The sequence below is a fragment of the Crocodylus porosus genome, unplaced genomic scaffold (genome assembly GCF_001723895.1).
Source record: "Crocodylus porosus isolate Cpor-Errol unplaced genomic scaffold, CroPor_comp1, whole genome shotgun sequence".
NCBI classification, from domain to species: domain Eukaryota; kingdom Metazoa; phylum Chordata; order Crocodylia; family Crocodylidae; genus Crocodylus; species Crocodylus porosus.
Window position 1 is genome coordinate 8866861 of NW_017728932.1, and position 69230 is coordinate 8936090.

At 45.8% G+C, this 69230-nt stretch overlaps 4 protein-coding genes and 1 long non-coding RNA gene across 6 annotated transcripts in view; 3 read left to right on the top strand and 2 right to left on the bottom strand.

Moving 5' to 3' along the window:
- Positions 1-2513: 2513 nt before the first annotated feature.
- Positions 2514-10771, top strand: TEKT1 (tektin 1). 2 transcript variants are annotated; one of them, XM_019545537.1, is made up of 8 exons: positions 2514-2813; positions 4354-4611; positions 5264-5429; positions 5938-6066; positions 6592-6735; positions 7356-7578; positions 8699-8895; positions 9962-10771. In XM_019545537.1, the coding sequence occupies exons 2-8, from the start codon at positions 4422-4424 to the stop codon at positions 10119-10121; spliced, it is 1209 nt and encodes a 402-aa protein (XP_019401082.1). In that variant the 5' UTR covers positions 2514-2813; positions 4354-4421; the 3' UTR covers positions 10122-10771. The 2 variants fall into 2 exon arrangements, with proteins under 2 accessions (XP_019401082.1, XP_019401083.1); XM_019545538.1 differs by having other exon boundaries at positions 2514-2776.
- A 107-nt stretch (positions 10772-10878) lies between these two features.
- Positions 10879-15001, bottom strand: LOC109317074 (F-box only protein 39-like). Its single transcript, XM_019545536.1, has 3 exons — positions 13468-15001; positions 11934-12110; positions 10879-11191 (listed from the first exon to the last, which is right to left on the bottom strand). Exons 1-3 carry the CDS (start codon positions 14479-14481, stop codon positions 11063-11065), a joined length of 1320 nt encoding a protein of 439 aa, XP_019401081.1. The 5' UTR covers positions 14482-15001; the 3' UTR covers positions 10879-11062.
- Positions 15002-18079: 3078 nt separating this feature from the next.
- On the bottom strand, positions 18080-28592 carry XAF1 (XIAP associated factor 1). The gene is made up of 8 exons (XM_019545539.1): positions 28060-28592; positions 26647-26782; positions 26079-26135; positions 25291-25486; positions 23453-23520; positions 22322-22675; positions 21331-21400; positions 18080-19362 (listed from the first exon to the last, which is right to left on the bottom strand). Exons 1-7 carry the CDS (start codon positions 28128-28130, stop codon positions 21353-21355), a joined length of 930 nt encoding a protein of 309 aa, XP_019401084.1. The 5' UTR covers positions 28131-28592; the 3' UTR covers positions 18080-19362; positions 21331-21352.
- Positions 28593-36735: 8143 nt separating this feature from the next.
- SLC13A5 (solute carrier family 13 member 5) lies at positions 36736-57258 on the top strand. The gene is made up of 12 exons (XM_019545540.1): positions 36736-36893; positions 39995-40123; positions 41447-41583; positions 43004-43212; positions 45012-45183; positions 46419-46541; positions 47617-47829; positions 49112-49233; positions 49643-49761; positions 51032-51193; positions 54009-54146; positions 54970-57258. Exons 1-12 carry the CDS (start codon positions 36789-36791, stop codon positions 55096-55098), a joined length of 1758 nt encoding a protein of 585 aa, XP_019401085.1. The 5' UTR covers positions 36736-36788; the 3' UTR covers positions 55099-57258.
- Positions 57259-65575: 8317 nt separating this feature from the next.
- Positions 65576-69230, top strand: part of LOC109317079 — a 14205-nt gene continuing 10550 nt past the window's right edge. The window contains exons 1-2 of the long non-coding RNA XR_002102968.1: positions 65576-65840; positions 68351-68499. This is a non-coding gene — a long non-coding RNA (uncharacterized LOC109317079). The remainder of the gene's footprint in view (positions 65841-68350; positions 68500-69230) is intronic.

Genomic DNA, 69230 nt, shown 5'->3' on the forward strand with positions numbered 1-69230 from the left:
CTGGGCGCGGCCGGCGCTCCTAGCACCCTTGGGTGCTAAACCCAGTCCCTAGCAGCATGCCGCTCACTTCAGCACTTGGGGATCTCACTTGTTCTCCAATGCCTGATGAAGGGTGCTTGTGCCCGAAAGCTTGCAATTCAAGACTTTTTTTTTGCAAAAGTCTTGTTGCAAACCCCCCCACAAAAAAAAAATCGTATTTTTTTTTTTTATCAAGTATCTAATAAAAGATATCCTCTCTACTAGGAGTCCCCATTGCCTTTTCCAATCTCCGGGTATTGCGGGGCCGTAGGTGTACTTCGCAATCCGGGTTTTTCAAAAATGCTAAAAAGGTGCCGCTTTTATTGTCTTACAGAAGCCGGCAGAACCTCAAGCCCTTCGGGCACGCATGGGGAATGCAGTGCGGGGGGCCCGGTGTTCGCTACTTGGATGAAGTCTCCGATGCCTCGCAGAGAAGACCCCTGTTTCGAGGGGGTCTGAACCCAAGCCCGCTGCAATCAAAGGGAGTCTCTCAGTTGCCCAGCTGTTCACATGCCAGGTTTTATTCTCCCTGATTTTGCTATCGGGATCATAGGACTGGAAAAGAGATGGTACTTAAAAGCAGGCAGTCCTCGGACTTACGTCACAATTGGTTCCTGAAAACCGCGTCTGTAGTCAAATCGTAATTTGGAACCGATTTTTCCCATAGGAAACCATGTTATATATGGGGGGTTGATTCCCATAGCCCAATACCCTGTTTTCACCAAAAACAGCCCAGAATTTTGTACTCAATCAATTCTAGATGAGTAATATAGCTACATTAATATATTTATATTAATAGTAGTAGTAGTATATTATATATTTATATTAATAGTAGATAGCAATCATATTGATTTGGAAGGACTTCTTTGAGGTGGAGGTGACTTCACTGGACTTTTTGAAGGACTCTTGGCTGGAGCCTTTTCAGGAGTCTTGGCTGCAGGTTTATCTGGAGTCTTCTCTGCTTTCTTAAAGTGTCCAAGGAAGTCTGGACCGATCTCCTCCAGGGAGATGAGCGACGCAGTGAGCTTGTTTGCTGGCGTGGCGTCGCATCAAGCATTGTAAAGTTGAAACTGAGGTCAGAAAGTTAAAACACGCTATCGATTTATAAATGTTGTTAGTGCAAAACGTTGTAACTCGAAACGTTGTAAGCTGAGGACGGCCTGTACTTTTGATTCCTTACGTTAAACCTGTTAAAAGGATGCTGCAGCCCGCAGGCAAGAAAGAGCTTTTTTTCCCCATAGATTGCAAGGCTGGAAGGGACCTTGGAAGATCGTCAGGTCCAGCCCCCTGCACCATTTTTTTTGTTTTTAAGGAAAAATTTTTGTGTCCTAAGTCAAAGCGGCTAAATCAGTTCCAAATCCGTGAGTCACTCAAGGACTATACGTGGCCCTACTTCCAGCAAACATCCTGCACCGCTGCCTGGGGCTTCAAATGCTTCCGAATCCTTTGGCGGACATCCTACTTGCAGGCCGGAGCTTGGAGGCTTGCGGTTCGGATGCCCCTGGGTTTCCTCTGCCCTCAGCTGTACGCCTACAAGAGTTAGGGAAGAGCTCTTCAGAGCCAGCATTATGGGTCCGTGCACAGCCTAAAGGGCTTGATCTTAACTGCAACTGCTCACATAAATGCTCCTGGGAACGGTCTCATTATTGTCTTAAATGGGATGGCTCAGTGGAGTAAAGCACATGTGCATCAATGTCTGTGGGGTCGAGGCATAAGAAACAATTAGTGTAATTAAGCTTTTTACAGGGGTATAGGTTGTAGCCGTGTTGGTCTAAGGACACAGGCAGGCAAGGTCCTTTGGGTGAATCTGCTATCTTTTATTAGACCAACTTAAATAGTTGGGGGAAAACAAATTTCTTTGCAAGCTTTTGGGTTGAGAAACCCTTCATCAGGCGGAGGAAGCATCTGCAGTTGGTGTGTGCTCTTCCTGGATGGCATAAATAGTGAATCCTTCCTTAATAATATTCCCTTGCCCCTTTTTTTTCCTCTTCTCCAGCCCCTTCTCTATTCCTCCTCTCAGTCGCTGTGTCCGTACTCTCCCAGGCTCTGGTTTCAGTCCCACTCCTTCCAGCTCCAAGCTCTCCCTCTCCTATGACCTGTGTTTTACCCCCTTCCTTCTCTTAAAATACCAGATCCTTCTCCCCTGAGCTCAGCTGTAGCTATCCTTGATGGTTATAGAAAACCCATCAACAATACAGTATGTAGGCTGATCCCTTGTTCAGTTTAGCTCCATCTTCTTTTATCTCTATCTCTTGACCAGTTTTTGTCCCACTGAAAGAAAAAAAAAATAACCGCCTGGAAAAAATACAACGTTCATCAAATACCGTTGAGACCATTTTGCTGCTAACAAAAAAAAATACAGGCCCTTAAAAGCCTGTAGTTTTCAATGCGAGGGTGATGCTCAGTTAATTTTGTCTCTGTTTAGCTTAGCAGGAGTGAAGACGCCTATCCACAGCTGCAAATGTGATGATATAATGACTCTTAAAAAAACCAACCCCAGCACATGGTTGTGTTAAATCTTAGCATCACAGATAGCTTATTTCCTACCGGAGGGGATGGCAACACCCATGTACAGGCCACGACTGACTGTGCGCCTGTCCTACAGCCCGCCTCTGTTGCCGGGAGGAAGCTGTTGGTTCCCATAGGAACGGTTTTGTTTACGTTCCAGGTTGCCCTGAGTCTGCTCCTCCGGGCCAAGGGGAAATGTGCTTTGCTGCTGCAGGAACCAAGCCTGAAGGCGCAACCTGGAGCTAATTCGGTAAAGGAAGCTGCGGACACACAATTTGGCTGGACAGGTCAGCAACAGTCAGGCTGGCAACTGGACCAGCAAAGAAAGAGGGGGTTGGATGTGTGTGTACACGTGCGCATGTGTGGGGTTTGGCTTATCTGTACGTGGGGTGGGGGGATGGGTGTGCATGCATGCACATCTGTGTGTTGAACGATAGCTGTGGTTGTGCATGTGATGGGAGAGACTGAGACAGTGCTAGGTTGGGGAAGTGCTAGAACAAAAGCCCCGTCTCCAGCACGAGGGGGCGGTCCTGGGATACGCTTGCTCCGTTTGATGCGTTTTGTTGGGGTGGTTTAACGGGAACATTTCCCTAAGTAACAGAAATGCCTGATGATGATTTCCCTTTTTGTTCTCTTCCCTTTTCCCCTTTGTTCTGCTCTTTCCTCTCCTTGTCCTTTTGGTATTTTTTCTCCTCCGCCTTTTTCAGGGTCCTCTTAGTCTCATGTTTCTGTTTAATGGGTGTCCCCATATTCACTTCCTCCTGCCTCGAACCTTGTTTTGACCTCTTTGCTTTCTCTTCAAGAGACTTCCCCCCATCTAATTTTGCCTTGTTGTTCTGTCTCTATCTCAGACATTTTAGTGGCCCTCCTTACTGCTCTCAAGCCCACAAGTCTTTTCCTTTTCATTCTCTCCTTGCCCTTCTGCTAACGGTCTCCTTTTCTCCTCTCATAAGGGGGTAACTCAGTAAGCGGCCCTCCGCCCGAAACAATTGCCCGCCCCTAGTCAAGAGAGCGGGAATGCACCTTTTTGTCCTGTGCATTATTCAGGGATGTTGAGAAGATCTTTCAAGTGCCTTTACGGTAGAGGGGGCCAACCCTTTTGGCAGGTGTGTCCCAAAATTAACTCCACATTCTCCCTAGCGTGTGCCACTCCGATTCCCTTCTCCTGCCTGCTCTGCTGCTCTGCTTTCCGCTCCCAGCCCTGCGCTCCCTTCTTGATTTGCCGCTATGCTTTGTGCTTCCTTCCCCTCTGCTCTCTGCCCAACCTGCTATGTCACTGCCTGCCCCTGTGCTTTCTGCTCCGTCCCCAGTCTGCCGTGTGCCACACACAGAGGCTGCCTGTGGCCCTGTGCGCCAGGTTGGCCACACTTGCTGTGCAGCACTGGCGATGCTTTTCCCAGAGGCGGTGTGAGATCTGGGCAATGCAGTGAACAAGCAGCAGAGCTAAATCGATGGCCTGGCCCACTCATGTCTGCTTCCCCCGCGGTGTTAAATTGATAGCCTTGAGCATATGCCTGTATTCCCTGCGGTGCTTTGAAAAGCCCAAGCAGTGCATACAGGGCGGCAGAACCGGCCCCAGTCATACGTACACTGTCTGTTTATTACAGTACATGCAATCAAGTAATCAGTGATTCCCTCAGCAGGGATTTGTATGTGATTTGACTGCTTTTGGTCCCTATCGCAACGAGCACCTAAAGGCCAGTCATTGCAAAGTCTTCACCTGGTTCGTTCAGGCACTCCAGTTCCCCGCGCCTTCTCCTGTCTGGATACAGATTCCTTCACTTTCTTTGCCTCCGAGACCCAATATAATGTTATTCTGGTTTTCAGGTTCTCCGTCCTAGTAACTAAGTGGTAGTTTTGTTCCTGCTTTTGCACCCTGTGATTTCAAAAGGACAATGGCAAAGCTCTTGCAAGTTCCTCCCAGGTTCTTTCCCTCAGAGTGGCACATCGCGAACAAGACCCAGTATGCCAGTGCAGAGTCTCAGAGATCCAGGTCGGAGCGAGTTGTAGAGGAGAGCCAGAGGCTGGTGGACGAAATCGAAAAAACAACTCAGAAAACCCAAAGCGATGTCAACAAAAAAATAGGTGACGATGCCTGCTCTGTGTGTGACTGGGATCGTTGGGGTTTGCAACATTTAAGGTACACCCGCAAACACTGGGGATACCACTTGGTATTGAGCGCTAAGTAGTAGCATGTGTCGACGACATGCTGCTTGATGCCAGAGAAAAATAGGGATGCATTTGCTTTCAAACGTTACTTTGTGATGAATTCTGTATTATAACCATACAGGAGCTAGTCAGCCTTGGCTTGATATTTAAGTATTATTAAGTTAAGCAAGGCAAGGAAGCTGTCTTTGCAACCAGGTTATGTGTCTTTTGGAAGCATCGTAGCACGAGTTTTTGGAGAAACCAGTGAGATCATGGCTCTTTTGTATAATGAAGCATAGTCAGAGACTTGCGGGCTAGTGAGATGGGAGAGACCAGGAAAGTATTAGTATCACCTCTGTTCCCATGTGAGGAACATAGCCATAGAGGACTTCATTGACATGTCCAGGGGCACACAGGAGGCATGTGGCCAAGCAGTCAGTTGAACCCAGATTTCCTGTCCCACGGCATATAAGAACTCGGAGATAAACTCACCGCAGTTATTGTAACCTGAGTCCATTTTGGTCCATAACTATGGGCCATGAGTTAATGTTTGGCTGCATATAATTAATTTTCTGTCTCCTTATTACAGAGCAGAGACTCGAAGAAATAAAATACTGGAAGCAAGAATTAGATGACAAACTCGAGGAGCTTGTTAATGAGACAGAGGTGCTGCTGACTTTTAAGACAAGGGTAGAGAAAGCTTTGGAGAGCTGCAGAGAGCCCCTTTTCATTGCTCAAGAGTGTCTCCTGAACAGGTGGGAATAATACATTGCCGAGCCATTCCAAATAGTAAGCAGTGCAAGTGTAACTGATGAACGCTGTAGGTGAGTTTGGAAACAGTGGAAATTTGAAAGCCTAAGCCTAGAAACCTTTCAACCCCTGCCACCCTTGTTAATGATTTGGAGTTTGGAAGGCACCTGTGGAAAAGATGCACAAGTGGTGTTGACGTGAGGTGGGATCTGGGGACCAGACTGCATTTGGTCTCGTTGAAGCTCCCAGCTAGAACCCAAAGGAGTTGCAAGTCAGGTCCTTGGATGGGTGCACTGCCTTGCTAATGCTGAAGCATCCACCCTAGGGCCTGACTTTCTCCTCAGTTGCCTTTGGTTCAGGTACCCCAGCGTGCAGCAGAAAATCAGGCGCTATTGCCAGTCAGATATAGCAAAGACACACCTTGGGTACAGTATGCTCTAGCATAGAGGTCGTCAGAGCTGGGATGCTCAAATGAATCACACAAACTGATGGTGTTTTTCCCTCTTCTCTTAGGGAGAGGCGAGTTGGGATTGACTTGGTCCATGATGAAGTGGAACGGGAACTGATAAAGGAAGTGGAAGTACTCCAAGGGGTTATGGCCTTGCTTGAACGCACGCTGGAACAAAGCATTGAGCAAATTAGGTATAGAGGGGCCAGCTGAGGAGCAGAACACTGAGTGGGCCCCATGATGGAGAGGGTCCTTGATGGAGCCGTTGTAGGATGAGATGCATAATTAATTAATATGCTAAATTCAAACCCTGGGAGAGTCTAAGCACCTGCTGAAATCAGAGTTCAGGACTTCTGAGAGACTGGATCACACCCTTTGGTTTCAGCAGAGAGTTTATTAAGAGACTGCTGGTCCAATGAGGTCCAGGGTTCCCAGGACTCCCACCTTGTAAACCCATGCGTGTTTTGCTTTTGACCTGGGTGGGAGCAGCTTTGTGCCCTACACTTGCCAGAGTGACAGCTCACAATTCACATTCGCAGATGAAAATAAGATTGGCCTTATGTAATTCACCTGTTCCTGGGTGAACACTGGGGGGATTTCTGAGGGTCCCCGGTGGCAAAAATGGACTCGTTAGTAGCACCGTGCCTCAATTCAGGAATGAAGGAGGCCATTATTTTATTCGATTGCAGATTAACGGACTTTAATTGTTTTCCTTCCAGGCTAAACCGTTCCGCTAAATACAACCTGGAAATGGATCTGAAAAACAAGTTCACCGCCTTGACAATCGATAACTATTGCGCCGACTTGACAAACAACACCCCTGATATCAGATACGCCAAAAATGTAGTGAAGGTGGAAGCGAAGTAAGTGGTTGTTGCCACAGATAAAGAGCTGCTAGTTATGTAGGCAGGCATCTTAAACTATCCCTGCTATATTAGGATGAGCCTAACCCCTGTGTATAATAAGGCTTTCCATCTGTTTTCTTAGCTGCTTTTTTTTTTTTTTAATTCTGCCCATCGCTGTACTACCCGAGTCTCTCTTCCCTGAGGAATAGCAATATTCCTCATGGACATCCATGCCAGTAAATGGTTTGGCTGTTAGCAATTAGTGAGAGGAAAACATTGTCATTGGGAAACGCGGCTGGATTTCCTAATCTAGCTTCCTGCTCCACTTCTTTTCTGCTACCCAAATTGCCCTAGCAGATGGGACACTAGCCTGGGGACTCGGGGTGTGGGGGTTGGGATTAATTCCTGACTTGGTCACCGGCATGCTGTATGACACTGGCAAATCGGTTCCCCTCCCTCCCTTCTTTATCTCTTTGAGGGTGAGAGCTGGTCCTTCCCGTGATGCAGCCAACTCTAATACCATAATGCTTCCTTCGTGTTATTCTGCTTTCCTTCCTGCAGAGTTAGCACATGCCCATGAATACCTGAATGGGCTGTGCATCGCCCTGAGTGACCTTGTTTGTTTGATGCCGTTGTAGTTCTGTGAGCCCTGAGGACTGGGTCGATTTCTCAAATATAAATGTCGAAAAGGCCGACAAACAGAGGAACAACTCCTTGGCTCTGAGGGCTTTGATCGACAGCATCCTGTCCCAGACGGCCGGGGACATGCGCAAGCAGCGCGACACAGTGAACGTTGCTTTCCGAAATAGGGTGAAGGAGACCAAAGATGCAAAGAGCAAACTGGAGACACACCTGGCAAAGGTAAATGCCAGAGGGGAGCATGCAGGGACTGTGTAGAAGCAGGATGGGGTTGCCCAGCTGGGAGGATCTAGAGGCTCAAGCTACTGTGCCTTAGAAGTTCAAGGAGTCCAGGGCTTTCTGCACTTTTATGGTTAAGGTGCCGTTGATTTTCCAATTTGAAGTGGCACAAGTCCTCTTGATTGCACATCCTAGAAGACAGGTGAGCTTGAGAATTCTTTTCAATCACAATGCTAAATATTATGCAGCAGGAGTGGAGAAGCAGCTGTAGACTAATAACTGCATGCTTCTGGGCTCGGAGGTGATCTGAGATCTATTTTCTTTGCAGCCCCTGGTGCCAGGAGGCCTTGGGCAGGTCACTCAGGCTTAAATTTTCAGAAACTGTCTCTGTTTGTTTTTCTCAGGGTTTGGGTGCCCTGCCCAAGTCTCCTGAGGTGAAATACTGGCCTCATTAAAGTCCAAGGAAATGGTGCCATTCAGTGCAATGGAGCCATGATTCATCCCTTGGTTTTAGAGGTGTTCTGCTGCTTGGAGCCTCAACTCAGATGGGTTGCTGTTGGGAGTGCTCAGTGTCTTTTGAAATTAGGTCTAGATCTCCTAAATAGGATACTCAGAAATTGAGGTTCAAAGTTAGCAACTACCGTTGGAAATGTTGGCTTCTGCAAACTGTGCCACAGTGACTCTGTCTGCAAGACTGTGGTGGTAATCTTCACCCACCTTTGAGAATTACTTTTGAGATCTGCAGGTGAAATGACACTGAGTTGTGAGAGGGGTAGGTTGTAGCTGTGTTGGTCTAAGCACATGGGCAGACAAGGTTCTTTGGGTAAATCCAATATCTTTTATTAGACCAGCTCAAATAATTGGAAAAATTCTTCTTAGCAAGCTTTTGGGTATAAGCACCCTTGCATCCCCACCTTGACAAAGGGTGTTTGTGCCCAAAATCTGGATAAGAAGAATTTTTCCAGCTATTTGAGCTGGTCTAATAAAAGATATTGGATTTACCCAAAGAGCCTTGTCTGAATCTGAGTTGAGGCATTTATGGTGGCAGTCATGAAAGAGGATATCAAGTTGAAGTCACTGGAAGAGGCAATGTATAGCTCTTCCCTCTGTTGGATTTGTTAAGGTGATGGATGAGATAACATCCCAGGAGAAGAACATTGCAGCCTTAAAGAAAGCTATTGCCGATAAAGAAGGACCTGCTAAGGTGGCTCAGACCCGCTTGGAGGCCCGGACCCATCGTCCGAACGTGGAGCTGTGTCGTGACATGGTGCAGTACCGGCTGATGAGTGAAGTTCAGGAGATCACAAGCAATATTCAGAGGCAAGTGGAGTGGTGGAAGAGCTGGGTGTCAGTGACTGGGCAGATGCAAACTGTTGAAGTAAGTCTCCCCCACACTGACATACAGATGTGCATGTGCGCATTTTCAGTATCTGGCTTTCTAAATAAGCAGAGGCCTATCAGCCTGTTAAGTCTCAAGCTGTTTTATTAGAGAGAGCTAGACATTGCAGTGATGCTTTGGTTTTCACTCATTAGATCTTGAAATGATTATTTGAGCTAACTAAAAGAACAGGTCATATAAATGCCCACAAGTCTCTTGGCCCCAGCTCTGGAAAAAAAAAACCAAAGGTATTTTTAGAGTACAGTGTAACTATGTAGAAAGTCTCCCATCCACTTTAACTTGAAAACAGTACCAGAAAGTCACTCATTTTGTTCAACCTTATGGTTTATCAGCCTTTTTGGAATAATGTTAATAGGTGTGATCCAGCAACCCCAGTGTGCTCTAATGGGGGCGGGCGAGGTATTATGCCTCTCTGAGATCTCTAGTTAAAAGAGTCTCTCTGGCAATGGATCTTTTACCCCCTCCCTCTGACTCTCTCTTGGGGCTCTGCCGCTTCTGTGGCCTTTTCCTTGGGTGCCAAGGGAAAGGGTGTAGAGGAACTATTTTCCTTGGGAAGAGTTGGCAGACCACGGGCAGGGGTGTTATAACATTGCTATTTCAGAATCTCGCCCTGCTTGTGCATGTCCCCAACCATCTGGGATGGGATGCAGTTGTAATGGGGTCAGAGGCATTTACAGTATCTTCCTTTACCCAGCACAGATAAGGTAAAGGTAGTAGAGCCTGGAGCCATATCCTGTCCAGTGCAGCCCCATTTGAAGAGGGGTGAGTCAGGCAAGCAGTGGCCAGGAGGAGTCCCTGAGAGTATGAGAGCCCATTCTCCTGCTGGAATGGGCCACCTCCCAGTGGAACAGTATGCGGAAATACCCTGATGGGATCTTCACAGGGATTTCCTCCCCCAGGGATTTCACTTGGAGAGTGTGCAGTGATCCTCTGTCACATAAGATGCACATGGTTACACCAGTATCTGCCTGGGTTTTTCCCTCCTAGATTAAAGGACACGTGGGCACAGGCTGAGGCAGAGCTGAAGGGCCTGAGCCGCCGGCAGCTGTCCCTAGAGGAGGAGATCCAGGTCAAGGAGAACACGCTGTACATCGATGAAGTGCTCTGCATGCAGATGAGGGAGTCCATTTCCATCAACAACTTCTGAGACCCTGACATCAGTGATAGCATACTGCACAGCAGGCCAGTGTCTGCTCAGAGATGCAAGGCTGGAGCAACTCTGAGCTGTCCCCTACCAACTCTGGATTTACCCTGGGGTAACTTTGACCAGATCTCAGCCCTGTGTGCTCACAAATGAATTAAAATGGACCTAAATTGTCCCCGGCTGTCCTTGTTCCAAAGAATACCCGAGTTCCAGAGGCTCCCCATTTAAACAATACAGTTATGGAACAAAAGGAAAGCCCCGTTTTTACAGTTACCTGATCTATTTTGGATGCTGCCAGCGTCACTTTTCAGCACTTACTGCTTTTTAAATGCTGTGAGCTAAAACAGAAGTTCCTACATAAAGTCATTAGTTTTGGCAGGGGTGCCAGAGCCTTAGATGTGATCATTTTTCCAGTGCCTTAAGATGCTAAGAATGTGCAGTAGCCCAATACCTGCTGGCTGAGTCAGCGTGACCTAATGGATGGCATGCTGGGACCCAGGACACCCAGATTCAATTCCAGGCTCTGCCACTGGCCTGCCGGATGATCTTGGGCAAGCTGTTTTTCATCTCTGTGCCTCGGTTTCCCTTTTTGTAAAATAGTGGTAATAATAGTGCTGTCCCTAGAGATCTGTGAATGAAGCATATTAAAATGAGTTTGGCCATGAGTTCTGCTTTGCTCAGTGCCATTGTGAGAATAAATGCAAAAATGAGACAGAGCAGCAAAGATGTGGGATGGGAAGGCCCAGTTGCAAAAAGCCTGAGGTTTTTTTTTAATCTAGGGGATTCAGGCTTTGCTCCCTACCTATTCCAGTTCTAGCAGCCTTTCCCTTTCAGAGCCACTGCAAAGCCCACTAAGCTCCCCACTGCTTCCTCCAAAGGATGGGTTCAGACATTTGCGGGTGTCAGTGATCTTTATTTGCCTCTCCTTGGCAATCACCAGTGGCTCACACCATGGGGTAGGCGATGACAAAATAATTCAGCTCTGAGTCAATTAGGTCTTTGAACTTCCTATAAATGTCTCGCAGCATTCGGTCCTCTTCGTGGGTCTCATGCCGGGCAGTGTAAATCCTGACCTGTGTGGACAGAGAGCAGTTGCGTCTACCAGGGATACATGCGACAGGCTCTGCCATTCAGCGAGTTACAGGGACAAGCCCTTGTGACTGCTGCGGCTGCTTCGATAAGCCATCCCTCTAATGGAAAATGTGGGTCAGGTCCTGAAGTCCCGATTCAGTTTGGGTTTGGGGCTGTCTCAGAGAGCTGTGCCTTAGGGAGTGAAAATGAATCACTCCTGTTTGGCGCGTCAACCTCACAATGTCTGATGTGGGGTGGGGGAGTGGGGAAGGCTCCTTTCCCTATGAGATAAACAGGTGGCTCTGTCCCCAGAGCCCATGGATCCCCTGGGATCTCCATGGATCTTGGAGGATCTGCCGGAATGAGAGACCAGCTGCGATGACGGGGTTCTGCTAAGCTCCCTAGCAGCAGAGGCTATGCCCTCCCCTCAGATTCAACAAACATCCCTGTGCAGAACATAAGTCTTACTGGGCTTTAAGAATGGGATCAAGGTTTAATGTGTACTTTTAGGTACATCCATCATGTTGGGGCTGGTTAGTACCTTTCCTGACTATGTTCTGCAGGGGCTTATCAGGACAGAGGCCCATGTTTCAGTGGATCTTGGGAGTATGCTCCTGATCCTTGTACTTCATGTTGAAATAGTATCTAAAGAAGCCTGCACCAGTAGTTTCAGAGGCTGCCCTTCTGTGGAGGGTTTTGATGAAGAGGAGCAGGGGAAAGAGACTTTGCAACACAGGCTTGTACCTTTATGGTGCACAGGGTGCATTTCCTTTCGGCCCGTTTTTGGAGCAGCCGCTCCATAAATGTGACGCTGAGGAAGGCCCAGACTTTCAGGAAGAAGAGCCTTTCACATGCTAGCACGAGCTGCAGCAGCTCCTCATCCAATGGTTCATGGTCATGGTTGAATTCGAGGGTCAATTTCTTGAAAATTAATAACACGGTTAATTTCTGTGCAGAAGCAGAGGCCTCTCTGCTGTGGCAGTTTCATGGGGATCCTGTCAGCCAGCCTTTTCTCCTTTTACTCTCTTACCAGCACATCCATTTTGTACCTTGGGACAGTGGCACTTAACCCAGAGCATCCCATAGGGACAGATGTTACTGCAGCTCAACCAAGAGCAGTACTCACATATTTAAGTCAACAGAGCCCTCTTGCGGACACATGGCATATGGTAGCAGAAGGAGTTTTTCTGCCAGTCCAGCTCTACTTGGCAACCGTCGATCCTCTGCATCATGGTGTACGTGCAAGAGGTCTACATGATCATCACACCAAGGCCTTCAGCACATGTGCCTAGGCAGGAGTATGGAGGAGTGGAGGCTGCCCTAGACCTACCATCCCCACTTTAAACCACTAAGACAGTTCAAAGGCCAGACTGCCAGAGCCTCGGCGGTTGTAGCTGTAGATTAGAGCTGCTGCTGACTGTCTAATGCCTCAGCACGGGCGTGATTCTGTCGGGTGATGTCCCTTAGCCTTTCTCCAACTAAGGAGTACCCACAAGGTGGTTGGGGCTAGGGTTTTGACATGCCCTATTCCCACCTTATAAAAGTACCCACTTAGCCCTCCAGTTGGATGCAGTTCAAGGTCATACCCAGGACCAGCACAGCTATATAACCTTCCCTAATGGCACAATAAGCTATGCCAACAAGTGTGCTCTTTTCCTGGGATCGCCTGGTCTATACCACGGTTTTGCCCATATCATAGTGTTGACTGGGGGCTGGGGTTTTTTTCCTCATCCCTGTCGATATAGCCACCCAAGCAGAGCTTTGTAGTGTAGGCCAACATGTGATGTAGCTGAGTTTTGGGCCCATATCTGTTTTCCCCGTTTCTCATACATGCTGATCGAGTGCAAAGGAAGTCTAGGGTTGAAAGGGAGTAATGCTTTTGCATTAAGCCTTCCAGCTGTGAAGTTCCCAAAGCCTTTTTACAGACTGATCCTCACTCAATATAAAAGGGTGTTATTGCTCACCAGAGAAATGCAACCACTTCTGGGCTGGAGAAGAGCAGCTGTTCAGAACGGCAAAGTTGAGCTGCCCAATGGAAATGAAAAACTACACAGCCAGCTGAAGCTACTGGAGGAATTTAGATAGGCAGAAACATTAGGGACACTGGACTTTAGCTGGCATGCTGGACTTGCCATCTGTGGGGAAAATGGCCTTGTGAGCTTTGACCTCAAGTCAGGACTTTACTTCCGGACCAGCAGTTGGGTACAAGGCCAACGTGGGCACAGCCACCCGTTCAGCTTAGTAACAGGACAGTACAGTGTCTCTGTCCCCACCGTACCTGTAGGATGTGCTTGTAAGCTGGCAAGATATTGGTGAGGGTGGGTCTCATTGTCCAATCTGAGTCACTGAAGTACCCGCTGCGTAGACTGATGCTCCTGGCAGGGATCTCTGCTAACAGGATCCTGGCTAAACTGTCATGCTTCATGATGCTTTCAAAGAACAAGTTCACTCTGAGTTTTGGGGCTCTCTTGGCTAGGTTTGCCCAGGACATCCCCCAAACCACTTGCCCATGAGGGTCATGGATGTGGCACTTGATATTTAGGGTCCAGAGAGAATCAGCATTATGTTCACACAGCGTGTCCAGCAGGTCATCAGAAATGCAGTTGTAATTGAGGGTCAGGATGACCAGGTTACAGAACTTAGACATTGTCTGGTGAAACAGGGAGCAGTTGTAGATAGGGAGGTGGTGCCCAAATAAATCTTCTATGTTGATTTCAGAGATCAGGCTTTTATTTTTCAAGTAGCTCAAAGAGCTCAAAAGCTCACAGCCTTCTTCCAGCGTCACCCTGGCTCCTTTCAAGCTGAGATAATCGAGGTGCTTGCCCATTCTTTTTAAGAAAGTACTTAAGTTCTTGATGAACTGAATCCGGATGCCATTTTTCCAGACCACTCTGTCCAACTCCAGGTGCTGAATACTTAGGGACACCAGGCGGCTGTTACATTTGCCCAGGCGTGAAAGAAGCCCTCTTATAGTCACTTGAAATTTTCGGGTGAAGACAGCATGGTAAGGATTCAGGAACCTGATCTCGAGGTGTTCCAGGTACTTGCCAAATTTCTTGACGTACCACAGAGAAGATTCAAGCTCTGCTGTGTGCAACCTAGAAGGCATCCCACGGAAGGTGATGGTTCTGGTTCTCCAGAGAGACCCCGAGTACATGGCCTGACTCCATCTCTTACAGACTAAGGCAGCCCGGGATCTGTCCCTGTCGTCTAGCCACCGGAACACGTGGCTCATGCAGATGTCAGGTAGGAAAGCCCAGCAACTCTGCTCGGGTTCGCCGTCATCCTCCATCAGAGCAGAATCTAGCCTAGTGGTCTGCAGATCAGTAAAGCTTTGTCTACTTATTTGCCGTCCTGCAATGGGTCAGTATATTCCAAGTGATTAGAAAACTCCAGTCTCTACAGTCAAAAGCGACAATCCATCTTTTATCTCTTTACATCCAAACTCTGGTGACCAAATGGGCCTGTGGGTGTAAACTGTGATCTAACCTAAATTGAAACGGAGAAAACTGATGAGCAGAATACCCTTATGCAAAAAGGTGCTGACAGTCACAGACCTGATAAAAGCAGCAGGATGAGCTTTCAGCCTTGCTACTGGGATTGAAAGAGTAATTGAGGCCCTTTGTTGTGAGAAAATTGAAAACAATGGAGGTTTACTTCTGGAGTCACTAGGCCAGGTGGCCCAGATACAGCTAAAGTGATGTGGGTTAATGGTTTTACTTTATTGCAGACCCTGGAGTGAAGGTATTATTTTGCAAGGCTTGGGGGTGGGAAAGTGTGAGAGGCAGAGAGCTTCTTGCAAGACATCAGAAAGCAAACAGGACACAAAGTAACCAAAGTAACATGTGTTTTCACTTAGAAGAAGGGCTTTTTTTTAACTCAAATTGTCTAAGTCAGGCAAAGCCCTGACAAACACCAGGCGGCTTTCATGGGAGTTAGCAGGTGCAGTTAAATTTTACCAGCTAACACAAGACTGCAAGGGAGTCGGGACCACTTGAGTCCAGTTTCTTGACATTGCAGAAACCATGTAATAGCTATTAGAGCCCGTCGCTGTAAGCCCATATAGCACAGGCCAATTCCCCTTCCAGTTAGTTCATGTGAATTAGCTAAGTTAAGACCCTATTTAACTGGCAACTACAATCAGCAGCAGGAGAGAAGGGAGGGTAAGCAGTGGCAGCGTTACCCCTGGGGGCTTCGGAGCTGCTTTCCTGCCATGGCAGGTGGGTCAGCAAGGAACCTGCTCTTTCTTTCAATGTAGCTTGGGGAACTTCGGGTGCATCTTTGGCAGATGAATGCAACTACACCAGAGAAATTCCTGATTTCTTCCTCTAATGGAAACAACTTGGGGAAACCCTGGCAATTTAACTACTTGGGCTAAAGGCCCAAAAATTGGAGTGACACCAAAAGATACAGTTTCAGGTCTTGGCCTCCAATGGAACGGCAACATCATCTGAGCATGGACTTTGGGAATCAGTTGGTTAAATTTTATATCCACCCAAACACTAGAAGCTCCTGGAAATTACCAGTAAGACTGGAGATGGCAATTAAACATGATCAAGTCCTCTCTTGAGCAGCCTGTCAACATGGTTGGTGCTCAACCATGGAAGAGTTGCCCTTTTTTGGACAGCAAAGATTAACTGGGATGCCTGACACAAATCTGCTGATTTTTTTTTTTTGATTTTTTTTTTTTAAGCTCTTCTATGTGAGTACCACGGTCCATCATGGAGGGTGCTCTAAGGGCCTGCTGGAATCAAAAATAATTTCTCTACTTGAAATATCACATTCCCTCTGCCGGGGAAATACATGCTAAGCCGTTCAGTGAGCCGGTCCGTCTTGGGGATTCTGGCAGCATGATCCAGGGGATGGGGAATGCGTCCGAAAGTTATAAGACTTGATGGAGAGGGATCGAAGCAAACCTGTGATGCAAGAGATCAGTTAATTACCAGTTCTGTTGTTCATGCTGCTTTGTTTGGAAGGCATTCAGACCCTAGCACCATTCCTCTTCTGATCTTGTCCTGACAGGGCTCACTGGGCACTGAGAGATGGCGTGTGCCCAGATCCAGCCATTATGAAGGAACAGCAGGGCTCTGTTGTGATGTCATGCCTACAGCCTGCCTTATCCCAGTGTAAATGGGGACATAGGCAGGTGGCCAGCCCTATAAGGAACGGATATAAAGGCTAAGTAGAGAGATTTTTTTTTTGTAAAAATCTCTCTCTATATATATACACATAAGATTATGTATATGTAACCTCTTACATACTTGGGAACTCGGTGCCAACAGCACACAAGGAACTCGGGGCTGGTTTCAATCCGTCCTTCCCTGAATGCACATCCTTCAGCAGAGGGATGCGATGCAGGCTGGTTTCTGTTAATCCCAAGACAGTCCTTCTTCACATCAGAACTTCTATAGACTGCTGAAGGCTATGGAAAAGGCTTCAGACGCTTGTAGTTTTTGCATGTTGGGTTTTAATCTGTAATGGTCTGGGGAGTCGTATGGATTCTCTTTGATATTTTAGACCCTCTGCATATCTGTGTCAGATTTCAAGCTCTAGTTATAATGCTGAGCTGGTTTGCTCTCCCTACTGTCCTTAACCTCCTTGAAGTAAAACACAGGAGAAGTGTTTGCACTTTCTGACAAAGGAGGGTGGTTAAACTTGGCAAATGCCCAGGTCAAGCCAGCTTTTCAAAGGTGAATTCCACAGGGGAAGTGACTAAGCAGCAGTTCCTCGGTACTGGGTTTGATCACCTGATGAGGCTCATCAGAAGGCTACCTGAGAAAGGATGTGGAGAGTATAAAAGGAAGGTCTGGCCTGGGCTATTGGAGAAGCTAGTTTATGTTTTGGAGCAAGTTATTTGGAGGAGGGTGGAGCCCTGGACTCCTGAAAGGACTCTAAATCTAAGCCCAAAGAGCAGCTGAGTGTGGTGCAGGAATTGAGACAGACATGCATAGTTATTATTTTGTCTCCAGTTATCTATGTATCTGTGCTTGTTAGTGTCATTAGTTTTTGGGACCTGCATTGAACAGATGTTTTTGAAGGCTTTAGCTGTCTTCTTCCCTGAGGAGGTAAAGGGTAAATCCAGAAGGTTGGAGCTCTAGGAGAGAGTGCTTGGACCGTGGGAGAATCTGGAAGGCAGCACTGGTCCTGGGTGTCTAAATTAGTTGGATGGTGGGTCCTGTTTCTGGGAAAATGTAACGGGCAGGAGTGGGGCCCAGTGGGTGAGTTAACCCCTAACGCACTCACTGGGCAATGAGTTAACACCTAATTGGGATGAACAGGGAATAGTTCCCAGCAACATGGGCTAAAGTTGCAAGCTGCCCACATCTGTATCAGTGTCATGCCCAGGTGATGATCACTACAGCTTTAAAGTGTTTGCAGTTTTTTTCTTTTGCCACCAGCAGTTTCAAGATTTTGACTTATTTTTTTTAATGTAGACTTAGATTCTAGACATTATCTTGGCTGCGCCACTCAAAGCCAGGCCTGTTTATTTTTGATTTCTGGCAAAAATAAGTCTGTGCCCCAAAGACTCCATTCTAGATATAGACTCCATGATCCTGGGTGCTTTGCAAACGCTTGTGGAAAGACATTCTTTTAGCACATGGGATTCAATAGCCTTGGATTAACAATTTATTACAGTAATGCCTCAAAATGCCAAACCTGGCCCAGAACCCAGTTGTACTAAGATCTGCAGAGATGCAGAAGACAATCCTCACTCCAGAGAGCTGACCTTCCAGTGCTGTTGGCCCAGGTTGATGATGGACATCCCAGGATGCTAAATGCTTTATTGGCCCATGCACATGTTGAACACAAACTCAGGACACAAAGTAACCAGAGATGAAGTTGCGTTCAAAATGAGTTGGCTTTAATTTTCAGAGTCACTTTCTTTTTTCTCACAAAAGCATGGTGGTTTGTATTACATAATGTACAACTGTTTGCTAGTTTGAGTAGGATGTTCAGAAAGAGGTGACCTCTTAAAAGTCTGCTGGTCTCTTGGGTGGAAACGGTAAGTTTGGCTGTTTCTGCAAATACAGTTTTGCAGCATGTTCTCCGAGTTATCCTTCAGGCTTTATTTCAGCAGTAAGACTTGATTTACTTGTGCTCTCCTCTTCTAGGTATGGGTGGCCTGAAGGAAGGGATATCCAGCAGGTACTCCTGGCTTAGCAGCCTGGCTTTCTCAGATACTGTAAATCAGCATTTATCCCTTTCCAAATCTGATTCAGATTATCCAGGCCAGAAGGCACTTACTCTCACATATTTGCTCTGTATTGGTTCCAGTAGCCAAAGTGCAGGGTTACACATAGCTAGAAGTACTCCCAAAACAGATGGAGATGGATTAGCAAGAGTGCAATCCACAGATGTTCACACTTAAGAAAGTGCGCTCAGGAGTCACTGGTGCTGCTCCCTCACTCACTCTGCAGCTTGAACTCAAGCACCATTGCCCTCTCTCCACTTCTGTCTGGGGGCGGAACATGCCTGTGATGGAGCGTGTCCAGGAACCTGGCACAATGGCTAAACTCCCCCAAACCCTGTGAGGGGTCTGACAGCAAACACTTTGGAGCGCTGGGGCCCAACCCATGGCTTGTGGGTAGTATGTGGCCTGCAAGGCTCTCTGATGTTGCTCACAGCTATAGAAAATGAAAAAGGATGATGGTGCCCACACTGCACCGCAGCTCGAAGGCTACAAATCACTGGACATCAGCAGTGGCCTCAGCAGAAGCGCTGTGGAGTAAGCTCTCTTTGCTTTGGTACAACTTCAGCTACAAAAGTCTGCGTGGAGTTGAGAGGAGAATTTGGCTTTTAACTTCTTCAGGAATAGGTGGAGCTGGTTGTTACCCCTGTTATTGTGGCAGAGCCTGCTTTTGTTCACTGCCATGAAACTCAGAAGGTGGAGAGACTAGGTGAGGCCTACCCATTAATGATAAGGTCGTTAGGTCACAGTTGTCCCAAATTTGGTGGTAAAGTAACAACTATCCCGTTTAGAACAAAATACATTTCAGAGGGTGGCTCTTTGTTCATTGTCTCGTTTAGGAAACATGTCACTTTTATTCTCTAGGGATAAAACAGGTTAATGTCTGTGCACTTGCAATGCCTTTACTGAAGCTGAGCTGAAGCCTGGAGCTGGTAGAAGATATTCATTTCCAATTCTTCCCAGAAGTGCCTTAGAAAGACTCTTCTGTAAAACAAAGAGAGAAAACTTAATTGTGTTTCTTTGCTAGGACTGGGTAGCTTACAATTTCACCTCCCTTTTTTTGGCTGAGTTTACTAGAGCAGTCTCAAGTAGTACAAGAAAAGCAGTATAAACCATGTCATTAGACAGAGAGTTATTTCAAGGTGAAGTCCTGTAATTCATAAGCCGGTGAAACTGATTCCCTTCATATGGAAGTAAATCCTGCCTTTGTTTTAGTTGCACTGCATCTTTTAAATACACCATGTACGGGGAAAGGCAGCCCTCTGGGGTTTAGTCTGGCGCAGACTCTCTGCACTCTCTTTTCTTTTTGTTTGTTCTTAATGTAAAACCCAGGTAATTGTGGTTGAAATTACATAGCTGCTTTTTGTCCATGCAAACTAATATTCTTCCATGGGAGGTTTGCCTGAGTAAGAAATGCAGGAGTACGCCCAATGTCCTTACAGTTAGCACCCAATTGTGCCTGTTTTTGTATCTGTAAAACTATGTTAGCTCGGGGTAGAATATTTTTTGCTGGTTCTACCTCTAATGTTTATGCTGTCACACAGCATAAAAGTGCCTTGGCTCCTTTTTACAGGAATAAGCTATCCTGACATAACCACCACTGCATTGGTATAACTGTTCTAGGTAGGGGCAAGGGTACTGTACTGCTTTAACTAGGCTGGTATAATTCAAGTGGGGCGTGTGTGTGTGTGGCATAAGCATTGGCAAGCATTAAGTAAGATGCAGTTACTTAAAACCTGTCACTGAGAAACAATTTTATATCGTACATTTATGAGTGCTAAAAATGCATTCTGCTGGACAGCTGAGACCTCATGCTTTACAAAAGAGAGAAAATAGGGTTTATATATAAATTCATACGTGCAGTTGAATTGGGATTATAGTGCAGATGCATTTTTAAGCAGCCTGATGGGACAGATTCTGAAATGCTGCGGTAATTTGTGGTACTTTATTCTAGTAGAAAGAGCATAAAATCAAAGTTAGAAGCTGCCAAGTTCTAATTCTTCCCTGCCACAGGCTTTCTGTGCGGCCTCAGGCAAATCCAGAACAGCAGCAGGTAAATCCAGCTGGTACCACTAAGTTAGTTGGGTTTAGGGCAATAACTCTTTACCTTTTTAGACTCAAGCCACCCCTTGTTAGATTGGAGGCACCCCTCACGTAAGCGCTTAGTTTTCATTAATTTTTTTTGACTTCAGAAAAACAATAAAGCAATTCTGCTGCCCAAACAACTCAGAAAGACCCTATGGGTCTGATGCTTTAGGCACTACGGATTCCTATTTGAAGTTTCTGGATTTATCTTGTGAATCATGTTTGCAAACCTAACAGTGCCTTAGAACCCTAATTGTGCAAATCAGTGGTTTAGAGTATTAGGATCTTAAATATCAGATTATAATTCCCAAAAAGAACTGAGCAAATCTTAATTTATTTTTGGTGACTTTCATTTACTGACAAATGCCACCTGGGGTGATCCAAACCAATGTGTAAATCTGAAAAATAGTTTATGCTGGAATTTCCGCCCCCCCCAAATTGAAGAAGTCAAATGATTTTGTTTCAAAACCAGCACCTTGTTTCAGAATTTAGCAGAATTCATTTTTCTAAAGGACCACTGAGCTCCAAATGTGATCTCTTTTCTGCTCTCCTCCTGGTTTTCTAAGAAAATTTTAAAAATTCCATTTGAGGTTAACGTGTAACAATTTTTTTTTCTCTGATTTTTCTGTTTGCCCCCTACACTGACAAATGGGTTGTGTAGCACTGTTTCTATCATAGTGGACGTGTGTGGCTCCATCAAAGACTTTCCTGACATTTTTACTTCAGTGCCATGCAATTCTTTGACCTTTTGTACTTCCAGAGGCACTTGCTATGTGAGATCCTCTATGATCCCTATTAATCCAGCACTTAGTAGCCAGAAATGTTTCTGTTAACTGAATTCTACCCCATTTTATTGGAACCCAGTACCTTGTTTCTCAGGGCTTGATTTTCATTTCCTCCTGACACTTTGCAAAGAAGCTGAACGCAGGCACTTGATCTAAACAAATAAAAATAATGCTGTTAGAAAGGAATGGTACCCATTGTTTATTCATATTTGTTAAGACACAGTAATCCCTGCTTCATGGTAGCTCTGTTCTTGCTACAGCTTAAATATAATCATCCTCCTTATTTGGAAATGTCTGAGCCATTGGAAGGTAGGGGAGGTAAAGAGCACTCCTTAGGATCTGACCCTTAAGTTTGATCCTGATTTTTAGTTACTCTGTTCCGGCATTAGAGACAGAGCTCAGGGCAAAGATAGTTTTAAGCTGCAATTGCCATCTCTGTGTCCAGAAGCTACGTAAGAGCATGCCTATGACCTCCTGTAAACTGTGGTCATCCTTCAATGTCACATCACAGGTGGTGTGTGAACCCATTCACAATGAAAACCTGTATATGGTCTTTGTAAGTGGCTCCCCAGGCTGGGCAGAAGTCTCTTCCATCTTGTGACTCTCTGTCTACCTCGTCTTCTCTCCCTTTTTGTCAACTGCCACTAAAGAACCATTCCAGGGAACTGAATGCATGGGTTCATCAGAAGAGCAGCAGGAAAATGATGAGTGGCTTCACCCCAGCTATATTTGCTCTCTCAAGAAATAACTAAAAGGTAAGGACTTTGTGCCAGATTCTCATTCAATTAATGCTAATTTCCATTCCACGTTACTGAAGAAGGAGGAGTCACTCTTTTGACATTTGTACAAAGAGAATGGTCCTTTGTCTGCTCCGTGTCTTTTATAGGTGGGCATATTGCCAGCTCTCAATACAAATATGATGGGAGAGACAAGTGGTGAATGGGATCTAAGGTATCACTGGTATAGCCTAAGGTCAGTCCAAAATCCCAGCATATCCCAACCACCTGTTTTTCTCAAACATCAAGAAAGCCCAGTACGGTTTCTCCTTTTTCTGTAAGGAGAGCCCTTCTCACCTCATGCTTCTTGAGTGTTGGCAGTGGGAGGAGGATATTGCAACGGGCACATGTCACCAATATATCATAATTCCCTGTGTCTTCAAGGGCCTCAGGCAGTACAGGATCCAGAGTGGTCGAGAAAGCCAGATGGCCAGGTGACTTCTTGTTCTTGAGTGGTTTGAGTGAGGTCCGGGAGGTAGAGGACAAGTCCTTCTCCTTCCCTTTTGGACGGACATCCCTCCACGCGGCCGCATTCACGGGGGATGAAGTGGTAGCTGGAAAAGCAGCAGTGGGTGGCAGGAGCGGGCTGGGATTGGTAGCTGACTGGCTGGCAAGATTCCCCACCAGTTTAGTGAGTGGACTACACTGGTTCTATGGAAGAAAATCCAAAAGAATAAGGTAACTTAGCAAAGGTAATGACCAAGCAGCACAGTGAGGATGGGTGCCTCTCCTGGGAAGTAGGATGTATCTGGACATAACATAGGAAAGAATTAAGAAGGAAAGAAAATAAGTTGAAACTAAAAAATAGGGGGGAAGGGAAAGAGTTTGACAGAAGGGCTTGCAGATGAAAGCCAAAACTGTTTGGGAAGGGGTGGGCCTCAGGTTGTTTTATAGAAGAAGGAGGCTAGATAGGTACTCCACAGAGGAGTGGAGAAACTGCCTTGGGAACCATCACAGCCAGGGCAACATCTCTTGTTAACTCAAGAGTTAACTTGTTAATTCTCATGTTAACTCACGAATGGCAGTCTTCTGAAGAGGCAACTAACTGCTCAGGAGGAACTGGGTTTTTTCTCTGCTATAGTGGTTAAGCAATAGAAACAGCTGTATCTGCTATTATCTAGGCAGACAGTGGGAAAGGCAAAGGGGTGTATTGTTGCTTCCCACATGCCCTACTGCATGATGCTTCAGCTATAAGAGAAGAGAGCCTTGCAGGTACTAATTGGTGCTGACACTAACAGCGAGGCCTTCAGGACACAAGGGCCAGCGTAGCTTTTGCAAAGCATTCACGGGGCAGTAACGTGCAAGCGGCGGAGAGCAAGCAGCCAAAAGGCCTTGTTCTACTCTACCCAACATGTTGCGTCCCACAAAAAGAGCCCAGTCAGAAATGAGGCCCAGCCCCGTCACTGATTTGGCTTTCCAGCCACTTACCAGATGCTGGAGGAACTGGTCATCTGGGAATGACTTATTGCACTGCTGACAAAGATTGTCGCTGAGACCTTCAGAGGAGAAAGCGGGGAGAGGTTGATTGGTAATGTGGGACTGACTGGTTATGGAAATAATGTACACAGACCCCGAAGACTCAATGACTGACTGTTTAGGGAGACAACAGATCCAAACTTCATTGAACTTCAGCGCGCCAGAGCCTAAGGCTGGGTGGAGGCTGAATTTCACTGCTGGTTGCTAATCAACACACACAGATTCTCTTCTAGCTGAATATTAGGGTGTAACTGGGCCTACCTCTACCAATACTGTGCTATGGAGGAGCTATATATCCCTGTCAACCAGGTCTTGTTTTCTCCTTGCAGAATCGCTGGTGAGGTTCACAAACTATCACCTCTAGTCAAGTGCCTGTCTGACAGGTATCTGCTTTGACAAAATACAACACCGTCCCCACACCCAAGAGACTGTGAAGCCACTGGAGTACATATCGCCTCTATTGTGTGCCTCGTTTTTAGTATTTCAGTAGGAAGATAGACTCCCTCAACTGTGCTGTTCTTCGATGCCGCTGTAACCAGACAACCCGGAAAATACTCCTTCATGTTAATGGAAAGGGACTGCAAAGGTCATCTCCTAGCTGCTGGGAAAGGGTTAGGCAGGAGGGGTGATGTAATGGAGAAGGCTGTTGGCTGAGATTTAAGAGATAGGGGTTCAATTCTTTGTTTGCCCCTAAATTAGTTTAGGAACAGCGCATCCCACATCTGTGGCAGGGGAAGGTCGTACTAGACAACCTCTGATGTCTCATCTAACTCTCTAATTATACTGACTTTTGGAAGAAGGTAGCTCTCTGTTACAAAGGGCTGATAGCAGGAGAGAAGTGAACCAGATTGCATGAGCAGCCAAGGTTGGTAAATAAGCCCAACCAAAATGACAGTGTGAATTGGGCTTCCAGCTTGTATGTAGTATGTTTCCAAAGCAGGTTGGGAAAGAGGCTTGTTCATAGTCACTTGCACTAGTTTGCATTAGAAACTAGATTGTTATATTCAAGATGGGATCAGTCGAATAGGATTGGAGAGACCCCTGATGTACCAAGGCCCTGTCTTCCCAATGTGCGCACACCCAGGACTCTCCTTAAAATCCATGTGAGCTGGGGGCGAACAATGAAGGGGATGCTAGCCCATAAAATGGAAAAGCAGGTGGGTGTGATACTCATACTAAGATGCCTTTACGTGTCGGAGCCAAGCTAGATAAGTAAGGCCCAGTGCTTCTCAATTATGCTTCTGAAAATCCAGAGCAAATCCACTGAAGTCAATTACTCTGGATTTACCACTCACTGATGTAATACAGAATAAAATGTGGTCCTTCAGCTGGTCAAGATGAGCAACAATCCTTTGTGATGCTGATCGTAGGGCCCTTTCACATGTTCAAATGAAAGTTGGATAGATACCAGCTATAAACTTGTTATGCATTTTCAAGCACTAACTTTGTAGCTGGTTGGCTTTTTTTATAGCTGGATGGACATTTTTATGACGTGATAATTACCCTGCACCTGTGGCTGCTCTTACTTTGCACAAGTGACCAGTCTAAATTTATTGTGCGATTAAACAGTTAATTGTATAATATATGTAATGTATGGCAGGGGCCACATTAAACAAGGCAACCTGCATTACTGGGACTCCGAGAGTGTCAGTGGGGAATTTTCCACGTGATTAACTGGTACTGTAATAACATGATGCTGTGGGTGATAACAAGGAATTTTGGGCTACCGGGGCTTAGAAGAATCAAGGTTTCTAGAGGAGTAACATTATTAATTTCAAAGTGAATCTCACCATGATTTGAGAGCCCATCACCACTATGACAGATGTCTTTGTGCTGGTCCAGGTCCTTGTACATGATGTATTTGTTACAGTCGAAACACTTCTCAGTTCGACTACCACAGGAATCGAGGTGCTTCTGCAGCTTAGCAAAGGGCATTTCCAGCTCACAGAACTTGCATTTCATAACTCGTTCACTGCATTCCATGGTCTGCAAGTGAATAGTTGCAAGTGTTACACCAGGAATGAAAAAAAACCCCAAACAACAGGCATAACTTCGTTTTAAGAATGTCCCCCACTAAGACTGTATCTACATAGCAAAACGCAGGTGTGTGGCGCAGGTAGGCATAGCGTATTAGGTTTATATTTAAAGCCCACCAGAAACATAGAGGATGCACTTTGGCTACTACACAACCTGAAGCCAGTGATGCCACCTGTTCATTGGAGGTGTTAGCTACAGGAGCTAGATAAAAGCTGCCACAGCGAGGCCTGCAGTTACACCTTCATGTGAAAGTGAACTCCACAGAAGTGATGAAGTGAAAGATCCTCTCTAAGAAACTCCCTGCAGAAATGGGATGGGAAGAGGTGTGGAGGGACAGTTCGTCAACCAGGGCATACATTTGTTTTAATATAAAAAGATGTATTACATTAAACCCTGGGTCAAATGGCACTATATTAACAGGACTGACTCTGGGTTGTTCTATGTTAGGGAAGGCACTAATTTGCAGCCATCTCTCTGGAGTGTCTCTAAGAGAGATCAGCCAAGCTGGATCCTGGTCTCACACACAGAGCAATGTACTCACCTCATGGTTCTCCAGCTGGTATTGCTGCAGGCTTTGGTGACAAAGCTTACACCTGACCTGAATGAAAAGGGTGACAGAATAGTAGCGTACTTAAAGGAAAATACATGTGACAGCTTATGGAGAATATTTCAAGTTATCTAATGAACCTGCTACCTCTGATGTAGGTGAAATCGCCCAGGATGGACTCCCTACTATTTCCATCCTTGGAAAGCACATAGGGAACCCTGTTCCTATAGAAACTGAGCAATGTGTAGGACTGCCCATTCGGGTAGGAGTTCATCATGCTACCCACTGATTATTCCCCGTGTTTATTGAAGATTAACTTAAATACAAAAGAGCAGATTCTAAGATGGAGTCCCTTGACTTGAGCGCACAGTTGCTCTTTGGAGAGAAGGGGGCTGTGGACAGAGCTATAGTGCTGCATCGGGCCCTCACATCTTCTCCTCAACAAATACAGATGCTTGTGGCTATTTGCCATGCAGCAGCACAGCTTGGTGTGATTTCAGTGCATCTCCTAACTGCAGGAACTGACAGTCAGAGTCTTTGTTGGAAGGTGAAGAGCTCTCACCTGCTTGTGCGCATTTGCCTGATGCTCTCGCATTTCCTTTTGAGCAACAGCCTCTCTGCAGTCTGGGCAGACGGTGAGGAACCGTTGGCAGTGGATCTCGTGCAGAGAGAAATTGGCAGCAGACACATCTTGTTTACTGTGTGACGTGGAAAGGGAAAGAATATTATGGGATTGGATACGACTCACCTGGCTGATTCCAGAAAACAAACATCAGGTATTTATACTTGTGTCTTGTTCAAATGAAGCCGTCCAAGATTCAGCTCCATTACGGAGGCTTTGCTCTTTTGCTGAGAACATCTTTAAGGGAACAGGGGCCCTGTCAGGTGCAGGTGATGCAGGCCCAAAATGAGAAAGTTTTTTTACATCAGCGCAAATCAGGAATAACTCCAACTGAGTTACACTGGTGCAAGAGCAGGATTGTGCCCTATGATCAGAGGGGACCAGCAACACGTGGGTTCGCAGCATTCCAGGGATAATGCAGACAGTGTTCAGTGGCTCCAGGGCTGGAGGTCTATAGTAGAGGCGGTGCTCGTTTCTTTAAGCTATTCCTTTGTGAAGGGACCCCAGATATTAAAGGGAGAACAGAGGTATGGACAGTTTCCTCCCCCTCCCCCCCAATAGTGAACTTTTTGGCTTATAGCTGGAGAGCTAAGTTGCCTTGACAATAGAAAGAACCATTGGACATAAGGGGAAACTGAGGCAGGGACCGAGTTTGTACTGGGTTCTGTTCCAGACTGCAGGAAAACACCCACAGCTTCATCACTGATGGGAATAACAGAGACTGCGTACAGCCCAGGGGTGGGCAATTATTTTGGGTAGAGGGCCGCTTACTGAATTTTGGCAAGCCATCAAGGGCTGCGTGACAGGCAGCCAGGGGAGATGAATATTAATTTTCTAAACTTTTTAGTGGCCCCGCAGGCTGGATAGAGTGGCCTGGTGGGCCGCATCCAGCCCACGTTTTGCCGACCCCTGATGCAGCCCTTGCCTTTTAAGGGCACACCTCCCCGGTGGGCAGGTTAGTCCATAATTATGGAGCTCTCTTTCCCCTCTCTTCAAAGCCTCTTGTCCTGGGTGCTGGACAAGCAGCACTGCTGATCCAAGCTGCCCCACTCTGCCAAATCTTTTAGGTCCTAAGCAGCAGGGCAAGGGACACAGCAGGCAGCGGAGAACCACTGCTTGATCTCGCCTGTGGGATCTATCCGCCAGTCAGGGAAAAGAAATTGTCTTCAAAATACTTAGATATTAAGGGGCAAAACAAAGCAGACAGCTGTTCTGATTTGTTTCCCTGGCCTCCCCTTGGCTTTCTCTGTTCAGGGAGAGAAGCATGCAATACCCACTCTGAAAAGGTCCTAAGCAAAGCCTCTGCGCCCCTCCAGTATCACTGGGACTTGGCAAAAAGTAGGGATTTCTTACCAGTTTGGGCAGAACTTGCTGTCTTCTTCTTCCATGGCTGCTCTCGGGCTCTGCCCCTCTTTCTCTTTCATTTCTTTAATCTGACAAGAAAATGAAACTGAAACTGCCGGTCCCAATAACCAACCCCAGACAAGGTCTCCGCCAATTTTTTTTCCCCAGCATGAAGCAGGAAGAATGGACACCAACAGGGAGCAGCATTGTCCAGTTACTGTCTCGGCTCCTTCCCACAACAGTTTCAATCAGGAAATGTCTGCTGTAGCGTCCAGGTGACCTGGGGAGGTGGAAGATAGTTTTGCCCTACTCTTTCCTCTGACTCAAATGAGTTTGAATACTCTTTGTCTAGCAGGCAGGACTCTTTGCTGTAGCTGCTTGAGGCCGTTAGGGGACGAGGGATATTTCACCTGCTTGGCTTTAATAACAAAGCTGCCTTTGGGCAATTTATGAACAGTCAAATCTTGGATCTGGCCCCTTCCTCTCCTTCCTTTCTATTGCCATAGATTTTCTTCCCACCTTAGCTGATCATGCTTGCTTCCTGAAGACAAAAATGAGCAGGTAAAGCCTTTAAACAGATGCCTCCATGAGAGGCAGAGTGGCTTCCTGGGAGACCACAAGAGGGAGTTCAAAATCCCTCCATCTCCTTTTCATTTCTCTCTCCATGGGCTCTGCTAGGCAAACTTTATAGGATCCCAGCTGTAGGACGTGGAATAAATCTATCGACTCGTACAGTCTGTGCCCCAGGCAGACACAGCATCTAGTCTCCTAGGACATAGTTTCTCAACCTGTGGTACGTGTACCACTGGGGGTACACGAGATTCAGGCAGGGGATATGTGGGTACCCTGATGCACTCTCTCTTGCCCTCTTTTTCTCTCTCTCTCGCCCTCAAAATTATGGCAAAAAAATTGGTGCAATTAAAAAAAATTAAATTCCCCAGTAATAATTTGGTGTTCAGCCCTCCTAGCTTTGGCCAACATCACCTCTAGCCCAAGTACATACTTGAGTTGTGCACATCTGGTGTAAAAGGTGGCAACCCACCCCACAGCAGATCAGACCTTTGTCATATCATGGCCTTATATACACAGACTTTATTCCAACATATGGCACACATTTGTCTGTAAATATAAATCCCCTGGAAAATTGAATGTTGGGGTACTTATTAAAATTTTCAGAAGTTAGGGGGTACTTGCTACTTAAACGGTTGAGAAACACTGCCCTAGGAGAGGCAGCATCTAGATTTGAAATGATGTGAACGTCTACAGTATTACTTAGGCTCCAGGCAAAGAAATAAGAGAGAAAGTATGACCAAAAAGAAAAAGCTCTGCGTCTAAGGCATTTTCTCAAACCGTGTTTTAGAGGGAGCTTAGGCCTCATTGTAAACCCTTTTCCTTGCAAAAGCACAGCCAGTTTCTTTCCATTCATAAGATTTTGACCGCATGGATAGGACCTAGGGTGGGAGTCCAGAATAGAAGGGGAGATGAGGCCGAATCGGAAACAGATTTGCTGAAGAAAGAGAGAAAGAGAAAGCATCATTAAAAACTAAACAAAAAATGGATTGGTTAACATGCCCCAGGTTACTTTGGCCCTGAATCGTGCAGAGCAGGCCTTGGTCTTCTGACTTGCAGGGAAGGTTATCTATAGCTGCTGGGCCTGGGAAAAATTACCTTCTCCTTAGACATCTCCCATGGTGTCTGCCCCCCCCAGGCAAGAGCCTCAGTTGTTTTTCCAGCTGACTTGTCAGTGACCATGTAACAGAGGCCATTGTTCACTCAGCCAATCAGAAAAAGGCATATAGCCTAATTTCCCAGACAAGTTTCCCATTGACATTTGGGCGCTGTATCAACCCACTGGAAACTTGGGCACAAAGAGTGCACTGCCCTGGGTCCCCATCAAGGCTGAAGTTGAGCATGGGATAGAATAGATCGGAGCTGCAGATTGGGGTCTTCCCCTAAAAGCAATGCTGCCTTGCCATAGAGCCAGGCCCTGAATCTCACTTCCAGCTCACCAAAATTGCACTGGGTTTTGGTGTTCTCTAATAACCCTCAGCCCCTTTCAAGTGATCTGAGTTGTGAACAAGACCCAACGTTTAATGTGGAGGCATCAAAAGGCCTCTTTGCCCTACCCTAGGACTGGTGATGGCCAGGGTAAGAGGGGGCTGCTTCTGCTTACAGATGTCCCTAGTTTGAAAGGAAGAGGGGACAGCAAGGTAGTTGTTGATGGTGGAAATCATCGCTTAGCCTTGGCCCAGCACAGTTGGTGCGTTGACATTTCTGGCAAATGACATATTCCCTTTTTTTCCTGGAGGAGCGGGCTGACTGGGCTATAGCTCCGTTCTGGGGGCAGGAATACATGTGTGGGGTAGGACGTGCCTTTTTGATCGTGGATCCAATAAAATGTGGATGAATAATAAAGGATTTTTAAGCTGTAAGTTTTCTGGGGGTAGGAACAAGGAGTAAGTGATGGAATAGTAATGGCATTCCTGCCTATTGCATTCCTCTGCCATTTCTCTCCTGCTATGGTTATCTTCAAGAAACTGTAGGGAATCAAAGGCTTGAAAAGCCCATATTGGTGAATGAGAAGGTAAGATCCCCTCAGCGCTGATAATGGAAACAAATTAGTTCTTCTTATATTAAGGTACCATTTATACATGGTGTATAAAGAGCATATTGACACGGGTTATAAGCTTGTGACGGACAGGATGTGTCATTGATGGCTATAACCACAGCACAAGACGGCAGCACAGATGATTTTAAACAACTTATTGATTTGTTGAATTCTACAACCGTTGATTTAATAACTGAATACTTCTTTGTAAGCTCTGTATAAATAGACCTAACTCTAATGTGGAATATGTATGAAAGCATTATATCCACTTGAAAGGACCATATTTAGTATTTCGTGTTTGGTTTGGTTTAGCAACCATGTTCTGCTAGTTGTTTTCTAGACATAAAAGATGTGATGGTCCCTGCTCTGAGGGACTCCCGTTCTAAGGATGGACAGGCAGACTGCTGGACAAGCCAGGGGAATGGGTTGTCTATGCAATAATCTGGATTTCTGCTCTTGTACTTGCGCAGCCTTGTGGTTATTGTTTCATTGCAAATGACTCTTTTGACATGAATGTATCAGACATCCCTTTTCTAATTAATGGCAACTGTCTCTTTCCTGCAGAGACTTTCACTCCTCCCTTGCTTGACTAGCTGAACTGAAGCCAGCGGGCTGGTATGTGCTTAGTGCTTCTGAAAACTAGGTTCACTTTTCACTGGTAAAATAGCCCCCCTCCCTCAGTGATGAGGAATGGCGAAAGATCCAGAAGAAGGTGCAGGGTAATGAGGAATCAGGTCCCTAGTATTTCAGCTTGGATGCCCCAAACTAGTGGGCATTTTGGAAATGTAAGCCTTGAGCTTTCCCTCTGTAAAATGGGGATGATACTATTAATTCCCTCAAGTGCTAGAAGAAATCATGTGTTTTAATGTTTGTGGGATCCCTCCTCATGCCATGCAGGATCCAAGTACAAAACACTCTTCTTACCAAATCAGATTTCAAATCCCTCTGGTTAATTTTCTGCCCATCCAAATGCCTTCCTCTCTTTGTCCTTTCTACCCCTTTTCAAATAACAAGAAGAAATGAGTAACCAATTGTCCAGACCTGGAAATAATTAGTGTTGTTTGGATTTTGCAACACAAATTATGTAACAAGGCAGAGAAAAGGCTTTTGAAAAAATATGTAAATGAGATGGCAATCATCAAGAAGGAATGGGTCACAGGCAGGCAGACGGTCTATTGCCAATTACCAATCAAATACTTTTTCCCCCCCTAGTCTTTCTGCTGTGCAGTATTTGAAACTCCCTGGGGCTTCAATTAAACTGTACTGGAAGTACCACCCTGGGGCTCAAAAGTCTGATCAGCAAGGCACCGTGACAGAGGAAACCCCCATTGACTTGAGGTTCATAATGAGAGCTTTTGTATAGCCAGTTGTTGGGCACAGGGATTGTACCAAAAGAACTTGAAGTTCAGAGGCTCAAAAGCTCTACTTGGAAAAATATCAGATGCTGCATTGGGAACCTTGCTGAAGGATATTCCTAAAGGAACACAGTGGACTGGCAGAGGCTGTAACATGTTCTCACTAAGGAGAAAAAAAAAGGTAAGGAACAAGTGATGTCCCGTGAATGCTAGTAATAATTCTTTTACTTTAAGCCTTGTGTAAACCTCCTAGTGCATAACATAATGGTTTAAGGTCTGGTTTAGGTCACCGATCAAGTCAAGCATCACAAAGATAAGTTCTGAACGGGTTGTTTTTTAAATGTAAATCTCATGAGATGGGATAGTATGTTCCTTTTCTGCCAAAACCTAGGAAGTTTCAGGGACAGCCTTTTTTTTTTTTTCTTTCATTGTCAAGTATCAGTGATACTTTTAATTTCTTTAAAACAAATTGCAGCACGAGTGTGCTTGGAGTGGAGCTAGCAGCTGTATAGGTTAATCTGGCTGCGTTGGCACAATGACATCCTGTTTGCAGAGTTTGTTCTTGTGTGGTCGCTCACTGTTTGGACTGAAAGTAGGGGCTGGGTAGAAATCATTTCTGCCTCTAAATGCTAGTCGCTACTTCCCTGCCAAAGCCCACTCCTGTACAGAGATAACATTAGACAGGTATCAGTGGTTCAACAAGATATACCTAAAAAGCAGTTTATTGGAAATGAGCTAGGTTACACTAAATAGCCTTTATTCCCTAATTATTCTCTGGAGTTAGGGTGGTTTTGAAATTCTTCCCTTTCAAAGAGACTTTTCTTCTGATGATGCACACATTACTTAATTCAGACACTACAAACATATCAGCCGTTGCTAATTATTTTGCTGCAACATCCAATATAATGGTTGACACATCTACAATGACTGATCAAGTGGAACTGACTTTCATTTTTATGCCATAAAATAAGGGAAAGGGATTTCAGGAGTCAGGAGATCTGAGTCCTTGTCCAACTTCTCTCAAGGGCAAGACCTTTATAGACATTCTTGGTTTTGGCTTACCCATCTCTGAAATGGCAGTAACAATCCTAGGACTACCATGAAGCTTGGCTCATAAATGTGCTTTGAAACCCCATCGCATCACCTCCCTGTACTTCAGTTTCTCCATCTGTAAAATGGGGATAGTGGTACTGACCAACTTCAAGCAATGCACTGATTGAGAAGTATCCTACGACAGCTGCTGTTCAGCAGAAGGGACTAGGATAGTCACTGGCTGCAGCTCCTAAATGGTACCTGCAGCCCCAAGCCAATTCTACCTGCCATCTTCAAACCAGTTAAAGGCTGCAGTTTCTGTTTTTTTGGAAACACTGCTCTGCTCCCGCTGTAGTCCATGGTGCTGCCTGAAGGCAATGATTTTTTTTTAAAGGCTTGCAGTAAAGGCTCAATTAGCCTGCAGTGAAATTCAGCAGGTGGGAGGTTTTTGTTTGAAGGCCTGTCTTGAAACCTCCCAAATTCCTGACGCTGGGTCTTTGTAAGCAGGAGCACTTCTCAGCAGCTCCTTATGATTCCTGTAGTCTGCCTGTCAGCTGGGTAGCAAGCAAGCAGGCAGCCAGGGCTCCCCACTCCCTTGGCAGGCTGCTCAGGAAGATTTCCGGGCAAGTTACGTGAAAGAGCTGACAACCTCACAGCACTGTCTGATCTGGCCAGCACCAATGCATCTCTGGGCTATACACAGGGCTCGTGGGGGATGGGGAGCAGAGGGGGCCTTGCCAAATCAAACATGTTCCTCTGGCCTTCTCTCTGCCGGATCAAGTTCAAGCTTCCCAGCACAGCTCTCTGGCATGGGCTGCATTGTAAACCCCTCTCCTGCCCTGCAATTCATTCACTTATGCTCCCCCCTCCCTTTACCCCCCCAGCTCAGCACAGCACAGCACAGCGAGCCTGTTCGAAGGTCTCGCTCTCACCTCCCCATCGGTCTCTCTTATTTTCATTGCCAAAGTGCTGCACGTCAGCAAATCGTCAGGTTGTCCGTCTCTCTGGTGCATCTGAACGCATGGTTCAGGTAGCACGCTATTGCGTTTGCCCTGCATCTGCACCGGGATAAACTTCTCCTGCTGCCTCTTAAATTCATGCGCACCGTGGAACCCTGCCGGTGTCCGTTTATTGTTTTATTTTGGCCCCCTGCCTTTGCCTCCTTTTTCCTCCCCAAGGGTGCATCTTCCCCCAAAAGATCCCACTGTTAATTTTTTCTCAGTTTTTTCCCTGCAACTGCCCAAGCCCAACTGCTGCTGGACACCCCAGGGAACCTCCCAGCTGCAAGATTCCTTCCCGTCGCCTGTTAAAGGCGCGTTGCCCGCATCGCCCTGTTCAGGTGAATCACTTCCCGTTCAGATAGGCAGAGGATGGTTGGTCCCTTTGTCCCTTTTGCATAGCTCACGTCTTTTTTTGCTCTGATTTTTCCATGACTCAGTTACTCAAGAAACCCCAATCTCCAGTGCTTGGGGTGTGAGGTCTTTTCCGTGGAATTGGGGCGGTTGTATTTTTGTAGGGCACATGGAGGAGGGCTTAAGGATAAGCCCCCACGCTCTACTGTTGAAATAGTACCCTTTTCTCGCTTTGCAAACTGGGAAGCTTGAGGCACAGGCTGGCTTAATGACTTGTTTAAAGCCATGCAAGGATTTGGAATCAGAACGGGGAGTTCCTGGATGCCAGTCCTACAATCGGGCTTCTTGAGCGAGAGTCTCCCTGTGTCTCCTTAGTTCAGCTGTTCCCCCTGCAGCTTCTTTGCTTTTGCTTTTTATTTCCTTTATTCATAATTGCTCCCTCACCCCTGAAGCATGGAGACAATGAACTGTGTTAGTGCTGGTGACTAAAAGAGGCAGCAAACCTCAGAACAGCTTTGCTAAGGAGCTACCACGGGGCAGTTTCTTAATCAGGAGTTTTGCACGTTTTCTGCCGCTGACAGGTAGCACTTCTTTGCTGGAGACAGGATGTAGCAATGCAAGCTATAGCTGGCTTAGTGTCTCAACCTGGGTGGTATCTCTTCTGGCCTAAGTTACCCAGAAGGATTGCTGCTAGGATTTGGAGTCTGTACAGCTCTAGCCTATTGCCTTTATTTTTTCCCCCCTTTTCTCTGTGGGCATTCATTGCTTTTACAAGCAGAACGGTGAATCGGAACAGCTTGTTTTGGGACTCTTTTACTGCTGTACCTAGTCCTTGGAGGCCAAATCCTGCAAACTGTAGGCAAAAAACCTTCTATCCAGGGGGCACAAGCCTTCACTTACGTGAGGAGCCCCACGGATGCCATAAGACTTTGCAGGGTCAAGTCCTCAAGCCCCAGCTGCCCACTGCTGGGCACTCACGTTTGCAAGACAAGCCTGGAGCATAAAAATGCCACCAAGCCAGACCTCCCCTCACCCTTGTGCCGTTTCGCCCCTGCTTGGCACAGGTGTTCAGGCCTAGGTAAGGTACAGAGCAGCACAGGATGAGACCTTTGGTCTTTTCTCAAGTGCAACTCCCCCATGAAAATAAGGCTCTGCCCCTGAATCAGTGATTCTTCACTGAGGTGGCATGGTACCGTGGGGTGCCTTGAGATCATTTCAAGGGTGCTGTGGGATGCCACATGATTTTAGCACGGCGCAGCGTGCAAACACGATTCACAGGACAAACCCCAAGCTTTCCAACGGGAATCCATCGTGCCAAAAGCACGCAGACCCGCTGGGGTCCTTCTGAGCTCTTTGCAGCAGCAGAATTAGTTCGTGTTTTGGCTTGGTTTTTTTCTGTAGTCAAAAAAACCGAGTAAAAACGAGGCACTGGCATTTCCCAAGGGACGCCGTGAGCCTAATAAGGTTGAGAACCACTGCCTTACCCCTTTCGGATCAAATCAAAGCAGTCAGCCAGACGAATTCAGGGTTTGCGTGGGTTGTCTCAGCGAGGAGAAGAAAGGGACAAGGAAGTCAGGTGGTTGTCGGTCCTGTTGATTTAACCTGTGTACAAAGGCCCGCAATGTAGCAACGCTCAGACAGCACAGCGCCGCATCCGGCACCCAGGCCCTGCCAAGCCGCTCGTGGCTCGCGCCCCTCGCGGAGGGGCTCGCTCCTCTGACGCCCGCCTCTCTCTTGCAGCCACATGAGGCTTCCCGACCCGGGGGCCTGCGAAACGTCGAGGCGGACGCTCGCTCGCGGCGACAGGTGCGTGGCCTGGGAGCGGGAACCGCTGGAGTTCGGAGGTGCTCCTTGACGCCCAGCCCGAGGCAGGGGTGGCACCCTCACTGAGGCTTAGGCTTATCACTGGGGGGCGGACCAGGCTTGTGCTGAGTTTGGGCCGGGGGGGTTGCGCTGAGTTTTAGGGGGTGGGGATTGTGGGTGAGTTTTAGGCCGGGGGGGTTATCATCACTGAGGCGAGCACCGGGGGTTTATTATCACCGAGTTTTAGGCCGGGGGGGTTATCATCACTGAGGTGGGCACCGGGTGGGGTTACTACCACTGAGTTTTAGGCCGGGGGGTTGCGCTGAGTTTTAGGGGATGGGGATTGTGGGTGAGTTTTAGGCCGGGGGGGTTATCATCACTGAGGCGAGCACCGGGGTTTACTATCACCGAGTTTTAGGCCGGGGGTTGCCAGCACTGAGGCGGCACCCGCGGGGGGGCTGCAGCCGGGAGCGGCCGCCAGGGGGCGCTGCGCCGCGCGGCCGGGGCAGGGGGTGTCCCGGCCGGGCTCGTATAAAGCGGCTGTCCCGGCCGGCCGGCCTGTCCCGCTCCGCTCCGCTCCCGCAGACGATGGTCCGGCGCTGGGCGAGGTCGCTGCTGCAGTGCAAGTCCTTCGCCCTCCTGCTGCTGCCGCCGCTGCTGCTCCTGCCGCTGCCGCTCGTCCTCCGCAGCCTGGTAAGAGCCGGCTCCTGTCCCCCTCCCTTCCTCCTCCACCTGTCCACACCCAAAAGCATCCACCAGCTGTCCAGGCCCTTTTCTGGGGGGAGGCCCTTCATACCCGCTGCTTCGCCTGTCCGTGCCCTGCACAAGGGCGCAGCGGGAGGGTTTCACGCGTTGCCCAGAAAAGCTCGCGCCCCGAGTTGTCGGCCCAGGCTCGGGGATGTTGATACTGACCGTGGTCACGTTGTGGGATGGCGGTGACGGTCGTGTAGCTTCACGCGCTGCGCTTCTGGGAGATGCGCAGGCCGCGGACGCGGTTTCGTATCTACCTGTCATTTCACAGTTGTCTGGGGCCAGGACAGAGCATCTCCCTGCGCTGGTGATAGATAATTTTCTATTCATGATAGAAAAGGTGATATCATGTCACCTTCGTGCTCTGTGCTTCTCCTTCTCCACCTGGGAAATGCGTTCCTGCCCAGGGCCGGGAGTCGGACTTGATGATGATCCGACCCTACATCTATGAACCGATGAACGAGCCACGGACATGCTGTGGGGCTTCATATTTACCCATCGCTTCATTGTCATTCTCTGCAGGGGCAGGAAAGGGGCAGTTGTTCTGCACGGGGTCGGATGATAGGAAGGATTATATCACTCACTAAAGGGACGGCTCGGGAAGCAGTAGGACCGTGTCGGCAAAGAATTGCAAACTGCTTGTCCCTTTGCACCTTCCTCTGGGTGCAGCTTTGTTGTTGGTGGAGTTGTCCCCGTGTCAAGCTGGTGTAAAGCAGGCTCCCTGTAATGTGTAGTTTCTTTGGCAAACCATGCTTCTAGCAAATACTGCACCTCTTAGAGTCAGTTCTATTAATAATGTTAAAGCTAGTCTTTTTTTTTCTTTCGCTGACCTAAATAGCTCAGTATATGTTAAATTACAGAAAAAACCCCCAACCTCACGCATGTTTCTAAACAAAAATAATAGCCCTTTTGGGTTTACCTGACTAAATAATGCCAGCCCTGCCTTTCAGTTGGCCACAGAGACTTCATTGCAAGACAAATTCCTATGGGCTTGGGAGCAAATCATAGTTCAAGTAGCTTGAAAAAGTAAAAGTCTGGAGCGTAAGTGCTGTAAAGTCAATACTGTGGAGCACACCCATTGCAATGTAAAGGGTGAATGAGTGTCTTTGAAGTTCGGGAAGAAGGAGTATCATGTCGTCATTGTAGGAGATTACAGGATTGTACAACAGGGAAGTAAAATTCCTGGCAATGATCACTTTCTCACCTGTACAAGAAGTACTCGTTATGTTTTCTGCAAACTGTTCAAAGACTTAAAAAAAACACATTCTACAATTGTTTCTGTTAATTACAGCTTGCCTTCCATACATTTTAACTCCTATTAATTACAGCTTACATACATTTTAACCCTTGTTCTTGTTCACATTTGAATTGCCTGATTTAATGGAGTTAATTTATAGTCACTCTTGCATTTTTGAACTTTCTGTAAATTATTCACTCCTGTGTTCTGCATAACTGGTGCTTCTGTCATGTTGTCAGGTTGCTTTTCTTCAGGTCCACAGAGCTGTTTTAGTGTTTCTCATATTGGCAAAATGCTCAAAAAATTATACAAGAAGTTTCAGCATTCATTCAGCTGCTGATGTACAACCTACAATTGCAGCATCAAGTTGCAACAATCAAGGACAGCGACCCAAGGAGCGCAGGCTCTCTCCTATTGTGTAATTCATGCAGAATTGTTCCTTTTACTGAAAGTTTTCTGTAGCTACTCTCCTCTAAAGCTGACAATCGGTAAAATGATTGGTAACACTTCCTACTAGTATAAAAAGCTTATCAACCAAATTAAGCAGAAACACCTTGCTATTTGTAAAAATCCCCATGCAGTATGTCAGTAAACATCACTTCTTTGCCACCACCTGTGCTCTTGGCAGAAAGATCCCATTTGTTATATTAGAATAAAACCCTTTAATCAGTTATTTTAAACAAGCAAATTGTAAACCAAGAAGCATTTATGCTTAAAGATGCAAACTCTGTTTACAGTCAGTTAATGAATACTTGCTTCCCACAGGAAGATTGAATTTATAAAACCAAGGATTGCTAGGTGATTAAAATGTCTAATCAACAGTTTAAGTAGACCTGTTTCAACATTTCTAATCTAGGAAATCCCACAGTTGAGCAAACACATATAATTTCAAGTGAGTAGCTTAATACCTATAATAAAGCAATGCACAGATACTTCAAAGATTAGACCAGTAATTTCAAAACCAACTGGAGACATTTAAAATCACAGTTTTGGGTGTTGAACTTCAGGCACTTTATAGCGGCCTGATCTTCAGAAAGCACTGACCATCCACATTTGGAAAACTGAACACCTTTTAAAATGGGCAACTACAAACCGAGTTGAGCCAAATCATGGTTCATCCTTAAAAATCTTGCCTATTAGGAAACAAATGTGCTGCCTTTATTGAACATCCAAACACTAGCTGAGTGAACATGTGTGGTCCAGCTGTTGTCTTCCTATGGAAATTTTGGTTTTCCTGTATGCTAAGCTTTGTCCCGTGGTCTTTGTATATATAATACAAACACCAACGTCAAAAAGAGTTTTGCATATATGTGGGTTTCAGGAGAAGGCTTGGGAATGCAACATTTAAATTGGCACGTCCTCACCAGACCTATGTGTGAGTAACTGATAAGCTGGAAACATGAAATGTCTCTCATTTGGTGTTTGACTTCTTTTAGAAGTGGTCTTCTATCCAAAGGACTCTGATGGGAAGTCGTAGGCAGTTGCACCATTACAATCAGCTGTGGGGGTGACGCCTTGGTTGCATTGAACTCGGTGGTAAGGCTGCCCTTGCCTTTCATGGACCCAGCATTTCTCTGAAGGTACAGGTTTGCCATTGGAATCTACCAGGTTGTAATAGCCAAGTCTCCAGGAACATTTTCCCTGGGAAAGGGATCATTACATCAACCACTTTCCCCTCCTCTAATTGGTTGTGTAGTTTGGATGCTGCCATTTATATCCTGGGATCTACTTTTGGGGCGTCTGCTATGTATTCAGCAACGTACTTAGTTTATTGTGCGTAAGAACTTGCTCACTTTTGTTCCCACAGGAGGCCAGATGTGGCTATGTCATCATCCTCATGGCTGTGTACTGGTGTGCAGAGGTTATCCCGTTGGCTATTACTTCTCTCCTCCCGGTTGTATTATTTCCTCTGTTTGGCATCCTGGAGTCTAAAGAGGTAGGTATTGATCCGTGGGCAGTGCAGACTTAAACCATAAATTTCAGGGCCTGAGACAGACTTCCCTTTGTGTATTTGAGAAAATGTTTCCATACATCTCAACTTTGAGCTGCTTACCTTCTGGTTAACATCCATCCACCCTAGCAGCTTCCAAGATGCCGATGCCAACGCTCATCAAACATGTTTAACCTCTGTAGTGTAAACCAGGACCAGAAAGATACAGAAACAAATGCATTATGTTGACACAGATGTGACTATGTATGTGATGCATGGTGTGGATTGTGTCCTTCATGGGTAGATGGTCCAGGTAGAGGAGAATAGCCTTCTACTGTAGCCAGTGAGTGGAAGGGATCTGTGCTTTGGCAAGGAAGGTTCCTAGTTTAGACCCATTGGTCTGGTACAGACATTACACTTTTACTGGTGAAAGTGATTGGCAACTGGTTTATACACATAAAAGAACAGAAGTTCAGCTCACAAAACTAGTCTATACCATCAACAGAACAGACGTTTGGCATGCATAGACTAGTTTTAAAAATGGTGGAACCCAGTCTAAGGTGTTGTCCCACCCCAAAAAAAGGTGAATATGTGTTCTGTGGACTACCTATCTAAACTACACCACTTATAGAAAACCATGTAACTTAGGTCAATTCCGCCTTGGGTGTTTTGAATGTCTGTGCCAAGCCTTCTTGGCTGAGGGATCATTATTAAAGTGGCTCACAAGCCAGGACTCGTACTTTAGGAGCTTTCATATGTGTGAGACAAATGCACTGTATCCGTGTCCAGTGGATGGTACTTGTAAAGGATAACAGTCTTTATGCCAGTTCTTCAGCTTGCTGTATTGGCTCGAGTGGTATTTTTCCGTGCTTAAGTACAGAAAGTCCAGGTTTCAATCGCTTCTGACGATTGACTATGGGAAGGATTATGCCTGATTTTTCAGAAGGGCTGAGCTACCATTTATGGCTTGGCCTCTTGGCAAACCAGTTGTGCATGCAAAGCAGAGAGCAACTAACCTCCATTCGTCACAGGTCATATACTTTATAGGTCATTGGCACTGAGTTCATAAATGTTCCCATTACACCCGCTTCCTGTCAGATGCAGTTTCCCTAGACATTGGACAAACAGAGGAGAAGAAGTCTCTGGTCTCGTCAGCTTGACATCCTCATAAACAAGCACAGGCTTGGGTATGGCAGCACAGGAAAATGCCTATGCTGGAAAGGAGGAGAAGTTTACAGATGGGTTCAGTGAGAGTGGGAGGAGGACTGGAGTGCTCTGGCTGTTGACTGGATGAGACTTTGGCAGCTAATGGAGACTCCTTTGTTGCAGGTGTGCATGCAGTACCTGAAGGACACCAACATGCTGTTTGTCGGGGGCCTGATTGTAGCTGTGGCTGTGGAGCACTGGAACCTGCACAAACGCATTGCACTGAGGGTCTTGCTCATCGTCGGAGTCAAGCCTGCACTGTAAGAGGCCCCATTACACCCGCTTCCTGTCAGGGCAGCCCAGCTCAGCACCAGCCAACACTTGGAGGCTGGGGAGAGAAAGTTCAGTGGAATAACACAGAATGAAAGCTATGGAAGCTGCGGTTGTTCCATGCAATTGCCAAGGGTTTCCAGAGGCTGCCTCCACCCTTGCAGGGATGAGCTCATGCCCTAAAACCCAGGACAGACATATGACTTGGCTCTTGCCAGGTCGAGGGGAGTTTTGCTACTGATTTAGTTGCGTCCTTCATGCCTCTATCAGGTTTTGAGTGCTGAGTGTGGCTTTGAAGTGTTTAGATCTTCATTCCTAGCCCTTAACACTGGGCTCTTAAGTTTCTCAGTTGGGTCCTTTGTGTTGCCTCATGTTCAGACGCTCGGTTCCTGTTTGAGTCTTTGAGGAGCTCAGAGCAAAGGCACAGCAGAGAATTACCTGTGTTAATCTATGAAACTGACCCTCCAAATTTCCCCTTGGGTTTGAGATCCTGCCCATTCACCACTTTCCATGGCCCTGAAGTGCATCAAAATTGTTGCATAATGCAGACGGGCATCACTCGAGGAACTGGTCCCTGCCTGTGTGCTGTAGACCAGCAGTGCAGGGCAGTGTCTTGTGCATCCATAGAGAAGGGCCGTGACAGCTGATGCTTAGGCCTTGGTATAGCCCAGACATGACCAGTGGGAACAGGGCAAAGTGGATTTGCTGGTTTACATTGCCAGAGCAGTAGGAGAGACTGGAGAGGGACTAGGTGGGTGTTGTTTGTCTTGGGGAGACTGTTTTATTTCCCTGAACCTAGCAATGATCTTCTGTACAAATACACTGGGATTTGGCCCTGATAATGAGGATCCGAGTGCTGCTGAGGTCTTGGTTGTCACTCAGTTGCAGGAACCCACACTCTGCACTGGTTACTTATTAGCAGAGCAGGCAAGGCTGACAGGAGATGGCCACAGTGCCCGCTCTGGCTGAGGAAGCCTGGTACAGCTGGTAGTGGGGGAGAGCAGCTGGTTTGTGTTAGCTGAGATCCAGAGCCCAGGCCGTGTTAGAAAGCATCGTTCTCCAGGCTGGATGGAAACCAGGGAAAGCAGCAGTGGTTTGTGGTTTGCTGTTCAATAACAGGTTCTTTTCTGTGCTGGCTAAATTACAGGCACTTCCAGCTGGGACTGAGCAATGGTTGGATTACTTTTATGGAGATGCACAGGGATAAATAGTCTCTGTGTGTATTTCCAGCGAAAGCAGTGGAGCTTCATCAGCAAAGAATTTGGCCCAGGGTTTGCTTTGCTAGAGCATAGATGCACTCCAACCTGAGCCCAGCTTTCACGGGAAGCCCTGCAATAGGTCCTGTGGCCAAAGCCCAGCAATGCTTTTGGATTTATCCTTCCTCCCTCTCTTCTGTCTCTCTCTCTGCAGCTTAATGCTGGGGTTTATGGGAGTCACCGCCTTCCTGTCCATGTGGATAAGCAACACTGCCACTACTGCCATGATGGTTCCTATCGTCCAGGCTATCTTGGAACAAATGTACAGCACTGAGGAGGATTTGGCAGAGCCACCTGTTGCACAAACAAATGTTGCTTTCGAACTGGAAGAAAAGAATGCAGCAAACACAGTGGGGGTGCAGGGTAAGGGGCCAGCTACAGTCCATTGGTATTCCTGCAGAGTGTGGTGATCCATAGCATGCTGACCATGTCAGAAAAAAGTCTTATGCCTCCCGTACCACCCTGGCTCAGTCCGTGGCAAAACAAGCCTGCTGGTTTGTGTTCCAAAGCCACGTAACACTTGAAGCTTTTTTATGTATGCTGAACCCCCCTGATCCTCTTGAAATCCAGGGGCTCTCAGAGTCACTGAGTATCAGGCCCAGGTGAGCAGTAACAATTCAAAAGCACCCATGTGACTTCAAGTCCCAGTTTTAGAAGTGACCTGGCTAACCAGGAACCTCTTTGAGCATCAATGGGCTCTCAAGTCACTGAGGCAGTTTTGAAAATTTTACTTGATAGCATCTTGTGCTGCCATGAATTAGCAGGTGCACCTTTATCAAGCAAGTTGCAGGGAAAGTGACCTAGTAATACATGATCCAGCAACACCCACATGAAAGCTAAGATGAGTTGGCATTTGCCCTACCCTGGAATAGGTTCTGGTGGGGTTCCTTGCCTCTCCATACTTGAAAATATTTTTCTCTCTATCTTGGGTATCCCCCAGGCTCCACCACTGCAACTATGCTCTCTATATGGGTAGAATCGTGCACTTGTGTCAAGTCTCATTAACTTCGGTGGGTCTCTAAGCAGGCAGGGATGTGTCCTTGCAGAGCTTGTATGATTGGAGACTCCAGTACCTTTTACTGTGAGGGGAAGAAGCAGAACAAAGCAATGGGCAGGGACCTGAGAGGCCTGCGTGCATAATCAGGAACTCAATCAGGTGCAGGTTCTGTTTGTCACCTTGGTCACAATACTAAAACTCCCTAGCACCTCAGTTCCCCTCTCTGTAAAATGGGGTGATTATTTCTCTACCTCACAGGGGTGTTGTGAGACAAACCCACAAGACATGCACATACAGTGGGGACATGGGGCACACAGATGCCTCTGTTGATTTAACGTTGTCACGTGGTACTTGGCAGTAATGTGGCCAATTTTGAACATCAGAGCTGTTAAGGAAAGCAGGCTTTCTTCTGTCTGATAATGCATGATTCAGTTTTGATGCTCAATGGTGAGCAGTGCTAGTGGCAGTTTTGTTGGATTTTGAACTGTCTTCCAAGTGCTGGTTTACCATTAACAGTTTGGTTTAGCTGCCTAACTTACCCCCTCCCACAAGGCAGGTAACCCAGATTGTGAATGGTGTCCTGTGGCATCTTGGAGTTGAGTGCATTTTTCATGGTGATTTCATCCAGCACAACTATTGAAATCACATTTTCAGATTGGATTTATCTCCAAAAGAAGAAGCAAGACAAACACTGAGCTATAGAAACATAATACAGCCCTGATCCAAGCAGTTGCAGTTCCATTAACTTCAATGGCTGCTCCAGGAAAGAATTTGATCCTCTGCTTTTTTGCATTTATTGGCAGTCTCCAATGCTGCTGTTCTGTGATGGAGGCAAAGGCTGATATCCTCCTTGTACAGAAAAGGAAACTGAGGCACAGAGAGGCAAAATGATCTACCCAAGTTTGTACAGAAAGTCCTTGGCAGAACCAAAACTTGAACCCAGATCTCCAGAATCCCTAACTAGCGCCATCATTATTATAAGGTCACCCTCTCTTCAATTCCCCATGAACGTTACTAGAAAGTGATTGGGCCATATAACCTACATAATGTTGCATTATTCAAGATAAGAGGCACAGACAGATTGCAGCACTGTCCATGCTGTCCTCCTGAGCACACTCCTCCCAGAGCTTTTCCAAAGGCAAGTAACACTCTTTCTTCCTTCTAGTCATAAGTAATGGACACATCCCTGACGACCCCACAGCTTACAAGGAAAGAGAATTAAAGAAGCGCACCTGCAAGGGGCTGATACTGTGTGTGTGCTATGCTGCTAGCATCGGAGGAACTGCAACGCTCACAGGAACAGGGCCAAACCTGGTGCTGAAAGGCCAGATGAATGAGTAAGTGCTTTTCACCATTTCTTTTTAGGCTACTTAAAAGGCCTCACTTCGTTTTCTGGCCAGCCAAATTGGTGGCAATACCTGGGTGATTTACGTCATAATGAATAACCTATTTTATCCTCTTCACATTTTCTTCTCCAACACAACTAGGCAGCTAGATAGCCCAATGAAAGTTGCCTGTGCAATTGGTATAGACCTATGGGAGGGTTTGAGGCACTTGCTGATGACATGCCGAGAACTGTTTGATCACGTGCTGTTGGCTCCTACTTTTTTCCAGCTAACACACAGCAAATGAGAGGGAGAAAATCAGTGAGAAATAGAAGGAGACTGTGTGATCTCTTTTCATCTAGAAATACATTAGACTCTTTAAAATGACTCTTTCATATAAGCAGTTGCTGTAGAAGCCACAGGGATGTTATTGAGCAGGAGAGGAGGTGTCCACAAGACTGTCTGTCTCTGCTATAATACAGTCTTGACTATGGAATTGTTTGGGAATTGTTGATTCAGATCTGTGATCTCTGTAGTGGTAATTCAATTCCAGTAGACTCCACATCAGCCCTACACTAATTTCTACCAGAAGATGGCTAGTCCCTCAGCCAGTAAGCTAACAGGTTTTAAAATTTAGCTGGCTAGAACAGAACCAGTAGAAACCAGCTGAAGAATTGGAACTGACATTTCTACTCAAGTTACATCTAGCCTTGACCGTGAATGCAAAAATACAGGGACAGAGTTAGAGATATTTCAGTTTCTGAGAACCAAATCCTGATCCTACTGAAGTGAACAGATTTGTGGTTAGTTTCCATAGAAACAGACTCATACCCTAAATTCCTGTCTATATGCAGACCCCCTTAGTTATAAAGAGCAAAGGGAAAGCAGTGCTAGAAACACCGTGATGGATGAGCAGACGTGATAAAAGCAAAACTACTGCTAAGGATAAGGTACGGGTGGATCTTTACATTGCCTTGTGCAACATACATTGAGTCTTTACAATGGCTAGACCCAAACTAGGAACAGGAGCTGCTGAATGAGTTTACTGTAAAATATTCTGTAACAAACAGCAAGATATTATACAAAAGGCATTTGGGGGTCAGTTTGAACCCAGGAGCCTTTTGGAGCTATGGTGATGCACTTTATTAATCACGGATAAGCCTTGAGGTTCATGGATAATTCCCATCAGCAGATAGTAAAGGGAGAATAGACTCATCAGTGATTTGACATTGGTTTTTTTTCTTCAGATTGTTCCCCAGAAATGGTGATACTGTGAATTTTGCTTCCTGGTTTGGATTTGCCTTCCCTAACATGATTCTGATGTTGATATTAGCTTGGCTTTGGCTCCAGTTTTCATTCATGGGACTCAAGTAAGTATTAAATTGCACTACTGGCTAAACACTCAGCAGCTGTAAACCATTCAATTTAAGCCAGCTAAGAGTCTGGTCCTATACCTTTCTTTCTTATTATCAGGGATAGGGTCCTCAAATGGCTGCTGTTTAGCTCTCCAGTCTGGAAGAGAAGCATTGAGTAGAAGAGGAATGACAGCATCTTTATCAGGAACTTGGTATACATACAGTGTCATGTTGGGGTTAAAGTGAACTAGTTATAATGACATTTGCAGTTAGCACTGACATTTCTTTTCCAGAAGTACCTAGAAGCTCCAGCTGCAATTTTCTGTTCTGCTGTAGCTGGTGTTGTACACCTGCCTAGTGAGAGCTCCCAGGAGCTTGCTATTTCAAGAGGAAAAAAGGTGGCAGTGATAGAAATAGGCATAGTAGATCAGTGGCAGAAATGGGACTACCATGCTGCTCCTCTGTTTCCCAGTGACCTCAGTCAGATATGATAACTGGTGACCTTTATGTGCAGAGGGAAGACTCTGCAAGATAAGTGATTTACCTTGTAGGGTGGCTTAGCTATAGACAACCTAGTACAGAAGATGGCAAGTGTGATTCCGTGCAACTTGGGAGTTTCCAAACTTGTTACGGAAATAAAAACACGATGTTTTTGCAAAACCAGAATTGTGCCAAGACACTGATTGGAGGGACATGTAACTGATTGGAGGGACATGTAACTAGGACAGCTGCTTGGCATGCGGGGGTCCTGGGTACAAAGCCCTGATACAAAGCAGGATTTTTCCCTTTGGACCACTGAATCTGGCAGAGCAGGGAGTTGGAACCTGGATCTCCCCCATTCAGGACCAGTTCTCTAAGGAAGTCCAAGTATGACAGCTCACTCCTGGAGGGCGCTTGATGGAAATCAGCATGACTCTGTGGAACATTTTGGCTTTGACCCCACAGCATGTTTAGATGGAATCTTCTGTTTTCAAAAACCTCCTTACTAGTACCGACCTATAGCTAGCAACATGGTCCTGCCCCCAGGAGGGACAGGTTTTTTCTCTTGCGAGCACATATATGTATAACATCACCTCTTTTTTATATGAAGTTTGAAACAGACCTGGGGCTGCGGGATGGAGAGGACCGACAAAGAGAGAGCTGCATTCGATGTGCTTAAGTTAGAGCTCCAGAAACTGGGCTCCATCTCCTTCGCGGAATTCAACGTCCTCATGATATTTGTTCTTTTGGTTCTCCTGTGGTTTACACGTGACCCCGGTTTCATTCCTGGCTGGGCCACCTACCTCTTCAACAGGAAATCAGAGTAAGTCTGCATCCTTCAGTGTCTTGACTCAGTGACCACTATGTTCCTCAGCTGTATTCCCCTTTGACTACCACCCTGATTTCAACTCCTGTTTCAAGTGACAGGTAGAAGTAGTTGCACAGATTTGATCTTGCCTCTTACTTGGGACCAGATAATTGATCATATTTGATCTAGTGAGGGGTAGTGATTGGAAGGCAATGCAAAGGGTACTGCAGGATGAGCCTAATGGAGCTGATATGAGGGGAAATCATTTACATGCATCTCAATCTAGTTTCTTTTCTCTTGGTTTTTCAGTTCTATGGTTTAGTTATCTTAATATATGGTTTTGCTATCAAAGTGACTGTACTCGGCTCTCATGGGCCAGTATCACCTGAATTTTGGATTGTCACTTGCCATCCACAGCTGCTTAATTTTATTGTGGTAGCAGTTAGTAGCCCCAGTCATGGACCAGTACCCCACTGTTCTAGGTGCTGTACAAACACAGAACTTGTCAGTCCATGCCCCAAAGACCTTGAAGTCTAAGTTAATCATTCTCGTCTCCAGACATTGATGTATCCCTAGAGGATAGAGTGAGCTTGTAATACTTTCATACGTAGAAACTTTCTGTGCAAGAGAAAATGCGCTAGATAAACTAACTGCTATAAACCATGCACCTTCTTAGCAAAGAACGTTAAACATCCAAGCTCTGTTTTGAGGGCTTGGAATTGCTACAGAGTAAACTTAGCAAAACTGAGCAACTGGCTGAGAGTCCTCAGTTCCAGTTTCAAAAGTGGCTTACACTCTTATAGGTATAATGCCAATAACCATGAGTGATAATTAGATGCCACAGTGTCTTGCTCATACTTGCAGTTAATGCATCTTAATCAGTCAGTGTTCTGTTTTTTTTAATTTGCCCCTGACCTTTGACAAGGTACTTTATCTCTCTGCACCTCAATTTTCCCAATACAAAGTAGGGTAATTATATGTCTCTACCTGAGAGAAGTGTAGGAAGGAAAACCCTTGTGAGATCCTCTGATGGATGGCATGTTACAAATTGCTGAATAACAAGCGAGATGATATGAATACAGGTGCACTTTGCTAGCCTGGCTACTAGGAACTAGAATTGAGGGGGTACTAAATGTTGCTAAATTTTATAGGCTACTTTTGAGAGATCAGGCAAGTAGAAGTAAATAAGACATTTGGCTTGTCACTCGCTGGGGCAGGGGACCACGTGCTGGGGGAATGCCATTTTATGGGAGAAGGGGATCCTATACTTTGAGCTGCCTTTTTCCTTTTCCTCTAGGTTTGTCACTGATGCCACGGTCGCTATCTTTGTCGCACTGTTACTGTTCATTGTTCCGGCAACTAAACCCAAGTTCCTCTGCTGTAATCGAGATAGCTTTGATCCTGAACAGAGGGAACGAGGTAATTGAAAGCGGGGTTGACAATATTTGTTTGACTTGGAGGACCCCTGCTCCCTGAGTCCAGTTCATGTTCTCATAGTGACATCACCACTGCCAATGCTGAGACTGAGGAACAGTTCCTCAGGTCCTGTTGGCTGTGCTGGAAGAAACACACTACTGCAATTTGCTTTGCAATGTATGCAGTCCCTAGGACCTAACCAACACATTGCTTTTGTGTATCTGAACTGCGCAGTTTTCTCACGATTCTGCCCCAGCCTGACCTGGCCTGTGGCTTAGATCATGTGTCATTGGGTGTTATCATTGTGTTAGCACGGCAGTAGCAGCTACGATAACAGCACATACCCACACAGAGCACAGAACAAAGTGTTCGTCTCCTAATCGTATAGTGCTTTTGTTTGTTTCCACTTCAGCTATGAAAGAGCCATTCTTGCCAGCCCCATTGCTAGAGTGGAAGGTGGTTCAGAGAAGGCTGCCCTGGAGTATTGTGCTGCTGCTTGGAGGGGGCTTCGCCTTGGCCCGTGGAAGTGAAGTATGTCTTTGTTGTCACTGAGTCTAAGGATGACTCTTGGTCCCTTGTTATTAGGAATGGGCCCCATAATGAACCCTGGGATTGTAATAACACCTAAATGGTAGAGATGTTTAGATCCAGATCTAGGTACTGACATAGCAGGGACTCTTCTCTCTTCGTTAATAGAATTGCTCTCTAGTTGTGGTCAGGGAGCTTCAGTGAATGGCCACCAAGAGCCTGGGTGCTTTTACCAAGTGGCTCTAACTCCCCAGAGCCCCTAGAGGGGACCTGTTAGCCTGGAAATCTTCCTTGTTCTTTCCCTGGTTCGATATTCCAAGACAGGAGTCTTTCTTTGCATATATAATCCTTCCCCTGCCCCATCCGACACCTGGCCAGAAAAGAGAAGCTCAGATAATGCATCTCTGAGTTTCAGAACTGCTTGATTTGGTTTAAAAGGGATGTGAGTCTTCATGTCATGGGGCATGAAGTAAGGTGGTCAGAAAGGAAACACTGTCTTTGCGGACAGGTTTTTCCATAATCTTCTCCTGTGTTGTTTCTTGACCCTTCCTTTTGAGGGAAGTAAGTGGACCAGCGGGCTGATCCTGGGCTGCTGAATTCAGAATTGAATTCAGCTCCAGAAATAAATGAAGGCTTGCCCCCCCCCCAATGAGATGGGTCTGAACCAAAACCCTCAATCCCCAAACTGCCAATTTTTGCGGACTTTCCAATCCCAATCCAAACTTTGTGGCCGGGTCATTTTTAAATAGTAGGGCAAACCAAAATCCTGGGTTTGTAATGTTCCCCAACCTCTGGCCCTGGATCCAAACAGTACGCTTGATGAGCCAATCTAGTCAATCCTTGACAATATTGCTGTAACAAGATTGAGGCAATATCTTGGAAGTCTTATTCAATGAGTTCTGCAAGTGATTCATTAACTCTCTGCGATTGCATGGCTCCCTGGGTATAGGATGTAACTCTGCAACGTGCTTCAACTTGGCAGAGACTTTGGTACTTCTGACCAAAATGTGAGCAAATATTTGGCTTCTGAGGGCACTGGGGTAGTGAGTCCCAGATACAATTTCTGGCTGGCAGAGAATTTCCTTTGTTCGCGAAATGTCACAGTGCTTTCTCTACCCGTGGCTTAATATTCTTTCGATGGGTGAATGATCCAAGTTTGACGATGCATTTACATGCATAGTTTGGGCTTAACCATATGTTACAGACAATCGGAGGTAGTGTGCATGACCAAGACATTCTGTCTCTTATTGAAACACACCCCATGTTGTTACAGGTTTCCGGTCTTTCAAGATGGTTGGGTCAACAGATGTCACCACTAAACAGTGTTCCTGCCTGGGCCATTGCAGTGATACTTTCATTTGTTACTGCTGTCTTCACCGAATGCACCAGTAATGTAGCAACAGCCACCCTCTTCATGCCTATCTTTGCATCCTTGGTAAGAATGTCATTTTAGCTATTTCTCTCTGGGAGTCTGGAGAATTGAAATGGGGAAAATGGATAAAATCTCTAACCATAGGGCAATCCTGTATTTACTGTCATCTACAAGATATATGTGGTAAGCCAAAGGCCTCCATGTGAAAATAGGAATAGTCCACAAAGCAAATGGCCAGTAACCCACCAGGCAGAAAAGCTCAGTAGATGGTGATATGCTGAAATCTTTTTGGTTCTAGTGCAGGTAAAAAGGATCAGACTGGTAGGTCAGGGTGCTTAAATGTTTTCCTCAATAGGAACAGACTTAAGCATGTGCTTATGCTCCCCTGCTTCTGAAAGGGCAAGGTTAATACTAAAGGGTGGATTCTCCATTGCCCTGTATCTTTAATAGTCATTTGCAGCAGTACAAAGCGAGAACAAAACAAGCATGAAACACCAAGGTCCTGAGCTGGGAACATTTTACACACTTTGCAGTAGCACAGATGATGGCAGAAGACGCAGAACGGCAAATAGTCCGGCTCTGTAGAGGGACCACTTGTAGATATTTGGGTTTATGAGTGCTCTATATGTTAAATATTGTTTTTTGGGGGTTTTTTGCTGAGATAACTTAGACTCAAGTTTTTCTTACTAGAACGCAAAATCTATCTCACTCCATTTATTTTCTTGGGGTGTTTCCTCTGTTGTAGTCTTAATAGAATGCTGAAAGTAATGGGGTCTTAATTGGCCTGTATGTGAAAAATGTTCTCTTTCACAGAGTAAAATGCAACAGATTTATACCATAGTGAAATTTATAAATAGTGAAATATAGTCCCTGCATTTTTTGCAGAGGAGCAGAGTTGATACCAGAGTCCAGATGAGAGTAGATCAGATCTTTTTTTTTTTTTTTTCCATTTGGAAAGGATGAACAATTTATTTGAGTTCATTTTTTCCAAGTAAAATTACCCTGATCCAGGCTGCTTAGCTAGCAGTGACTTCAGCTGGCACTGACATTCGAAGGAGCAGAGAATCCCACAAACTGTGCACAGTGTTTAAAATCCTACTCCAGGAGCCTAGTAATTACAATCACATTCCTGTGTCACTCTGACAAACCCTCCCAAAGTGTGGTCCGAGATCAAAAAAAAAATCTCTGGATAAATTTGACCAGAATGCCAAATTATACCATGAAGCAAAAGCCAAAACTAACAAAAAGGGATCAAGTATCATTTTTAAGTATTACTGTACAGAGAAAAAAGAGAATAGCAAAGTGGAAGGGACCAGCTGAGTAACAAGCAGTGTTTAGGAGAAAAACCTTCCTGCATGTGAATGAAGAAGGCAATGGAAGTTTTTCAGTACTGGCAGCTGCGTAGACACAGACCTAGAAGAAATCCTTAGAAGAGCGAAGAGGACAAAGCTGTTAGAGGAGTTTAATTTAGACTGGAACAATAATACACTAAGAATGGAAAAGAGGCATGAAAAATAATGATTTGTCAAGTACATAAAGCAGTTTTTATAAGTATGATAGATGCTAAATGATGACATTGGTCACTTTTTTCAGGAGAAGACTGTACAGATAGGGTTACCATACATCCAGGTTTTCCTGGACACGTCCTTTTTTTGAGTCCTCTGATCTCCATCCAGGTGTTTTTTTGAAACAGGAACCAATGTCCGGATTTTGCTCTGCTCTGCTGGAGTGAGTAGGGGGAGGGCAATTGGAGGCAGGGGCGGGGTTGGGGGAAGATGTCCGAGTGCCAGGGTTGCAGCAGCATGAGGGAGGTGCTACTGCCTGCCCCTCCAGGGGCAAGGGGGCTCTTTGAGGACAGCAGGGAGCTCAGTGGTACTGCCAGGGGGGCAGGAGGAAGGGACATGGCCAGGCAGCCTGCTGCGGAGCTGAAGCCCCAGCCCAGGGTGGGGGGTGCCACAACCATCTTCCTTCCAGCTTACGCTGGGGCCGGACTCACTCTGCCATCACCTGCGCAAATTGGAGCTGCTGTGCTCCAGCCCAGCTGGGACGGGGGTAGTTGTGGGAACCCCCTATGGCAGGGCTGGGGGGAGCAGGGGTCTGCGGGTTGGGAGCTAGGGGCACTGGCAGGGCTGGCGGGGTGGAAGCTGTGTATCAGGAGTGCAGGGGGCTGCAACTTGGGAGCAAGTGAGCATGGCCAGAAGTGGGGTGCGAGGGACTGGGGGTTGGGAGCGAGGGCCACTTGCAGGGCCAGGAGTCTGCAGGTCAGGAGTGAGGGGCAATAGCAGGGATGGGGGGTTCAGGTTGGAACTGAGAGGCACCAGCATGGCCTGGGGGCTGGCGAAGGACTGCGAGTAGGGAGTGAGGGCAGCAGCAGGGATGGGGGGCTGTGAGTTGGGAGTGAGGTGTCATCCAGACAGGTGTCCTCTTTTTTGAAACTGGAAATATGGCAACCTTAGTACAGAGCTAAGCCATGGTTAAGCCCATTTGAAAATCTCAGTCTAAATAACTTGTCCCAAGGCACAGAATGAGTGCTAGGACCATGTTAGGAGTATAAAATTCCTAACTTCTAGCCTTGCGTTCAGACCATGAAATAATGCCTTGCACTTAGGAAGGGTGATGGGAGCTTTGGTTTACTTTGGGATCTTGTAGCATGTGGCTTGCAGTTCTGGTTCAAATGACCTTTTAATTTTAATCAAGTTTTCCTTGGCTATGAGAGGATTCCAGTGTAAAGTGAATTTGCTTTTCAAAAACTCTACTTTGCTGATGTTTTGCTGGGGAATGAATTGACTCTCTGTACTTGTGGGATCTTCAATACTTTCTGCCTGCTTCTATTTTGGATCTCTTCCAGTGTTTTGATTCCATTCTTTTTTTCCCCCAGGCACAGTCCATCAAGGTCAATCCTTTGTACATCATGATCCCGGGGACTCTCAGTGCCTCGTTTGCCTTTATGCTACCTGTGGCAACTCCGCCGAATGCGATAGTGTTTTCATACGGTCACCTCCGTGTTGCAGACATGGTAAGCTGATGATGATAATGGATGTCGAGTGTGTCACCCAAACCTTCCATTATCATCTGTCTTCATTATTTCAGATTCATCTTGGTTTGATCATCTGTATTTCCTTGGTTCTATCATGGAGTGCATGCAAACACCATCAGTGCCTAATGCTGCTTAGTCTGTTTGGGGAGTGACATTTTAATAGTGAAGTTTTGCTTGCAGAAGCGGGTGCACACAGAATCAAAGTGATATTCAAACTAGGCTCGATCCTGCCTTGAGCAGGGGTGTGGTCTAGATGACCTCCTGAGAGCGCTTCCAGCCCTACTTTTCTAGATTTGTTGAATGGTTCATCAGTCTTTCCAATCGACAAAGCCAGGCTTTCTGCTCATTTCAATCCCACTGTTTTCAAGGGAAGTTGGATCAGTGCATCTACAGGCCTGATCTTGCTCCCATGAGTCAAACGTAATGCTCAGCATTAAGTTGATAATACAATCAGCCTGGTGCACCGGCAGTCATCTTTGGAGTCAGTAGCGAGGTTCTGAGCAGGATGCATAGGCTCTTTCAGATGCATGATCTGAGTCTGTGGGTGGTCGAACCTGGCCCTTAATCAATAAGCGTCTTGCTTTACAATTGTTAAAGAGCACAAATAAATGGAGATCTGAGCACACCGTGTTCCATGGCAATAGCATTGAAGCAAGAGCATGGAACATCCAGCACCATGATTACCCGGCTTTAAGTTGCTCAGGTGTTGAAATTACCCCTTCAGGTTTCTGCATTGTATTTATGCTAATGGGTTCTGGCAGGTCTCTGGACACTCATTGTGCTTGTGTGTATTTTGCCGCAGGCTAAAACAGGATTCATCATGAACATTCTTGGAGTCCTTTGTGTCACTTTGGCCATCAATACTTGGGGACGCCCCCTGTTTGACTTGGACACGTTTCCATCTTGGGCCAACATCACGTCTGGAAAGTGAGCATTGAAGAATGTATTGGAAAGATGAACTTGAATGCTGCTTTCTCATTGCCCCGAGACCTGCGTAGTGCCTTATTGGCAGTGCAGATGCTGCGTTAGATGAATACAACATCGTGGGGCCCAAATTTCTGGTCAGGCACCAACCAACTTGAAATCATTCCAGTCATGACTGAGCCGTGAGGACAGCTTCTGTAGAGATCTCTGAGGAGCTGTGATGGTAACACGCTTGTTTTGATGGACTGAATCATGTGCGTTTCCAAGCAAGTGGGACTGCAGCGATAGATTTTATTTAACGATAATAAAGAGAAGAAAGCTTCTCTGTAAAAATGGATCAAACCATCAAGTTAGTAGCATTCACGTGTAAATCATTAGCATAGGATACTGCATACAGTCAAGGGCTTACAATTCATTAACTTCCTCTTGTGTCCATAAATCACCAATTGTACCAAGTGTCCCTGCTGTCACTGGCAGCCTAATGTAAGAAGGATTTACTGAGTTGGGCTTAACAACATGAAGAGAAACTCTTTCCAAGTACACATCCAGCAATGTTCACCCAGGCCTTGGCTTCATCCCCAAATCACATTAGAGCGACTACGATGATGAACAAATACTGCGCTGGCCATGACTTTGGAATGCAGATAGGCGCTGAGGTGTTGTGGTTAGCTTTTACTTGCTATGTTGTGGTGCAGGCAGAAACAAAGAGGATACTGAGCCAAGTATTGCTTCACTAATGTACCTGCCTTATTGTAGACAACCTGGAAGTGAGACAGATAGACTGCACGTAGACTTCCAGGCGTAATGAAACTTCTTAGCTTAACCTCTTACATGCCTTCCAATTAGTTAACTCCTTAATGTGGGGGTGGAGACAAGGCCTAAAGGATGGGTTTTTGAAGGGGGGAACATATTTATAACTCTAATTATGGACCAGGTTCTAAAAGTCTTACTCATTGTTCCCTGAGATTGGGCCAGCTGACTCCAGTAGGGGTTTTGTCAAAGTATTTTGCAATTTAAGGCCCTATGTGTCAAGTGTTTCACGGTACCTGGCTTATAACTGGAATAGCACCATGATTTCTCTCAATGTTTCTGAAGCAATAACGTCTTCAGAAGAGCTGGTGACAGGTGTTTAGAGGTGTGTAGCTGGTCATGCTGTGGCTTCTTTGACAGTGAGACAAAAAAAGGGTTTTTATTTATTCTGTGGAGACTAAATTAATAGAAGCCAATGTGGCATTGTCTAGTGGGATGGCACCATCTGAGTGCTTTTGCAGTCTCACTGTGTGCAGCCGTAGGCAAGTCATGTAGGCTACAAACAGATGTTGCATTTGTCCCATGATATACCATATTATCCTGGGACCAAATGCAGTCATTCAGATGTTTGTGTCCATTATCCTGGGATAAGCCCTAAAAAGGTTCAGGGGATAAGAAGTATTAATGGTTTATCCTGGTATATCACAAAGTGTGTCTGAATGGTTAATCTGGGATTACGTCGCTGCTTCAATGGCAGAAGAGCAGCAGTGCATTTAGCCGCTCAATAAACTCTTTCTAAAGGGTGATGTGTGTACATGCCAGTCCTGGAATATTTCTGTTCTGGGACAAACACAGGCAGAAGTGGTCCAGGGACAAATGCAGCATCTGTTCCTAGCCTCAACTTTATAGTGCCTCATTTTCCCTGTGTGCCTAATGAGGAAAATGGTGCTGACCTACCTCACAAGGGTGTTGTGAGGGCTGAGGCCCTAAATCCTGCCACCCTGGTTCCAAAGCCTGAATAAGGCCTCTAATGAATCAATGGATGTAAGATGTTTAACATTATTATTATGTTGTTGTTGTTAACATGACTGTTTTTTCTTTATAGAACTGGAAAAAAAGAATTTTTACTTTGCCTTTTAAAAGCAAGGAAATATCTATAAAACACCTGGTGTTGGAGAAAGAAATGTTTCCTGTGCGGAAAACCTTTTAGCTATTGTTTGAATTCACTGTGTAAGGGTTTGATTCTTCACGGTGCTGGACACCCTCGGGTCCACTGACACTTGCTGTTAGCATCTCCTAAGGAGGTGTGCAGTGGCTCAGACCTGCTGTAGGGGTATCTATCTACACCACTACAAAGGGCCAAGGCAGCCTGGGCAGCTGCCTTACAACCACAGGGGGAAGACAGGAAATCAAACAGGAACAGGTGATAGTGGCTGGTGAACATCACCCAACAAACAAAACCTCTTCATCTATTAAGCAAGATGTCAGTTCCAATAAGAAATGCTATGATTGTGGGGATCTAGCTTTGCTGAAATACCTCTAGGAAAACATGGTGAAATCACTGGAAGTTAGGTGCTTTAAGGGATCTCGTCTTTGGGAGTGCAAGTACTGTCTAAGCTGGAGCACAAGCTGCCTGGCTTTGAGACACTGCAATTGCCCTCGACTCTCACTGATTTCACAGGGTTGGGTCCATGGATGGTTTTTGCTATAGGAGAGTCGTTAGCAAAGCATCCCTGACTACTGGCTGTGATTTGTTAGCACATAATTTCTGTGCTTGGTTCTCAGTTTTCCTTCCTGTCAAAACTGATTCTCCTGTGGAAAAGCATTTCTCTTATGAAGGAGGTTCCTGTTAAATGTCGTAACTCAGTCATTCCTCAGCTCCCTGTGCAGAAGTGAGTGGAGGGGAGTTTTCTTAAGTAGGATGCATTTAAATTATTTGAATACTTTTCTTTTAGCCAAGGAAATTTTTTTTTTTTTTTTTTGGTTCCTGTGCTGCTGCAGGAGTGGAGGTTTAAACTTTCTATTCCACTATGAACATGTAAATGGTGTTGTTTAAATTTCAGGAGGAACACAGAGAGGTGGAAAGAATGAAATATGACTTCAAAAGTCTCAATCCCTTTTTACTGAGATAATTGAGTCCACTTTGTACATGGTATGGTGCAGTCTTGTAAATATTGACACTTTCTTCCTTGCTGAGGCAAGTCGGGTGATTTTTTTTTTTTTTTTTCTTTTCTACAGTTGATTTGTTTTAATGTAAGTGGGCAAGTCACAGGACATGAACCTGCCGGACTCAATGGGGTAGAATTAATTTTTTGTTCAGCACAGATTACTTTTCTGGTTACTCGGAGGAAGGCTGGATTCTCCATCCCAGTTCACTCTGAATTCACTGGTGCTGGTGTCACTCCATTGAAATTGCTTGAGGGACAAGTGGTAGAGAACCACCCCCAGGGTATTCTTTGCACCTAAGGGAAGGTGGTCAGAAAAGGAGTTTAGGATTTCAAGGTGTGTTGTAAAAATGTGTGAGTCGACACCTTCTAGGCCAGTGGTTCTCAACCTTTTTAGACTCGAGGCATTCCCTGACAGCCCTTCGGAATTTGCCATCTTTCAGTTTTCACTCATTGAACGATACTGAACAATAATAAAGCAATTTTTCTGTTGCAAAGGGCTCAGAAAGAACTTGTTGGGTCAGAATGGTTTTTTTAACACTGTGGTTTTCTGCTTGAAATCTCTGGGTTTATCTTGTGAATCATGTTTGCACACCTAATGGTGCCAACCTTGTACACAGTGCTCTTGAAAGGATCTCAGGGCACTCCCGGATGCTGCAGCTCCCTGGTTGAGAAGCACTGTTCTAGGTGCTAGTGTAGACTGTAATATGTGATGAACTGGTCAAGTTTGAGCCTAGGTTTATAAAATGAAAGGGAAGAGTTGCCTTGTGTCAGTGAAGACCATTTATGGCTGAATGCAGACCTTAAGCGGATGTCCTGATTGTAAAGCATACATGTCAAGGCTTCCCACTTCCCAGCCGTGGGGTAGTTGATAATCCAAGCTCGCCTCGATCTCAGACTAACCCAAGCAGTTTTTACATAGACCAGGACCCTGGCACCATTGTTCATGTTGAGTAGAGCTCCACTCCCCAAGAAGCCCTGTTCATTTTAATGAGGTTTCCCTTGGGGCTGGGTACTATATATTAATAATAATGCAAGTCCTGGTATCGAAGACAGGCCCTCCAAGAAGACCAAGTGAAATACAATGTCCCCAGTGTAATGGAGACAAACAGGCTTTTCTTCAGTGTCAAGCATGCGTGTCGTCTTGTTCCAATGCCTTGAATAAACATATTTCTTAAACATTTGGCAGTGCAAAGACAACTCTACTCTATTTCTGACAGTGCTGAGCCACATCACCTTCCCGCATTGCAGGGTAGAGATCAGGATGATAACTTGGGGAAGATAGCCTTTTAGCCTTCCTCGGAAAGTGACTGCTGTAGATTGAGAGATGCCGTAAGCTTTGATGGCCTTATTTCTCGCTGCCATGGTCCTGGGGGTACAGAAATCAGGCTCCACCTCATGCAGTGTGTTCCTGGCCACAAAATATGATGCCAGCAGAGGATGTGGAAGCGCAGCATTCACAAGTGGCAGCTTCAGGGCCAACAGGCCCAGGCCCGTTCCCTCAATCGTGCTGTGGCAACCACCAGTTCCTCTTTGCTGCATGACAGAGCCTGACTCTGTGGCTGAAGGCACCTTGAGTATCCAGCTGGCACTGCAATTGGCAGTAGTGTTTCTGAGGAGCTAACCTACTTCTTTCCTCTTTTAAATCCATTTCATAATTGAATCCTTGGTTCGACCCTCTCTTTATGCTCAAGAAGCAGTGGTTCAGGATTCTGTCTGCTGAGCAACTACAGCTTCTTTCTGCCTAGATCTCCAGGGTTTTGGTGTGGGAGCTCTTACTAAGGGTAGAAGTGCTAGAGAGATCTCCCAAATGGAGGACCAGAGCAAATAGCTTCACATTAGATAGTGTCTGCTATGTTAGTGAGTGTGCATTGTGATTCCCAACAATCCCACTAACTTCAATGAGACTACCAGTGAGAATGAAGATACTTGTGTGAGTAACTGCAGGATGGAGCCTGTCCAGGGGAAATGTATTTTCTGACTGGGCCGTGTTGAATAGGGAGTAGGACCATTTTTTCTGTTCTCCCTCCTGCAATTAGATCTTGTTGGAAGATGTGCAAGTGGAAAAAATTGCACTTCAGTAGAAAGAGACTTTGAGTGTTGTATGGATTCAGATCGGGTCTGATTTTCCTCAAAGTAATGAAGCATTCTGCTTTGGTCCACAAGAAAATTAAGGCTTAGCCCAGAGGGTCAGCTAAAATGTGGTGGCTTGTGTTACAAAGGTTGTCACACTAAATGTTTATAGGAGTCCCTTCCGGCTTATACCCGTGAGCGTGCTCTGCTGCTGTGAATTCACATGGCTTTGTTAAATTCAGAGTTGTTCTGATTCGCACCAAAAGAAACTATGAATCCAAACACTGGAGAATCCAGCCCTCTTTTTGAGTGACAAGAGCTTTGGCATATTCAGATCCTTCTTTCCTGCTCAGGCCTGTCTCTGCCCTGGAGAGGGAAATGCCAAAATATAGCTGAAATCATTCACTGGCAATAGTTTGGAGCTGGGACAAGGGTGGAAACCAGTGGAAGAAAATAGCCTACTGAATTTGTTCTGATGTAAAAAATGAGACAACATTTTAAACCAAACAGCCTAGAGGTGTCCCTTACCCTTGTTTTGGAATTCTGCAGACAGATTACATTTTTAATACCTTCCCTCTTGCTTTCTAAACGTTTGTGTTGCGCATGGAAGGAAGTGTTCAATCACAGCTCCTTAATGTTTGGGCTGTTCTGTTGGTTCCCCGAAGGTGAGGGATTGTTTTGTATTCTAGTGTGTCTGTGTGAATAAACATGTGACTTTCCAACCTTGTCCAGTCTGCTCTGTGTCATTGTGAAGTCGGCGACAGCTTTGTGTGCTAAAACGATGCAATCTCACGCAACTGGTAATTGGACCGTCACCTGTTTTGTATCCGCTATTGTAATGTGATGGACTAGGAACAGGCACTGACCTGCCTGTGATTTGCTTTCAGCTCCCTTAGGGTGTCAGTAGCAAATCACATTGAATTGGCCTGCTTGGCTGCTTTCCTTACTCGCAGCAATGTATTGTGTGAAGTTTGCTTCACAATGTAGTACGTGCTGTCACCTGCTTGTAACAAGAATGACTTGCTTGTCATAAGACTGACTGAACAGAATAAACTTATTTTATATTATTCCTTTAAAATTATACAAAAATTAAAGCAGGGAACTTTATGGCAGGGGCCTTGGATAAACGTACAGGTGCAAAGCAAAGTAAGTGTGCTGCTGAACACACATCCTTCCCCTATAAACCCCATTTGTTTCAAAAGCCACCTCCAGTGCATGCTGAGCAAAAAAACAACAGTGTTGAAACACAGTCTGATTCACTGATGTCAAGATACTCCAGAGCATAGGGAGACTGTCCAACAGCTGAGGGCCCCTGATGGAGAATGCTTTACCGCTGGGGTTCAGTCCTGGCATTATCATCACTATACTATGCAAATGTAGGGATCTGAAACTAGAAAGGAGCTGAGGGACAAATGTAACCCTCTTTCACAGCACTCCCAAAGCAGGTGGGAAGTGCCTGCTCATAGCAGAGCTGAATCTGTTCCTGTAGGGCTTGTCAAAACCCAAAGTCACTTAGGTCTGACTCCCTTTTAAATCAATTCAGTTGAACAGGTGAGCTGCACCCTCTTCAGCTGGTGAGTTACAGGTGCTAGGTAAAACCCTGTGAGCCAGATCTCAACTGAGCACAAACGCACGCAAACAGTGTCTCAAACTAATGAAGCTGGTGAAACTTCTCAGGGTGGATGAGGTCTTCCAGGGTTGAGAGCATTCAGACTTGTTCATGACCCAGGTGAGAGGACAGGAGAGGAAATCACTATAGGGAGAAGTCTGAACAGATTGATTTCACAGCATGATGCCCCCTCCTACCTCTAGTGCTTGGTGAGATGTTTTTAAACGAGACGTTGAGCAGTGCAGAGGTTTGGCAGTCAGGTGTTCTGGATAGTGTCCCAGGTTTTGCAGTGACCAGCTGTGTGTCCTTGGGCAGGTCACTCTAACTTCTCTGTGCCCATTTCCCCTACTATAGAAGAAAGATGGGCTATTTAATTATTTTCCTCCTTGTGGTGTCTTGAGAATGAACTAGTCAGCCTGTACGGCACCTCGATGATGTGAAATGCCATGTAGGATTATCATTAACAACCGAACCAACAGGAATGACTAATTAATCACAATGTTGTTGTTCACACTCTAAAAATAGTGCCCTAGGAGAGGGATTTATAGTATTTTGGTCTAAACAAGCATGACAAATGTCTAGAAATGGGAAGAGAAGCTACCCAAAATTAGTATTTACAGGGTGGCCTCTACCTTAGTTATATCCTACTGGTGTAGCCTACAGTTCTCATTCTGTACTAAGGCAGATTTTAGGTTACATCTGTCTCTGGTGTGGCTCTGTTGAGATCAGTCAAAATTACATCAGGGGTGGGTATTATGCTTGCCTATGTCATTATATTGTGGGATTTTCAGTAGTAATGCAAGCAGGATTTTCATACATATTCATTTGAATGTGAGAGTCAACATGTGCTAACAATGAAATGCCCGCCCTAAAGCTCTGGGACTAGGTAAGGAATAGAAAAAGGAAGGTGACGGGATGCAACAGTGATAGAAACTATAGAAATGCTGAGAGCCAGACAGAGATCAGCTAAACTGAAATGAAAGCTTTTCCGGACTCAGTATTTTACAGCAGTGAATTGTAACTAATGAGCTAGAAACTAGAAAATGAAATGACCCATTGGTGAACACCAGTGAAAGAGTGTGCATTTCACTGGCAAAGGCATGTTTAAAGGATGCTTTTCCCCTTGTATATATGCTCATCTTAATTAGCAACCATCCCCTTTAAATTTAAAGATAATTAAGATAACAAAAGGAATACAATAATCCAAAGCCCCTACTCATCTGAGTATGTGACAACAAGATAGTGATGCACATAGTATGGCAATGGGACAGTCTGAGACTGGGAAGACTAGAGGCTTTATTATACCCCCTCAGCTATAGACATACTCTGCATATAAAAAGTAGAAGTTGATCTGAGATGCATAGCAAAAATGGGTTCGGATGTGGGTCCAGCTCCCTGAGGCTGGAGGGTAGAAGGGAGAGATTGGATCTGGGGTTTTGACTCAGAGCCATTGGCAATATTCAGATTCTGGGCACCCTTATATTTGGGGATGTTGGATCAGCACCTGGGGTTTTGGCTCATTTTTGTTTCCTGGCTTGGGGTTTTTTGTCTGACTTAATAACACAGCACAAGAAGAGTCTTCTCTTGAAGCTGTGCAATGATGAGCATTCTCCAGGCCAAGTCAATTTTAAGGGAAAGCAAGCAAGACGATGCTCTTGGCTAGAGGCCACAATGACTAGATAGGCTGAGTTAATGCAAGTCATCCAGTGTGCAAGTGGGAGGGGAAGAGCCCATGTCTTCATTTCTGCCAAGCTTCCCTGAGTCTAAAGCTGGCTTTGCTAGCAGGATTTGCCTCATTTGGAGAGAAACTTCCTAGGCATGCAAAGAAAGAAGATTGCATTTGTCCCACAGGATGTGAGACAGCAGGAAATAAGGGCTGGGATAGTGGGGCATCTGTCTGAAACCTTCTTTTTTAAAAAAAGGTATGTTAAATTATAAGTGCTCCCCTAGATGACAAACACTGGTTCAACTGTCAGGCAGAAGTGACCATGACCTTGGCAGCATTCTCCTTATGGCCCTGGATTTCTGCAGCCCAAACAGGGGAGGGGAGTCAGCAAATCAAAGGGTGATTGTAGCCCTACAGACCACATCTCTGTGGAATCACAAAGTGGGAGAGAAAAAAGCTATAAGGTCTGCATCCATAACTCCTAATGACTGCATTGCAGGAAAGACCTGGAAAGTCTAACGCAGGGGCAGGCAATTATTTTGGGTGGAGGGCCACTTACTGAGTTTTGGCAAGCCATCGAGGGCTGCATGACAGGCAGCCCAGGGCAGACTAATATTAATTTTCTGATTGTTTTAGGGGCCCCACGGGCCGGATAGAATGGCTTGGCGGGCCGCATCCAGCCCGTGGGCCACATTTTGCCCACCTCTGCGGCTGTTGCAAGTGAGCATGGCATTTGCATCAAGTATATGGAGACCCAAATTAGGACCCAGTCAGATATTAGGGGAAGAAGTTGGTATCCGTTGCCTGCCATCCTTAGAAACTATCGTGAGTGCCCAGAATCCAGAGTGTGACAATAATAGAGCTAAATATTGTATTGGAAACACTTCATGTTTGTTTAAAAGGACTCCACATCCAGGTCTCCTGAAGAATTCGACAGTTGTTAGTAAAATGTCAGGATGCTTGTGTGCTGGGTAAGTATTATTACCTCCTATGAGGGACTAATATTTCTCTGCCAACTGTGTTCATGTTGGTGTACTGTTGCGTGCCTCAGTCTACCCAACTAGCTTTTACTCAGGAAAATAAGAGCTGATAGCTTTAACAGAGTGCTAGGTAAGACAGCAACAAAGGAATTGAATAGCTTTCTTGTTGCATTAACAAAGGTGGGAGGTTGCAGAGGAGAATGAGACGAGCCAAGGAAAGTGGCCAGAAGCCTCTTTCCTTGGGAGAGCAGAGCGAGGAGTTGGGAGACAGAGACCAGCAGAGGAGGTTTGGGGCTCAGGAGCTGGGTGGTCTGGAACAGGAACAGCTCCACTGAGTAATTTTGGGGACCTCTGGGCTGTGTGGGCTGGATTGGAAATAGGAGGAACCCTTTGGACAGTGCAGAGAACATCTGGCTGGGTGGCCTTGGCCCCAGTCAGTGCCCTTATTCAAGAGGACTTCTCTGTTTCGCTTCTTGGAACTCAGGGTTGTCCTCGTTCTCCCCGACGAGGGGTGAAGTAAGCCCCTTTCTCTGGAGTGAAACAGGAAGCTCATTGCTTGAGTCAGGGCCACGAGAACCAGAAGTGGTGAGGGACTGGGAAGTCAGGGCCTTAGAGTGGCAGCCATGCCTGTGCTAGCTTTAACGAATGCTCCGAGTAACCCAACATGGCCGTAGTGGTCCCTAGCAAGCACCACCCTGAGGGGTCTCCAGGATGCATCCATGTCACATAAGCAAGAGAAAAAGGCAAGGTTAAGTGACTCGCCTAATGTTACTGAGTAAGACAGTGGCAGGGTCAAGAGCAGCAGCCATGTGTCCTGGCTTCCAGTCCACTGCTCTAGCCATGTACCGGTAATAGCACTGCCCTATCCTTACGTTGCAGGAAAATGCTATTATTGATGAAAACTTAGTTACTCAGCAAGATTTTGATTTATCTGGAAATGCAAGCATTAGAATTCCTCCCGAGACTCAGCTATTCTGCTTATATTGCAGCATCTTGAATTCCAAACTTGCTCCAGCGACCTTGCTCAAAATGTCAAACAGTCTTTAAAGCAGACGTAAAAATGCAGTCCTCCCCGCGAGTCATTACATCAAAAAGGGAGCACGTGGGAGGAGGCAAGGGGAGAGCAGGCAGCTCCAGTGGACTTTAAAATGGCTTGCCTCACCGCATCTACTGACTTTCTTTCAAACAGAGTTGATTATGCTGCTATTCCAATACTAAATCTAGTTTTTTGGATCTTGGCTGCAAAAGCTGAATAGTGACCATTCATTACTGAATAACTGGACTGTAAATCCTTGTCATGAGATGGTGACCATGACTTTTACATAAAAAGGTGTTATCCTTCCCATGTTTACTTATGCACTTTATTTAAGCATGCAGAATTACTGCCCAGCCTCTGGAAAGCAGCTCTTTGGTGAATCAGACAGAAATATGTTTTCAAGCCAGACGTGTGAATTGTTCTGCTACCGCAGGGCAGCGATTCCTGTTGGCAACTATAGATCTCAAAAGGTGAGGAGAGACTTAATGTTCCTTGTAACAAAACGCACCTCCTGCAATGACTGTTTACCGAACAATCACACAGGCTTCAGTGAGGCCAGATTGAATATTTAATAGGGAAAGTTGCAAAATTTCCACTAGAACTTAATTCTGAGGGAAAATTGGTTTGGGGATGAAATGTTGTCTTCTTTTTTTTGTGGAAAAGGTCTGTTTTCCTAGAATATTTTTCATGGCTATTGGAAAGCCAGAAACCAGGAGGTTTTGGCCCAAATCCAGAACATTTTAGAAATGCCAGAAGACCGTTTGGTTTTTCTGCTGTGCTAGCTTGAAACCCTGTTACTGCAGAAGGCAAAGTATCGGGAAAGGGTCCCGATGTGGTATTGGGGTGCAGGACTCAACCTTTCATCCACTCATGTACGCATTATATGATTAAACATCTCCTGGGTGCCCTTCTAAACTATTCAGAAAACATATTTAATTGGGTCATTCTGTAACTAGTAGAGTGCACAAAAAGCAACCTTTTCAGGGGGCCGAGTGTTGGAGATGTTGCAATAAAGTCCAGGGCCTCATACAGCTGAGACAACTGATTGGGGCAGACTGTTAACTAGTTAGGATATTAACCAAGGGTTTGTACAGTGGCCAGACCACTTTGTGGCAGTCCCTGCTACACCATATTTGCTGGAAACTCTAAAGTTGCAGTGAGAAAGCAGGAGCTTCTTGAGTCCATGTGTGGCTTTGGCCTGAGGACAACGCTGCCCTTCCAGAGCTCAGACTACAACCCAGGAGTCCTGAGGTCTCACCTGGCTGGTCTACCCATTTCTTCCTCCCCATTTCTCATTGCATCTGCTAAAATAAGCAGGCATGCTTCCAAAATGAAAACTGGCCTTGTTCTGTTTAGCAGCCTATATATCCTAATATCAGTCTATACAGCGGCAGATCCAGGTGGGATGCACTGCTCCACTTGCACTCTTCTTCAATTTCTGGTCCATTCAAGGTTTAAAGCCATCTGCCTAGCAGTGGCAGCAGCACTTCTATTGAGGCCGTGGTGAGGGAGTCATTATAATTTGCATCACTGCATCTAAACTCTTCATTCCACCTGTGTTAATGACCCTCTATCCTTTGAAACCATCTTTTGTGGTCCCATTACTCCAGCTAGCCTTACTTCTGCTGTCTCTTAACTGCTCCTAGTACTGTAATGTAGTTCCTGTTTCACAGCCCTGCAAACTGTTTTTAACTCTAGCTAAAAACCTTAACTCATGTATTGAAGTATGAACTCAAGTAAACATTAGCTTTGGTGCAGAAATCGCTTTCAATGAAGCATTGGAGGCACTGTCCAGATGTTTAAGAAGGCTTTTGTTTTATGAATCTGAAAAAGAGACATACATTTAGCTATAATGACTTCAGGACTAATGAAACATCTCTGGATTATTTTGCCTAGTTTTTTGTGTCGTAGATATAATGTTTGATATAGCAAATGAATGCACTTTCCAATAAAGGGTTTTTTTTCACTTCAATATTAAATTGAGTATTATAGTTTTAGGCCCCTACTTATTAGGGAAGGTTCTACTTTCTTTTTAACTACAGAAAAATATGTTTTCCTTTATATGAGGATGCACCGCACGACCTGCACCCCCCTTTTCAAAATCCTAGATCTGCCCACGACTGCATATGAATGCAAGAGGACATCAAGCCACTGCTGTGGAGGCCCACGTGCCTCCAGCAGAGGGAGTGAGCAAGCCTGCCTGGGAATGCCAATGGCCTGTTCTGTGTCAGTCCATGCATTCACCAGTTTCCTTTGCGGCCATGTCAGGAATTACCTGCCTGATAACACAGAAAGCTTGTGCATTGTTCTAGCATCTTTTGTAGAGAGATCATGTAACACTGATTATGAAACCCAGCAATACTCAGGCAGGACAGGAAAATACTGTTATCTCCATTTTACCAAAAAATAAAGCGACATTCCTGACGACACACACTGAGTTAAACACAGATGTCCCGTTTGTCCTGAGATGAAACCATTTTACCCTGGGACAAAATGCAGTCATTCAGACATCTCTGACTAGAGTCCTGGGATAAATCCTAAAAAGATTCATGGGCTAAAAAGTACTAACAGTTCATCCTGGCCTATTGCGAAGAGCACCTGGCATCTGAAGAGGTATCATGGGATTGCATCATTGAATCAATGACGGAAAAGCAACGGTACATTCAGCTGCTTACAAAACCCTGATTAAAGGGCAATGTGTGTACACACCAGTTCCCAGATATTTCTGTTCCAGGACAACACAGGCATACCTTGTCCAGGGACGAATGCAATGTCTGTTCTTAGCATAAGTCAGTGGCAAAGCTGCCAGAGTACCCAAGAGCACCCTGGTCTGCACATTCCTGAATTGCAGGAGAAAAATGGGGGATAAGGAGCTTAAGGATAAGGAGCGGGGTGGAGAGGAAACAGATTCCTTCCTTATCTCATATACGTGGGCTTAACCAGTGACCTCACGGTGTGCACCTGCCCCTCACCCCTCCAGTGTCTTCTGTAGGAGGGGAGGATGGTGAATCTGGCAGGAGTAAGAGACTTCATCCCTGACAGCACCAAGGCAGGGAGGCCTGCAAATGAACTACCAGAGAAGCTGTGGCCACCTTCGCTCTGAGATCTCTGCCCTGCTGGGATGGGAAGGTAAAAGAAGACGGTATTTCACTGAATAAGGGGAGATGGGGCTGCGGGGATGATGTGTATTACACATGCCTATTAAACATTTGCTTTTTAAAGTTATGTCTCTGGTAAAGCACTGGTGCTCAGAGCTCCCCAGCAACTGGGAGGGTAGAATTTAGCCCATGTTACTTCAAAATCACAGGGCCCTGCAGCTGAATTTGACTAGAGCAATGGTTTTCAACCTGTGGTTTGTGGATCCCTGGAAGTCTGCAGACTATGTCTAAAGGGTCTGGAAAAGATGACTACGATTGATCAAAAGTATGTGAATACCCACACTTACAATTCAAAAGGGTCTACACCTCCATTTGACATTTCCAAAAAGGTCCGCACCTCCTTTCAAAATTTTTTAGGGGTCTGTGACTGAAAAAAGGTTGACAACCATTGGGCTAGAGGAAATTCAGCTGAGTGCTGGCATTGCAAGAAGGTGGAAAACAAAGGGGAAGGTGGTGGTTTTGATCTTAGCAGTTGGCACTGAAGAAGAAATGACCTCCTTTCCCTTGCTATAATTCTCCAGTTTCATGTTTTTCTTGTTCTTCCTTTTATAATAAATCTGTGGGGCGAGGGATGGGGAGCATTAACTCTTCCCTTACTGAAATGGATTTGAATCACTTTCCATTCTTCTTTCTACCCCGGTTTGCTGGTAGCAGAGAGACCTCCACACCTGACCCCAGAGCTGAACAACCTGAACTTTGTGG

Bases quoted from the DNA above. Each gene is read 5' to 3' on its own strand.
- TEKT1 (XM_019545537.1), top strand. From the start codon at position 4,422: ATGGCAAAGCTCTTGCAAGTTCCTCCCAGGTTCTTTCCCTCAGAGTGG. The intron at 5,430-5,937 runs GTGGGAATAATA...CTCTTCTCTTAG, and splicing joins CAAGAGTGTCTCCTGAACAG to GGAGAGGCGAGTTGGGATTG. The intron at 7,579-8,698 runs GTAAATGCCAGA...GGATTTGTTAAG, and splicing joins TGGAGACACACCTGGCAAAG to GTGATGGATGAGATAACATC.
- LOC109317074 (XM_019545536.1), bottom strand. From the start codon at position 14,481: ATGGAGGATGACGGCGAACCCGAGCAGAGTTGCTGGGCTTTCCTACCT. The intron at 12,111-13,467 runs GTACGGTGGGGA...TTAATTTTCAAG, and splicing joins CTTACAAGCACATCCTACAG to AAATTGACCCTCGAATTCAA. The intron at 11,192-11,933 runs GTACAAGCCTGT...CTGTCCACACAG, and splicing joins GCACCCTGTGCACCATAAAG to GTCAGGATTTACACTGCCCG.
- XAF1 (XM_019545539.1), bottom strand. From the start codon at position 28,130: ATGAAAGAGAAAGAGGGGCAGAGCCCGAGAGCAGCCATGGAAGAAGAA. The intron at 23,521-25,290 runs GTGAGATTCACT...TCTCCTCTGAAG, and splicing joins TGATGGGCTCTCAAATCATG to GTCTCAGCGACAATCTTTGT. The intron at 21,401-22,321 runs GTGAGAAGGGCT...TTATTTGTTTAG, and splicing joins CAACACTCAAGAAGCATGAG to ATCAAGTGCCTGCGTTCAGC.
- SLC13A5 (XM_019545540.1), top strand. From the start codon at position 36,789: ATGGTCCGGCGCTGGGCGAGGTCGCTGCTGCAGTGCAAGTCCTTCGCC. The intron at 49,234-49,642 runs GTAATTGAAAGC...TTTCCACTTCAG, and splicing joins TCCTGAACAGAGGGAACGAG to CTATGAAAGAGCCATTCTTG. The intron at 54,147-54,969 runs GTAAGCTGATGA...ATTTTGCCGCAG, and splicing joins ACCTCCGTGTTGCAGACATG to GCTAAAACAGGATTCATCAT.